Source organism: Thamnophis elegans, chromosome 4 (assembly GCF_009769535.1).
Source record: "Thamnophis elegans isolate rThaEle1 chromosome 4, rThaEle1.pri, whole genome shotgun sequence".
Classification (NCBI taxonomy): Eukaryota; Metazoa; Chordata; class Lepidosauria; order Squamata; family Colubridae; genus Thamnophis; species Thamnophis elegans.
The window spans coordinates 16,649,576-16,710,523 of NC_045544.1; the positions used below are offsets into that span (position 1 = coordinate 16,649,576).

Below are 60,948 nucleotides of genomic sequence, written 5' to 3' on the forward strand. Positions count from 1 at the left end.
TGATTAATTGTTCTAACTGTCAGGAAATTTCTCCTCAGTTCTAAGTTGCCTCTCTCCTTGATTAGTTTCCACCCATTGCTTCTTGTTCTACACTCAGGTGCCTTGGAGAATAGTTTGACTCCCTCTTCTTTGTGGCAACCCCTGAGATATTGGAACACTGCTATCATGTCTCCCCCAGTCCTTCTTTTCATTAAACTAGACATACCCAGTTCCTGCAACTGTTCTTCATATGTTTTAGTCTCCAGTCCCTTAATCATCTTTGTTGCTCTTCTCTGCACTCTCTCCAGAGTCTCCACATCTTTTCTACATCGTGGCAACCAAAACTGAATGCAATATTCCAAGTGTGACCTTACCAAGGGATTATAAGGTGGTATTAACAGTTTACGGGATCTTGATTCTATCCCTCTGTTTATGTAGCCTAGAACTGTGTTGGCTTTTTTGGCAGCTGCTGCACACTGCTGGCTCATATTTAAATGGCTGTCCACTAGGATTCCAAGATCCCTTTCACAGTTACTACTATTGAGCAAGGTACCACCTATACTGTACCTGTGCATTTCGTTTTTCTTGCCTAAATGTAGAACCTTACTCTTTTCACCATTGGCAGTTCTCCGGTGCTCCAGGATCTCTGAAAGATATAGTTCAGTGGTTCTGAGATCTCGTCTGCCAGTTCCTTCAGAACCCTGGGGTGTAATCCATCCGGTCCTGGTGATTTGAACTTGTCTAGGGTAGACAGGTGTTCACTTACCATTTTCTTCCCTATTTCAACTTGTGTTTCTAATCTGATTTTTGTGGTGCTGTTTTTTTATAGGTTGGACTGTTTTATCCCTTTGTATAAAGACAGATTTAAAGGAAACAAAATAATCAATTCACCGAGATATGAACACAGCCCTATTTGCTGTGATTCTATAGATAAAGTAAAGAAAAATGGATGGGATATGAAGTGGGGCTCAAATATAAGCTCTTTTTAAATCAAATGTAGAGTGGAAGGAACATTTATCAAATTTGCAGACACCACAAAACTGAATGAGACAGCTCATGTTCCTTTAAGAGAATAAAATTATTTTCATAGGTTAAAAAGGTGGGCTGAAAATAATAGTGAAACATAATAGAGAAAAATGTGATTTTTTAAAGTTAGGAAACAGACATCAAATGCATATGTATACTAGGTAGGGAGCTACATGGCCTAGTAATAGAACTTAGAATATAGCATATTTAAATATTAATTGGTTAGATATTGAATATGAGAGAGCATTGTGATGTAGCTGAAAAAACACAGTTTCAGGTTTCAATTAATAGATGTATAGTTTCCCAGTCTTGGGGAAATAATAGTTCCAAATTATTCTACACTAATGAGAGCCCAGCTTGAGCATTGGATCCAGTTATGGGTACCATACTTGGAGAAGAAATGAAATGGAACAATGTCATAGTTCGACAGAGGCCTTACACAACTGACACTGAAACTCTCAAACACTGAAATGCAATGTATCATCTGTCATCTCAGGTCGAATTGAAATCATATTATGAAATATGAATAACATTGAATTAGAAATTGGTAGCAGGATCAATGCCCATGTTATCCACCAATTATATTACAAAACTTTTAAGGCTCATATATGCAATGTTACAGCATGCAATAGTGAATGTTCCACATAATACTACTACAACACAATTTATTTCTAATTTATTTTTATCAAATATACTTTATGAATACTATCACGCTCATTCCTACTGTGTTAATAGGAGTGGCAGAAGAAAGAAGGAAGGAAGCCTTTTCAATTACTGCTCAGATACTTACAAGTGCGTCAGGAAATTCCAAATAGCTCTTTGTAGATGAATCTCAGTTTACCAAAACCACAGCTCCATGTTTTATACTCTTAACCTAGTTTATCATTCATTCCTTAATCTATTTCTTCCTGTTTTAAATCTCTACAAGAGTTTATACATTTTAGCAATGATATGTTCCACATCAATACACAACTGAACTTCAAATTTTGTCTTACTTTTTTCCATGCCATAAATCTTTTTAATCCATTTTGAATCTTTCTAATAATTGTAAATGGGAAGACCATTGATAATGATATTCTTCTGCCGCTAATTGTTTCCTTGATTTAATTTTATTTTACCCTTGATGGTTTCCCAATAATACTTCATACATTAACCATTTGTTTTTGCCGGCTGTTTCACTTCTATGGAATGTTTCTTGTGCTGAGTTTCATAAATGTATTTTTGATCACAACCTCGGTTTATTCCACATTTTCAATATGGCACATCTAATAAATTAATTTTAACTTTATTGTAACCTAAATACCTATGCCATCCAAACCAAAGTGACCTTCTAACTCCAAAAGTCTCTTGGTTGGTTTTTTTTTGACAAATCCATTCTTTTACCCAGACCAAACTACAATCAGATAAACCGAGTACACCTCTTACCTTTGCATCTTTTAACACTTTATATTTAACTCATTGTTCTTTGCCTTGTCATTAAAAACAGACACATATTTTGTCATTGTTTGAATAAGGCATCATAATAATAGTTTGAAACAAAAACATCATTCTAGGAAAAACATTCATTTTTATCACAGAAATATACCCTAACAGCGACAATGTTAATTTCTCCCATCTTAGCATGCATATTTTTGTTGATTTCATCCCATGTCTTAACATAGTTATTTTGAAATAACAAACAATTCATATTTGCCATAGTAATACCAAAGTATTTTAATTTTTTCTCAGTCTTAATACCAATTTGTTATATTAGTTCTAATTGGTTTTTATAAATTTCGTATTTTTAATACCTTCATTTTCTGATTGTTAATCTTAAAACCTGTGAACATACCAGTCTTTTAATTTTGTCATTGATGTTTTTACTCCCTCTAGTGCAGTGGGTCTCAACCCTCTTAATGCCGCGACCCTCATGTTGTGGTGACCCCCAACCATAAAATTATTTTGTTTTCCGTATTTTTTCAAAAATATGTTTTCCGAAGGTCTTAGGAGACCCCTGTGAAAGGGTCTTTCGACTCCCATAGGGGTCCCGACCCACAGGTTGAGAACCCCTGCTTTAGTGGATCTTCCAACAGCAAGTCATCCTCAAATACCCTTAACTTATAAGTTTCTTTTTAAATCTTCACTCCCATGATTCTCTGACTTTGTCTTATGTCTCTATTATGTACTTTAAGAACTAAAATGAACAAGAGTGGAGTTGGTAGACATCCTTGTCTTGTCCTTTTTTCAATCTCACGATGTTTTGGTAGTTCTTTGTTAACAATTTGTGTTTTCACTGACATATCAATGGATCTTACCCATTTAATAACATTATCTTGAAGGTTCATATATTCCCAAATTCTTAACAAGAAAATACCATTCAAATTGTCAAGGACCTTCTCTGTTTAAGAATTTCAAGGCAGCTTATTTTTCATTATGTTGCTCCAAATATTCCAAAATATCCAACATATTTCTAATATTTATTTATTTATTAGAATTTGTCAAACAAAAATGAGAACAAGAATAAAGAATAAAATACAGTGACAGGGATGATAGGCACGTTAGTGCATTTATGCACGCCCCTCTACTCTAAGGTGACCAGACGTCCCGCTTTTGGCGGGACACCCCCGCTTTTTAATGCATTTTCCCGCGTCCCGCCCGCTTTTTTAAAAAGCACGTTTTTTTTGGCGCTCGCAGCTCCCGCCCATCAGCTGCTAGCTTCCTGGGCTGGCTCATCGTTCTGTTCTCTATCCTACCTACCTACAAATTTAAGCCAGCCCAGCCTGCCGCTCACTGATTGGATTGGCCTGGACTCCAGCCAATCAGTGAGCTGGCTGGGATGGAAAACGCAGCGTGCTTAAAGTTTTCCATCCCAGCCAGCTCACTGATTGGCTGGAGTCCGCTTAGCATGCCGCATGAGTCCCCCGCCCATCCGTTGCCGCTCGCATGGGCGGGGTAGCGTAGCGAGTGAGCGGGGAGCGAGCTCGCCTTTCCAGCTCCACTTCCGGACAAGCTGTGGGAAAACCTCTGCGAAAAGTGCCACCTGGGGCCGCCGCTTCTTCTCCGAACTCAGAGTAAGTGACAGGTGGGGCGAGTGAGGGGGGGTGGCGGGATCGCCGCCCGCTGCACTGCAGCTGACTCACCCCGGGCAGGGCGGGCTGGGAGGCTCTGGGCGTCCGGGCAGGAAGAGCGCAGAGAAAGGCAGAGCGGCGCTCGACGCGACTCTGCTATTTCTGCTGGAGGAGTCCCTAGATAGGGAAGGCGGGTGGCGAGGCAGAGCAAGGGAGCGCAAATGGCGGATCCCGGGCTCATATGCAGAGGGAGCTCTCCAGGCACAGGAGCGCTGGAAAAGTGCTCCGCTCATGCACCCACCGGGACGGAGCACGCTCGCTCGCTCGCTCCAGCCCTGCCTGCCGGCACGACTTTGAAGTGTTGGCTTGCCGCTTGCCTTCCACGTCGGCCCACGCGGAAGGCAATCCAGCCCTTTCAAAGTCATGCTGGCAGTTTAGAACTCGCCCGCCATTCAGCGAAACATCTTTCGCTGAATGGCAGCCGAGGGGCACGCTAAAGTGCCGGCATGAGTTTGAAGGGCTGGCTTGCCTTCCATGTCGGCCCGCGTGGAAGGCAAGCCGCACTTCAAAGTCATGCCGGCAGTGGGAAGCCTTTGCCGGCCCGATACCAGCTCTGAAGTTGCTTTCCTTTCTACTAAAGCCCCTGCTCAGCAAAGCAAGTCCGGGGAAGACCTTTGAGCCGGCTAGAAAAGGTCTGCCGCGAACTGGGAAGCTGACGCACCCCCCTCCTCTCTGCCCCCCCTCTGCAACCCCGGATACTCTCTGCCGCCGTGCCTGAAGCATGGGAGTGCTCACCAGCCGGCAGAACGCCGGAGTGGAAGAGGTGGATGTCCCGTCCAATTCCCTCTACAGATACCCCCCAAAATCTGGTAAGACGGAGCAAGCGGGGGGGGGAATATGCGAGAGGTTTGCGGGGAGTCCCGCATGGCAGGGTTTTGCGCGCGCTCCGTACTCTGAGTTGAGGGAATGGCGAGCAGCGGCTGCAACCCCAGAGTTCGGCTAGGCGAGAACTTTAAGGCGAGCGGCGGGACGGACCCTTGCTGTCAATCTCCCCCCCCTTGTGCCTTTTCGCAGCCGTCCCATCGTTCTCCCGCCAGTGGGGCTGCTCCTGTGATGGGGTCCCCCCCCCGTGGCTGCGAAGGAGTTTCCTGAGAGTTTTAGAGGGTCAGGAGTACGACCCTCATTGCAACGTCGCCATTTGCAAGCTCCGGCTGCTTGGGAGGGTGGTTATTTATTTATTTTTTTCTTCTTGCTTCCGCTTTCTTGCCGGCTTGCAAGGATTGTGGTGGCGGCTTGGATGGAAATAGTGACATTCGTGGCATCGCGCTTGGGGTTAAAAACTGCTTTTCGTTCGCGGCAGCAACTGCTCTTTGAGAATTCTTGCTTGAAAAAACAGGACTCCCTCACGCGGTCCTGAATTCAGGTCCATCTCCCTCCACCCCTAATTAAAAAGCCCCTGGTAAATTCTTGCCTGTCCTGTGCCACTTGGCATGCCTGCCTGTTTAGTTGTTACTGCGCTGATTGAATTCTAAAATACCCCATCAATCTTCCGATGTAACATTTAACCATCCCCGCTGCTAATGAGAGTTCGCCCCTTCGCCCGCTGAGTTGGAGTCGGCGATGGGACGCGCGGGGTCGGTCGGTGGCTCTCTCGCTCGCTCCTCCCACCGCGGCGCCAGCAGCAATGGGATATGCTTGGGGAAGGGACAGCCAGAACCACCTGCCCGGATTTGTGCTCCAGCCGTCGCCACCGCTTCTGCTGCTGCTGCAGCAGCCACCAGAGACTCCTTCCCCTCCGCCGCCCGCATGGAGTGGGGAGTGAGCACGCGAAAGGAGAAAAAAGGAAAGGGCGACGGCTCCAGGACACAGCGACCCGTGGGAGCGCCGGAGGAACCGGCGGATGTTATAGCTGCTTTTCGCTTCTCCGCCTCTTCCTGGGGATCGTGGAGGAATCTTGGTCTGGCATCATTGAGGAGAACCTGCCGCGCGCCTGTTTCGAGGCTCATCACTAGCAAATACCCACCGCTAGAAGATGGGGAGGGTAGCCTGGGTCTTCTCGGGCCAGGATCGGACCTTCCTGGCTGCCTTTGCCACTGCTGCCGCCGCCACTGCTTGGCAGGTTCTCCTCAATGATGCCAGACCAAGATTCCTCCACAATCCCCAGGAAGAGGTGGAGAAGCAGGGCGGAGAGAGGAAAGGAAGCTGCAGCCGAAGGGAGAGACGCTCACCCCCGTGTTCAGCAAAGCAAGCCCGCTGGCGGCGCCTGTGCTGTGGTGGGAAGCGAACTGCGGGTCCCCCCCTGCCGCCGCCGCCTTCTTTACCTCTGCCTCTTCCAGAGCCCGGGGTGGCTGTCAGGGCGCTGACGGTGGAGCGGACGCGGCCAGTTTGTTACTGCTTCCAGGGATCGAGACGGACGAGGGAAGCGGCGGTGGCGGACATCGGACGTCGGCAGCGACTGTAACGACCGCTCGGGCGAGGTGCAGAGGAAGAACGGAAGGTCCCTCCTGCCCGCGACGACGGCTCCAGCCATGGACGAGCAGGCTGGCCCCAACAACAACAACGCGCTGCTCTTGCCACCACCTCCGGGTGGGAAGCAACCACGCCTGTGCGGCGCCTGTGTTGCGGAGGGAAGCGAGTCCGTGAGGCATGGTTGCTTCCCACCCGGAGGTGGCAGCAAGAGCAGCGCGTTGTTGTTGTTGTTGAAGAAGACGCCGGGGCCAGCCTGCTCGTCCATGGCTGGAGCCTTCGTCGTGGGCGGGAGGGACCTTCCGTTCTTCCTCCGCACCTCGCCCGTGTGGTTGTTACAGTCGCTGCCAACATCCGACGTCTGCCACCGCCGCTTCCCTCGTCCGTCTCGATCCCTGGAAGCAGTAACAAACTGGGCGCGTCCGCTCCGCCGTCAGTGCCCTGACAGCCACCCGCCGGCGGCTACCGGGCCTCGCTGGAGTCAATTGCAAAACTGCATTCAGCGCTTTGAGGACCTGAGGCATCTTGGGAAATGCAGTTCCCTATCGGAAAGAATGGAGTAGCTGCGAATTTGTAACAACAACAGAAGATAATAACTTGGTGCTTCGCAGGTTACGAAAATCTCAAGTTTGATTTGCACACTGTTTTTTAAAAGTTAAATAAAGAAATTATGCTGTGAAAGCGACTAGAAATCCGCCCCCCTCCCCTTCCTGTATGCGAGAAAGGGAAGGAGAGGAAGGAAGGAGGGAGGGGGGAAGGAAAAGAAGAAGGGAGGGGGTGAGAAGATGGAAGGAGAAAAGATGGATGGAAGGAGAAAGAATGGAAGGAGAAGGAGGAAGATGGAAGAAGAAAGGAAGAAAAAGAAGAAGGGAGGGAGAAAAGAGGGAAGGAGGTAGGAAGAAAAGGGGTAGAGAGGGAAGAGAGGGAAAGAGCAGAAAGACAAAGAGAATGAAGTTGATAGGCAAGAGGAAGGAGGAAGGAAGGAAGGAAGAAAAAGGGAGGGAGAGAGGAAAGAAGAAAAGATGGAACTAGAAAGGAAAGAAGGGAGGGAAGGAGGAAAGGGGAAGACAGGGAAAGAGCAGAAAGACAGAGAAGGTGAAGGTAGATAGGCAGAAGGAAGGAAGAAGGAAGAAATAGGAAAGGATGGAAAGAGGAAGGAACAGAAGCGAAGAGGAAGAGAGAAATGGAAAGCAGAAAGACAGAGAAGGTAGATAGGCAAAAGAAATGAAGCTGAAAGAATGGAAGGAGGAAGGAAGAGAAAAGGAGGAAGGGAGTGAGTGAGGAAAGAAGAGAGGATGGAAGGAGAAAGGAAGGAAGAGAGGGAAAGAGCAGAAGACGGATAAGGTGAAGGTAGATAAGCAAGAGGAATGAAGGAAGAAGTGTGGTGTCTCGAGGAGGGGGAAAACATTTAGTGACCAAAGTTACAATGGCATTGAAAAAAGTGACTGATGACCATTTTTCACACTTAGCGACCGTTGCAACCATTTTTCACGCTTAGCGACCGTTGCAGCATCCTCATGGTCACGTGATCAAAATTTTGTTTGGCAACAGATTCGTATTTATGCTGGTTTCAGTGTCCTGGGGTGACCTTTTGACAAAAAAAATTTTTTTTAATAAAGCCCCCTCCCCCCCCCGGTCAAGGGCGTCCCTCTTTTCCAATCTGAAAATCTGGTCACCTTACTCTACTCACCACTTAAGTATGACATAAAAGTCCACGGAAGTCAATTTGTGACTCAAACTGTGAAAGTTTGTAGCTGTAACAACTGACTCAGGTAGAGCATTCCAGACTTTGACAAGTCTCTTACAGAAATCATAATTTTTACAGTCAAGTTTAGAAATTTATTATTTTTATTATATCTAATAATTGTCTTTTACATAAAAGTCTATTTTGATCTTCATAAATAAAGATTGGTAAAATTATTTTCAATCATTAGGTGAAAATCATAGTTATTATTCCTTATTATAGGTATTGATCTTTCTTGTTAAAGTCAAATATTTAAGTGTAATGCTATATTAGGATCTTTCTAGCTATCAGGAATTTTTCCAATTTTTAGAATAATATTCATTGTTTGTTGTAAGGTTTGTAAAAGCTTTTAACCTCAAAACTTAAATAGTAAAAAACTGACAGCCCATTGGACCTGGTGCCTTTCCTGTTTCAGTCTTTTTGATATCTTCACACAATTAACTTATTGTCATAGGTGTGTTCTAAATTTGTATATGATTCTCTGTATATTCTCTTTGGTAAATATTGTTTATATTTATCCACTTTTTCTGTGGTAAGTTTTTTACTTTTGCATAAAATAATACCCATGGAGCACTTTTTGCATATTTGATTTATATTTTATTACAGTTTTACCTTCTTGTAATTTTAATATCACTTTTCTTTTAATATGCCATTTTTCTGGTTTATTTGCAAGTTCGGAATTTCTTCGTTTTACATGGACCATCTTCATTTCCGTCTGTCTCATTTTTACCACAGATAGTTCCCTCTGAAAAAGCTTAATTTGTTAAGTAATATTGTCATTTCTGGGTGTTTGTTTTTTTAAATTTCCTTCCTTTTTTAAAAATCTCATTCCCTCTCATTTTTGTAATCTGTCACTTTAAAAATCTACCTTCAGATTAGCCTCACACTTTTCTGGTATACCTTGTTTCTCTTCCAAGGGACTTTGTCCTTTTTTGAATATACAGTATATGGTAAGGGGAAGCAGGTAATACTCCTGCTTCCTCTTTTCTTCATGGCAACAGCCCTTTGAGGTGGGTTGGCACTAAATAACTCCCCAGTTTTCATGCCTAAGGCCAGAGGTGGGTTCCTACCGGTTCGAACCAGTTCGGTAGAACCGGTTCATCAAATCTACCGAACCAGTTAGAAGAGGTTCCACCAAAAAGCAGGTCACACCTACAGACACACACACAGACAGACTCACACACAGAGAGAAAGAGAAAAAGAAAGGAAGAAAGAAAAAAAGAAAAAAGAAAGAAAAAGTGAGAGAGAGATGAAAGAAAAAAAGGAAAAAGGGACAGAGAGACAAAAGGAAGGAGAGAGAGAGAGAGAGAGAGAGAGAGAGAGAGAGAGAACACATGGCCAGCAAGCCACTCCCACCAGGTCACATGGCCGGCAAGCCACTCTCACAAAGGAGGCCACACCCACAGAGTAGGTTTGAAATTTTTTTGAAACCCACCACTGCCTAAGGCAGACCTAGAACTCAGAGTGTCCTGGTTTCTAGGCTGGCACCTTCACCATCATGCCAAACTGGCTTTCTTTTATGGTGGCATAGCAAAGAAAACAGAAAATTAGGCAAGAAATCTGGGCTTCACAGAAAAGAACCATGTTGATGTAGAAAGAAAAGCTGACGTAGCATAAAGAAACTGCTCCCTTAGCATTGAAAATATGAAGGAGACAGTAATTCTTTTTAACCTTAATTATACCAATCTCTGTGGTGTTAGAATTATCATGGTGTAGAACTCATAGTTCTTAAGGCTGATGGTCCTCCGCTTCAGTGGTGGGATTCAGCCATTTCGCACCTAATTCGGGAGAACCGGTTGGTAACTTTCTAAGTAGTTCAGAGAACCGATTGTTGGAAGAAATCTCATTTTGTTTTTTCCCACTTTACAGGGCTAATCCTATAAGGAAGGCAGGAAAGAAACATTTTGGTGCTGTTTCTAGCTTAATCTTTATTGCCCTGCTTACAGAAACTGCCTCTCCCGTTAACCCTTATTACATTGTAACAGCTAAGGCGAAGCGCCCATCGACCTGAGTGACTTTGAGTTGGCCAAGCCCACCCAGTCACATGACCACCGAGCCCCACCTACCCAGATAGTCATTAGGGCAGAGAACAGGTTGTTAAATTATTTAAATCCCACCACTGCTCCACTTCCTTCATACCTGCTTAATTGTATTACCTAATGAGGAATTGTTTTCCGCCTACCAACTATGCTGGGTTCAACAATACTTTTGACCAGAGAAGGCAGACCATGTGACCCTAGAGCAAGCTAATGATCATATTTCACTACCATTCTGAACCAATGAGGGCTGCATAATGCTGACCGCAAGCTTGAACAATTCTCAGTTAATTACAACAATTGTTTCCCAATGGGAGGAGATCTTAACAGTGGAAGTTGAACAACTAGTATTTCAGTCACAACACAAACACTGTCTTGTTATCTGCTCCTTCAGGTCCTTGGGAAACTTATTACAAGGCTACAAAAAAAAGGTGCTGAATGATGGCACTATCATATTAAACTCTGCCACAGTTGATGGCAAGAAGCAGAGAAGTCACTGCCATTGCTTTCCTGCCTGTGATAGTCTTCTCCTCACTAAGGTGGATAATATTTAGTTTTTATGTCCCAACAACAGAATGAATTGGATTATCTTGTGTTACCTCTGCTTAGTATTACTGTAAATATTCTGTTAGGGCCAGGAAAGGAGAAGGAGAAAGAATCCTTGTTCAGTAATAAAGCACACATTTGTGCATCAGAGGTAGGTTCCTACCAGTTCGCACCAGTTTGGTAGAACCGGTCCATCAAATCTACTGAACTGGTTAGAAGAGGTTCCACCAGAAAGCAGGCCACACCTACAGAAGAGGTTCCAAAATTTTTTGAAACCCACCACTGACACACACACACACACACACACAGACAGACTCACACAGAGAGAGAAAGAGAAAGGAAGAAAGAAATAAAGAAAAAAGAAAGAAAAAGTGAGATAGAGATGAAAGAAAAAAAGGAAAAAGGGACAGAGAGACAAAAGGAAGGAGAGAGAGAGAGAGAGAGAGAGAGAGAGAGAGAGAGAGAGAGAGAACACATGGCTGGCAAGCCACTCCCACCAGGTCACATGGCCAGCAAGCCACTCCCACAAAGGAGGCCACACCCACAGAGTAGGTTCAAATTTTTTTTGAAACCCACCACTGTTGTGCATCTACCCAAACAACCAATCGGGTATCTTAGATTTGATTCTAGAACATTCTTCACACTGCAGGTGGTGTAAAATATACTTTTATTTTTTTTATCTTTACAAAGGTGATGTAAAAGATGGAGGGTCAACGATACCATGCTGATTGGCTTAATTTATTTATTCATTACATTTATATGCCACCCATCTCATCAGAGACGATTCTGGGCACATTACAAACATTAAAACTAGTATACATTAAAATAATAAAAGAAAGAATAACAGCAATACTAAATACTAATACTCCGGCTTCATGAATAGAAATGAGATTACCTGTGAGAAATCCTGCTATTACCTGCCAAAATGTTAAGGAAATATGCGAATAGATGAAGCAATATGTGCCACTGTAAGATTATATTCAGCTCATAGTCCAGTGATGTATCTACCAATGAGAGGAACAGGAGAAATCTGAGAACTAGATCACTGCATTGGTAATGGGTGGAATCATTTAAATTCTAGAACATCTACAAACAAGTTCAGCCTCTCAAGTTAAAGCCAGTTATACAGCTACAGCACAGACTGCTTTACTTTGAACAAAAATAAATAAATCAAACTGACAGAACAGAGAAAAACATAAACTGGAAAGGGAAATTGGAGTATCAGATCTTTCAAAAACTTGAGTTTTATTCAAACAGCAATCTTAGGTTATAATTTCATATTATTAATATTAATACTAGCAGTCTGTTGTAATAACTAAAGTGGTGGCCTAGAAACCAGGAGACTGTAAATTCCCGCCATAGACATGAAAGCCAGCTGGGTGACTTTTGACCAGTCACTTTCTCTCAACCCAATTCACCTCACAGGGCTGTTGTGGGGAAAATAGAAGGAAGGGTTATTATGTGTGTTTGTCACCTTGAGTTACTTATAAAATAATGAAGGTGAGATAAAACTTTACAAACAGTAAATAAATTAGTCATTCGTTTAGAATGCATATGGTTGAAATGTGGGAAATACAGGAGGGGAGAAAAATGGTCATTCTTCATTGAGCACGTACATAAAATTCCCTCCTAAAAAGATTGGGGATGGGAGCTTAGAACGTTACAAAAGAACATTTGTATTCTGGATTCCATAAAAACATTTATCATCTCCCACATCAATAGCAGTCAGCCTTTGAATTGTAAGAATTGGATGATATGCCCGAGCTGGATTTCTTCTGTTTATGGGAAGAGCTGGTTGGCCATTTCTTCCTGACTACTAGATCAGAAAGTCTTTTTTGACAAATCCAGCCAGGTTTTATGTTAAAATAAACAACCCCAGCAGAAAATGGAATGAGTGGTACACCTTGTATACTTAAGTTCCTTGAATGAAAAAAATAACCATACTGGAACGATTAGCAATACTGCCAGCCAAACCTTTCTTTTCTTCCAGAGCTGTGGGAGCTTTCCTTTGAGAAAAACAAATTATACAGTTGAAAATAATGAATGATCAAAAATCATCTCAGGTCTTTCTCGTGTTCTTCACAGTCATAGATGTAGATCAGGGCCCAGAAGCCAGAGTCGCCCATGGGATGCTTAGATCTGGCCCACGGGGCTGCCCTAGAAACAGTGAAAGACCAAACTACAGTGGCTGTGCCAGCAAAAATGGAGCCATGGAGGACCACAGAGACCCTCCTGAGTTCCGTTTTCCCTGGCAGAGAGTTGCAGGAGGCCATCACAGCCGAAAATGGAGAATGTATGGGCCACAGACAGCCCTCCTAAGCTCTGTTTCCGCTGACAGAGGGTTGCAAGAGGCCATCGCAGCCAAAAGCAGATCTCAGGAGCTCATTTTTGCTGGCAGAGTGCTTGGGCCACCACAGGCATCCCAACACAAGTGACATTGAGCTGGCCACGCTCACCCTGGCCATGTCCCCTGGCCCCCATGAGGTCAAACATAACCCTTATGTGGCCCTCAATGAAATCGAGTTTTGACCTCTGATGTAGATTGATAAAAGTATTACAGGTAGTTCTTGACTTACAATTGCAATTGCACCTGGAATTTTGATCATAAGCTGTGATGGTTATAAGTTGAGACACCCATGTGACCAGATCTGATTTTACAACTGTTTTTATGGCAATCATTATGCAAATCATGCAGTGGTAGATCCAAATCACACTGTTGTAAATCAGAATGCATTCTCTCAAATGGGCATTTTGTTGTTGGAAACTTGCAAAAAAAGTCACAAATTTCTGTCATGTACTACAGGACTCTGCAACCAGCCATAAACGTGAACTGGTGGCCTAGTGCCTGAAATTAGGTCATGCGATGAGGGGAAAATGTGATATTTTACAATGGCTGGAAGTAGCCATAAATCATGTCTTCTGAAACTGTTCTAACTCCAACCAGCTGTTAAATGTCAAGTTGTAAATTGAGGACTGTCTTAGTAACTATACACATGGACATACATTGCTTTAGAGTGCTATGGATTTGCATCTTACAAATGTCATTACATTAATCTGAAAATCTTTTAAGTAAATAAGGTAAAATTGTGTTATCATACTATCTAGGGTATGTTAGGTGTGGTGAATTTTTGCAATATGTATATTGTATCGACTTTAAGGCAAGGATATGCCAAACTGGGAGTTTTATGTTGAAATTATAGTCTCAAGTATGATCAGATTTAAAGTATGTCACTTAGCTGGTCCATACTCAGCAGGTGTATGCTATGGTTACAACATCCACCTTAGTGGGTGTATCACCTAGTTGAAGGTGTGTATCTGTTCACAAGAATAATTTTGCATCATGACTTCTGCATTAATATTCAAACTAATCTTCTTCAGTGGCTTGTGGCAACATAGTGGAGAGTAGGGAGACTGGATATTGATTGTGCAATATATATACATTTACTGGGTTTTGATTTTGAAATAAGAGTTGCAATATACTTTTATGTGATAGGCATAAATTTATGAGATCATATGAGTTATACTTGGCCTGAAGTTTTACTCTACAGGGATTATTTATGTTTCTTATTATTCATATATATGTGTGTATATGTACACGTGTGTGTATATACACACACACACATATATGTATGTATTTATGAAAGTTATTTAAGTCAAGCTACTATTGTACATTGAGACTTATTTCAGTGCACATCCTAGAAAAATAAAAAGATATACAAATATATCTAGTTAAAATGCTAGTTATATAAAGTTATCGCTATTAATGTGAAGATCCTGTCACTCTCATAGATATGAACTATATGTTATTTGGAAATAACCATGTTAAGACCTGGTATGAAATTAAGAAGGGTATGTTAAGATGAGAGAAATTACAAGTCTTTGCTGGACAGAATTTCTTTTTTAAAAATATTTTTTTATTTTTTATTTTCAAAACAAACACAACACATCCTTCTTTACATACTGTAGAAAGTGTATCAGTTGGTTACAAAAAGACTTTCGTGCATCTCTTCCATAGTCAACAAACATAATTCATATTAACTCAAGTATTTTAACTCAGATATTTATATATGTTACTATAATTATACCTCCATTTTCATTTGACTATAATTGTTTAAACATCCTTCATCATAAAATATACCAAGATTTAATACATAACCACATACTGGCATTTCATTTACTATTTCTAAAATCCTCCATTAACATTGAATCCTTATGTCCTATTCTAGCTAAATATCAATAATATTTAATAACAAAATTTTCTAATCCTCCTTTCCAAATCACTTTTTACAATTTACATCCAGTTTCCTTATGTTGTACCATATACGTTGTTATCATTATCCCTCCTTTATTTAACTATATCCTGTATCATAACATTTCCCCCCTGATAATTAAGTCTTTAACTGTATCTAACTTAGTTCTTTTTTATTAACATTTATATATAATCCAAAAGGATTTCTAATCTTCCTTTCATGGGTACCATTCAGTATTCATATCCAATTATTACTTATCATAACACTACACATTGTATACATTAGTAACATTATCAATTATTTATTTAACTATATCTATTGTCACTAAATTTCACTAAATTTAACTAGTTTTAAATTATATTCTTCCATCGATCAACTTGTATCTTTCCAGTAGCAAAACAGTCTCATATCTTCTACCATTTGTGGTGTCAGTCCTCTAATCATCTCCTTAATCAACTTTGTATGGATTCCTCTTAGCAACTCCTAGCTTATAAAATCTCTCATGTAATTTCGATGCCTTTCTTCTGTTTCCTTAATCATCTTATCTTTGATTGTCAGTAGTGTTATCAATGATAATGCCAATAAAACTTTTCTCTTTAAATCCATAAATTCTTTTGTTTTTTCTTCTTCTGTATCTTGCTATCTGGGGTAAATCTCCCCTCTATTTAGTTCCTCTTTCAGTATTCCACACTTTCCATTTTCAGAGACAAACCAATCACCATAAATATCAGCAAATTTAATTTCTTTATATTCATCTTCAATTTTTAGGGTTTTAATCATCACTTTTTCCACTTGATAAACATCCTCAACTTCTTTATCATATTTTGCTGTTATAGGCTCTAAGTCTTCCAGCTTCTTCTCTATCCTCTCATATGTATTTGATACTTTCTGAGAATAGCTTTTGCAGACTTAAAATTTCTTTTTGCTGTTGAAATTGTGCCATTATCTCCAGCTAACAAACACTGCTACTCTAGCTTAGAAGGTTAACAAAATTAAGCATAGATTCACAATACCATTTTATTTTCACTTTTCTCTGGGTAAAGATATACTTCAAAGGGACGTTTGTATGCTTTTCTTCTTATCACTCTCTATAAACAAGCAATGAGACCTTGAAGTGCCAAGCCAGGATAATCAGTGAGAAAGGTAAGAGTGTTTTGTTCCCAATACACAAACCTTCCAGCCTCTGAGTAGCAGTGTTATTGTTGCAATTTTCTTTGTTTCTTTTTGTATCTTTTTTGTATTTCAAGTTTTAAAAAAAGTCTGATTCTTGAATGAGTTAGAAAAACACCCACAGTAATGAAAGAGGAGAATTTTAGTCCATAGGTTACAAAGATTAATAAAAGAAAGAAAGGTAGAAGAAGAAAACTTAATCCATTCATTTTAAAAGGCTTGCATAAATTTCATCCATGAAGATAGCATTTAAAAAGTAAGATAACCCATTGTCCAAAGCCATTCAAAACTTAATTCCGCCGCTTGTTTCTTCTGTTCTCAAATTTAAATTAACTTTTAAGATTTTTATAGGCAGTCTCTTTTAAAATGGCAAAAATTCCTCATCAGCTGGAAACACTTTCTCTTTCTGTATCCTTCCGTTTTGGAGCCGCCCCGACTTCATCAGCCTAATGGCTGGATTTTTTGTCACTGGCTTGAAGAACTTCTCTTGGATCCATCAGGGACTTTGTGATGTTCCTGAGATCAGCAAGACATATTCTTCCTGTTCACCGTCTCTGCGGGACGGTTTAGGTCCGGTTGGACCATCCAGTGGCAAAAGTATCGGCTGCGGTCTCATCAAGACCGCACATCCGTATCGTGGCGACATGGATAATAGGGATATGGTAAAGTCAAGGTTAATATATCATTATTTTGGCATGTGACATTGAGAATATCGGAATAGATACAAATCCAGGTTATGCCTAAAACCAGCTTTACATATCTCCCCTTGAAGCATTTATGAACAAGAAATCATAGACAAACATAAACACAAAGCCTGTCATGCAATAATAGAATTTTGTCAAGCGGAAATATAAAATAAAATCAGGAGAAGAACTTATGGCAGAAGAATATAGTTATTAATGGTTCTCTTATTTACATTTTTTTTTTAAAAAAAATCCATTTATTAATATCTGGTTCTTGGAGATTGCCTGGACAAGTCTCTGTAGTTTTCTTGGTGAGGTTTTTTGGAAGTGGTTTGTCATTGCCTCCTTCCTAGTGCTGAGAGAAAGTGACTGGCCCAAGGTCACTCAAAGTGGCTGTGTGCCTAAAGCAGGGATAGAGTTCACTGTCTCCTGGTTTTTAGCCTGATGCCTTAAGCACTTCACAAAATACCCTTTCCTACAATTGTTATAAAGAATTATACTACACAAAAGAATTCATGTTTTTGAACACTGTTAGCAGTGGTGGGTTTCAAATCCCGTTCCAACCAGTACGGTTGGAACGGGGCCGGTGGTGTCCTCATGGATGCACACAGCGCATGCACATACGCATGCAGCACACGCATGCACCTTAGCGCCTCTGCAACCCTCCAGCTACTCCGCAGAGCATTGTGCAGGCGCTGTACGTGCCATGCAATTGCGCTGCACCGCAGAAGCTTTAAAACACAGGTAAGGAGCTAGGGTGGGCAAGTGGGCCCTCTGGAGCACCGTACTGGAACGGTATCCGGTGCTCCAAGCTGGCTCCAGTATGCCCGTACCAGGGCGTACCGCCTGCAACCCACCACTAATTGTTAGATAGGTTTGAAATAGAATTAGATACATTCATAGGCTGTGGGAGCTTCATCACTGTAACAGAGTTGGAAGGGATCTTGGAGGTCATCTAGTCCAACCCCCTGCTCAAACAAGAGACCTGGCCTGAACAAAACAAAACAAATTATTGATCATTGTTAATTTTAATCATTTTTTTTAAAAAAAATGTTATTGTTAATCCGAATTGGGTTTGTTTGGGGTATTCTATTTAATTCTTTTTAACTTTTGTAACGTTTTTTTTTTAAAAATAATATTTATTTATTTATTTATTTATTTCCAAGACAAACATATATTGTAAAAAGTATATCAGCTGGTTACAAAAAGCTTTTGTGCATCTCTTCCACCGTCATCAAATATAATTCATATTAATTCAAATATCTTAACTCAAATATTTACTATATTAACATCATCATACCTCCACTTTTATTTGACTACAGTTATTTAAACATCCTTCATCCTTAAATATACCAAGATTCAATCCATAACCACATGCTGGCATTTCATTTACTTATTTATAAAATCCTCCGTTAACATTAAATCCTCATATCCTGTTTCAGCTAAACATCCATAATATTTAATACCAAAGTTTTCTAATCCTCCATATATATAATTTATTATCATTATCCTATCTTTATTTAACTATATCCTATATCATAGCATTTTCCCCTATTAGTTAAAATTTAACTGTATATAGTTTTTTAATGATACTTATTATTGTTATTAATAATCTTTATAGATAGTCCAATAATATTTCTAACCTTCCCTTCTCATATCCAATTATTACTTATCATAACAACTCAACATTGTATACATTACTATCATTATCAAGTTTTTGTAATATGTGTTTTTTTTAATGTTGTACGCAGCCCTGAGTCCTTGGGAGAAGGGCGGCATATAAATTAAATAAACCTAACCTAACCTAACCTGTACTAGGGATTCGAACGGCCAAACTGCCGACCTTGCTGATCGACAAGCTTAGTGCCTTAGCCCAGTGGTCTCCAACCTTGGCAACTTTAAGACCTGTGGACTTCAACTCCCAGAGTTCCTCAGCCAGCAAAGTTTTGCTGGCTGAGGAACTCTGGGAGTTGAAGTCCACAGGTCTTAAAGTTGCCAAGGTTGGAGACCACTGCCTTAGCCACAAGATTTCAAGAAAAAACTGGACTGCCATCGGTCAGAAATAGTATAGGGTCTCCTGTTGGTTGGACTAGATGACCTACAAGGTCCCTTCCAACTCTGTTGTTTCTGAACGGCATGACCGGAGAACCTTGAGGCGACCGCAGCCTGCGCTCAACTGATCGCGGCCTCCAAGCGGTAAGGATTGGCTGAGCCGTGAGTTTATCCTCTTCGCGCGCCCGAATCGGTCGCCAGGGAAGCATCGGGCGCGCGAAGAGGATAAACTCACGGCTCAGCCAATCCTTACCGCTTGGAGGCCGCGATCAGTTGAGCGCAGGCTGCGGTCGCCTCAAGGTTCTCCGATCATCCTCCTTTTTTTTTTCTTCTCCGGTCAAGAAGTGGCCCGGGCCCCTTGTCAATCAAACGACGATCCAATCCGATGCGGCGCATGATTCCGTTGTGGAGTTAGCCAATCGCCTGACGAGCTTCTACTTGGTGACGAGATTCAAACGGTGGGAAGGCGGCACCTCCACCCACCCCCCACCCCCACCCCTCCACGAAGTGACGAAGGGTGTTAATAACACGAAACGCGGTGAGTTGCTCCGTCCTTGCGCTCTTCCCTTCGGTCCTCGGTGGAGTTTTGCTCCATTAGTCTCCCCTAACGGCCTTCCTCTGAAGTCGAGCGCGGTGCTCTTGATGCCCTTGCAGGCCTTTCCCGGTCGGAGGGGCTTTTCCGCGGCCCGTTTTGCTGCTCCCCTTCCTCGTCCCCCTCTTTGAGTCGCTGCCGCCTTCGGCATATTCGTCTCATGTCCTCTTCCTCCTCTCCCGGGTTTGCTTTTGACGGAAAGCCGAGCCTCCCTACTCGCCGTTTGGGTCCCGCTGATCGGAGCAAGAGCCTGATTTCGCTGTAAAAGAAAAAAAAAAGTATGTGTGTGTGTGGGGTGTTGGTCGACCCAGAGAAGGCCAAGAACGTATTTCAAAAGGGTCAGGGGAAGCGAGGCATATGAAGTGCTGCTCTCAGACGTTCAGGTTTTTTTAGTGGAAAGGGGCTTCTGAAATATCCCATGGCTTTCTGTAGGATGCGTGGCATTGAACGTGCAAGATGTTTCCCTCTTTCCCACAGCTGGCTCATAGTTCTCAACTTCGGGTTGCTGCAACTCTCATCCCCTTTACAAATCTGTATGACTGCTACTACCACTACCTGAACAAAACCCAAGGATTTCATTGGGGCTAGATTTTAAAAAAACAAAACAAAAAAGGAACACACACTTGGGAACCAAATTTAAATTATGTATTAGGCAAAACAATGGTAGAAGCCTCTTATTTTCAAAAAAAGAAAAAATAAGAAAAAGATGTTGACCTCACTCCATTCTTAAGAGGTTGTGCATAACATGGCTACCATGCCAGTCCTACGGTCCCCCCTTACTTCGTATCCATTTCTTGTATTCATAATCATGTTTATACATATTTGTTATACATGCTTGACAAAATAACTAAAATTAAAGCAGCCAAATTCATTACTTCTCAAAAGAAAAGGATTACTGCATAGCCCCTCAGGGTTCTACTTTTACTCAACCCTTGACCAACTTTCAATCGGGCTGATTTTTTTTCTTCCCACAGCAGCAGTTGGGAGCAAATACCCAACAATGATCCAGCAGGAGCTGACACTTCGCGTGCCCTCCGATATAGCTACGCATGCCATAGGTTCGCCATCACAGGCATAGAGTTTCTGTTGAACCATCACTACATGGAAATAACCAAAGATATAGAGGAGTACCTTTAAAATGTCCAAGGACTGCTAAGAATGTAGTATTCAACCTGGCTAAAGGGAACGTCTTATGAAACTTTAAAATTGGAATGGATGATAAATATGTGGTTGGAAGGGAAGTGTATATGATACCTTACTTAGCCTATTTGGAAATCTGTATCCCAGATTTGTTGCTTTCTAGCATTATCAAACCTGATGTGCACAGACTTTCCATAGAGAAGTCCAGCAACTGAGTTTTATCTAAGACTTTTTAAAGCCATGGTGATTTAGGCAGGAACAGTCTCTTCTGCAGTATTAACAGCAGACATAAGCCAGGGCCAGTCCTAGCTGTTTTTTAATCATTGTTTTGTTATCCTTTATATAGTGTTTTCTCTCTCCTGTCAAAATCATGCCATGTTCCCATCACAAAGTACTCCTTACTACTTGCTTAGCTCTTTCACATCAACCACTCATCCAGTTATCTTTTGCTGCATTTTAACAGTGCCCCACCCATTTTTTTTTTCTTGGAAGCTTTCCATAACTGGTGAAGCATATGACTTTTTTGCCTTTTGTTCAATAAACTCAATGCAGCATTCCCGCTTTTCTACATCATGTATCTTCTTTATAAAAAGTGACTTTTTCAACTTCATATATCAGGTTGGAGAGAGTGACTGAACAAAGCTTTCTGACTGGGTTTAGAAGTTGGGTTTCCATAGGCATATCCTATTTCTCTCTGTGTGTTATATTCTAACAATCCAAAATGTTCTGTGTTCCTTACAACTGCAGGGAAACTTTAATTTCAACCACTCTATATTCCCACATTTGTGCACTTTTGGGTACCCTACCCTTTGCCACATACGCCTGCTGCCCCCAACTGACCTCCACTGTCTTCTGGCCCTGGATCTAGTTCTAGGATTTCTGTAGTGAGTCTGAGATGACAGCTGAGCCTCATCTGCCAAAGACAGTTTGATGGACCAGGCCTGGGAGAAGACAACAGGGTTGCGAAGCATTCTTTGTCAGTTAAGGAAGGAGAGCTGGCAGTGGCTCTTTGGGCAAAGCTGGAGGCTGTTGGGAGGCATTGTTTAGAATGGTGGCATAACGGGAGGAAACTGAAGGTTGCAGGCTTCCCAGGGACACAGCATATACTCTGCAGCTCATGTTGGAAGCAATTCTAGAAACCCAGCGGGTTGGGTGAATTGAAATGAAGCTGATTGCGGCAGAAGAAATGTGAGGCCCCCGTCTAACAGAACTCTCTTGCTTGATCAACTGCAATTGGAAATAATTGATATTGTCTCTGTTGACAAGCAATCACTCTATCTTTGATAGCATCCTTGGTGTTTCTGGACTCGAAGATTTTGTAAAAATTGTAGGTGGAAACAATGGTTAGAAGGACCTTTGCCTAGTTCAGCTGGTATGCCTATTGTATATTTACCTACTATAGGAGGACTTCGTTGTAAACAAATTCTCATCATCACCTAATTGCACCATTACAGCACATTTTGAGAAAGTCCTCGAATTATGACCAAAATTGAGTCCAAAATTTCCATTGCCAACTGAGACAGTTGTTAAGTGAGTTTTACCCCATTTCATAATCTTTCTTTCCACTATTAAGTGAATCAGTGAGGTTGTTAAATTAGTAACATGGTTAGTAAGTGAATCTGTCTTCTTCATTGACTTTGCTTATCGGAAGGTTGTAAAAGGTGATCAGATGATCCCAAGACACTGCAGCCATCATAAATATGGACTGGTTGCCGAGCATCTAAATTTTGATCATGTGATCAAGGGGTTGCTGCTATAGTTGTTAAGTGCGAAAAATGGTCATAAGTCACTTTTTTTCGGTACCATTGTAACTTTGAACAGTTTCTAAACAAATGGTTTTAAGTTTAGGACTACCGTATAAGACGCACCAATGTTTTGAAGATGCAAATAAAAAAAAAGTTTTTGCATTCTGCAGACCTCCCCAAAATGGCCCATTTTTTGCAAAAACGGGCCCATTTTTTGTCAAAGGGCACGCATAGCCTTTAGGAGGCTTATAGAATGTTCCTGGGGCTGGAGGGGGCAAAATTGAGCAAAAAACGGCTCCCTTTTTGCTCATTTCTGCCCTCTCCAGCCCCTAGAAGTACTCTGGAAGCCTCCTAAAGGCTATGCATGGCCATTTTGGTGAAGGGGGCAGGGTTTCGGGAGGCCAAAAAGGCTGTATTCAGTGTATAAGACGCACCCAGATTTTCAGCCTCTTTTGAGGAAAAAGTGCGTCTTATATTCTGAAAAATACAGTACCTGTATATTGGATTGCTCTTAAAAATAATTTAAAAACTATAATTGGTTCATAATAGTGACTTGTGTACTTTGATCCTTAGCAATGGGAACAGCTGATATTTGAAGAAATTAACACAAGGGAAAATATATCATGAAGACGGCTGTGGTGAATAGTTAATTATCTAAATTCTATAGAATATTATTTGCATTGAAGAAAATAATTAATTTTTACAATTCTCCTTTCTAGTGAATTAGGTGTTTGTTAGAAACCATACATGGGTGACATGTTCTGAGAGCATTGAGGCACATATTTTGATATATGCTGTGACATCATAATATGCACCAGTTAGATAAACAGCAGGGAGAAAGTGATATTTTTGTTTGGTATGATTCTGTTTCAAGTTGTAGAGGTGAACATTTCTCAAAAGCTTTTTCCCCATACAGTCAGTTGATGAATACTGTGGTTGATTCATCTTAGGTAAAAGATAAGATACTTGAAGAAGATACAAAGTGTTGTTTGAGTTGAACCATTCATAGGTTGGTGAAATCTCAAGGATTATTAAAGTAATAAACATCTCTTATAATTACAGGTTTTGAAGAAAATTGAAATAATAATGGATGAGAAAATTGGCTTTTATTAGGTTCATAATATTGCTATCACTATTTCATAATGGTTTATAGTGTATCTTTGAGTGTGGTATCAATATATAGAAATTCATTCCTAGAGAAAATCATATTGGTGATGATAGTTAGTAGACTATATATTTAAGGCTTGTGCCAAAACAATGGCAATTTATTTTGTATGTTTTAAATAATACAGAGATCCAAAATCAAGACTCTTACAATATATTGAGAAACATTCACTTCTACACAGGTATAGCAAATTTCCTTTATAGGGTGATTTAATGAATTCCAATGTTTCTTAATGCAATTTATTAGGTTCATATCCTATTTTTTTCTTTAGTCAGTATAGTATTCCTCCAATTTATTCCCATAACAATGACCCCGTGAGGTGGTTTGTGCTAAAAGAACGACAAACTCAAAGTCATCAAGTGAGATCTGGTAATCCTGGGTCTTTCCATTGTCTACCTAACACTTTTAAGACGAATTCCTGGCTGGCTCAGGAATTCTGGGAGATGAAGTCCACAAGTGATAAATTTCCCACCCCTGCTTTAAATCCTGCATTATGTTGGCTCTTTGATAAGAATAACAGCTGTTTTATCTATAGAGCATAGCCATAATTATAAGGCTCTTATTTATTAAATGTCTGATTTGGATATAGTTAATTAGTGTATCCAGTTGAGTGATCTAAACATTCTTACTGGATGAAAATAAGGACATAGATTTAATCATGGTTTCTATGGTTATCCTCAGATTTTGCATAACTGGGACCATTATGAATCATTTTAGATGTCAGTATTGCACTTGAGTTAGTGATAGAAATAGTTAAAATCTAAATTTGATGCAGTGGCAGAAAGGTCCTGGTGGTTTATGGAAATAAGTCTTGTAATAAACATAGATGATAGATATAGATATTAGATATAGATATTCCCTAACACCTTTCATTTTGCAGCCCATTCTGCCATCTTTTTCCACCTTCTGTATTCCTACACGTGGGTGCCAACTGAGAAAAACATTTGATTTACCTATTATAATTGGCTTTTGTCCATGCTGGTTTTTGTCATAATACATTTATGTATTTTTCAGCATACAAGACGCACCTCCCTGCCTCCCAAAGAGGGTGACAATCTGGGTGCGTTGTATACACTGAATACAGCATTTTTGGCCTCCCAAAACCCCGCCCCGCATATCCCGTTTTTCACAAAAATGGATGCGCAGAGGTTTTTGGGAGGCCTGCAAAATGCTCCTGAAGGCTGTGGAGGGCAAAAATGAGTAACAATGGACCCGTTTTTCACAGAAATAAGGATATTCTTGTCCTCACAAGCACCAGGAGCAGTCTGCAGGTCTTCCAAACTCTCTGCATGCCCCATTTTTTGTGGAAAAACAGGCCCGTTTTTGTGAAAAATGGGCTGTTTTTTGCTTGTTTTGCCCTCCCCAGCCCCCAGGAGCACTCTACAGGCCTCCCAAACCCTCTGCATGCCCTGTTTTTGATCTCCCAAACCCCTCAAGTGTCACGTTTTTGCCCTCTCTGGCCCCCAGGAACACTTTACAGGACTCCCAAACTCTGTACACCCCATTTTTCACAAAAAATGGGGTGCCCAGAGGATTTGGGAGGCCTGTAGAGTGCTCCTGGGGGCCGGGGAGGGCAAAAAACTTATTTTTTTTAAATTTACCTCTTCAAAATCTTGGTGCGTATTATATTCTGCTACATCTTACAGTCTGAAAAATATAGTATTTGTTGCAGCATTCTAAATGTATCTACCTCTCTAGAGAGGGAACACTATAGTGTGTCATCAGGAAGTGTGCCAATTGAGATCCAAAAAGCATTTGTTTGTTTCCAAACTCTTGCAAGTCCATATTTGTTCAAGATGCTAGGATCAGTTAAGGCAAGGGAGTGATTTGTTTGTGAAAAAAAAATCATTCAATCAGAGAAACAAACTGAGCAAAATCTTTTATTGCCAGTGGGAGAAGTTGGCTAACACTGTGGTGGTGTAAATGCAAATTATGCTTCCTCTCGCCTCCACACGACTGAGATTTGGGACATTAGGTCTGGTATTAGTATAAAACTATGTTTCTTAATTCTTGTGTGCGAGTGTGGGAATGCTTTGTCGAGAGCAGTAGCAATCTTGCTTAATTTTCAAGGATTATTTAAGATAGACTGAAAGATTTTGTGCCTTCATGTGCATATGCAATTAAGTTAGAAAATGAATGTGAGATTACTGTTGACATTTGCTTTCCAAATTGTTTTCATTTCAACTCATAGTGATGGAGTTGTTTATAGGATTATGTTGTGCTTATTGACATTGCCCAGTATGAGTAAAAGAGTAGTGTTTTCTTAGCCAATATGCTAAGCTTCAAGTTGCTTTAAAATTACATTAAACAAAATAATGTATTGGCTAAATTGCAGAGTAATAGATAACGATCAAATATTGTTGATACTTGAAAGATATAATCTAAAAATATATCCCATCTTTTTCTTTAACTATGGATTTCCCTGACTATAATCCACCAAGCTAATGACAAAAGAGCTTGATATACTTTGAATCTACAAAACCAGAGGTGATTGTCAAGCATCTACCCCAATGTATCTTGTGGATCACATTTCACTTTTGTAGATTGAAAGGTGAATAGGCCTGATTTTTTGTAAGACTTTTATGGATGTCTTTGAAAGTATTATCACTGCAGTCTCAGTTCTTACAATCAGGTTACAATGAATCACATAAAATTAATATTCATCTGATTCAAGATTAAGGTCTAAGTACCTAAAATATCCTAATAATTTGCTTTCCACAATATGGAAAAATAACTGGACCATATCAAAATCCATATGACTGTAAGTCAGTCTTTCTTATAATAATCCAATGTTTTTCTCTATTAATAATGTTTTTGGCACCTGGTACCATTTTCCTCATTCACTTATAAGCCCCAGCTTCTTATGAACTATCTACATTATGGAAGAGCCTATTGAGGAATTTTATGGATCTAGAAAATGATCCACAAGATAAAAATCCATTTTATCCAACACTAGATAAATTTCATTGTTTATAACAATTTGTAACAAAACATTAGCATCAACGTTTCTTTTTAAATTCTTCATGCAATGATTTTTTCTCCTGTTTTGATCAAGTCTGGTATTTCAGTTACTATAGTTCTTAGTTCTTATGACTCTGCACTGTGTGGAAGCAAAGACATCAATCCTCTGTTATCAGAAAATTGAATATGTTTGCGTGTATTAAGATTGCAACAGTGTGGCTGGTTCTGCATATGAATTAATTTTATGCAAGGGGAATCATTGTGTCTTTAATAAATTAACACAAACGTCATTATTCAATACTTTCAAGAAGGAAAAACAGTCAAGATTTTTAGAAAAAACCTCAGGAAAAATATTGAGATGTACAAATGACTATTAAGGGTTGTGCTTTATTTTTTTCCCCAAGAAGAGGTAGGGAAACTGCTTGTATTGAAGAGAATTGTTTGAGTGAATAAAAAAAACCAGTCAGAAAAGAGGCTGAACAAGAAGAGCTGCACTAGCTAACTTTAGCAAATCAATGAATGAAAACAAATCTCAACAACAGATCAAACAGAAGAGTCAGTCATTCCCAATTTATAAATAATATCTACTATCTTCAGACTCTAAGAAGTTGGAGAAAATCAGGTTTGCCAAGTGAAAGTAAATCTCCAAACAGCCTAGAAAAGATGGTTAAGCAAGAATGACTCAAAAAGAAGTGACTGCCTTTGTCAGCTCTTCAAAGTAGACAAGGTCAAGAAAGAGATAGTATTAGGAGTCTTTAATACACTATAATGAGGTTTAGATTATTGCAATAGACTCTTGAAAGCTTGTCAAAGCCCCTTTCTATCTCTTTTTATACTTGACCCAATCAAGGTGGAGCTGTTTTCAGATTTTTTCCCCCAGGCTTTCTACTTCCTCAGGAACCAGATACCTTTTCTGTAATGGTTCAGCATTCTCCTCCTACTTACATACCTTCTCGTCCGGCAGGATCAATGAGAAACATATGCTCAGAGATAAATGGACTTCATTTAAGAGGATGAAAGTTTGAGGACTCTATTAAACAGAGTTCCTCTCCTCTCCCTTCAGAGCAAATGGATGCAGTCGTTAGTTACACCGCTATAAAAAGGAAAAGAAACAATTGATTTTTGAGAGCAGAATTATTTCCTTTTCCATTAAAGTGGTTCACACAACTATTACAAAGAAGTAGAAATAAAGGAAGATTTGAATGTTTTTTTTTTCCTAGCAAAACATCAGCGATACATTTAGTAGTAGATTTTAAAAATATATGACATTTTTATCTCCCACATCCTAGATTGTATACTTTTGATTTAGACTCTGAATGAGGATGGATTGGGGAGAGGCAAATGTGGCAATTCTGTGAAGTGGCTTTGTACTGCATCACTGTTTGCTTTTGCAACTTTTCCCATCTCAGTACAGCAGGACCAGATTGTTAATGTGCTCCCTTGCCAGAAAACCTGAATGTATATGCTACACGTGATTATGCCACATTCTCAGCAAAGTTGCTTGGCTGGCTTTGTGGGAACACAGAAAATATTGCATTAAAAACTAAGCTAGGCAAAGGCAAATATTTCCTACCAAGTTACTTATTTTTTTAATGTACAAATTAAAATGATTTAAATTTCATTTAACTGAATTCTTAGTATATGTGCTGAATAAAGCAGAATTTGATAGATCTAAATTATTCTATTCTACTGAAATGTATAGCATTGCAATGTTTTTGCAATTAATTATTTCTGTAAAATACTGGTTATAAAGTTACCCCGGTTTCTTTTTAAAGCAAAAAACCATTCAGATTTTTACAAAGCTCTGTATTTAATATGACTTTTCTTTTTCTAGAGATGCAGGAAGATGATTTGAGTGAAAAGGGTCTGTTTGTCGCATCTATTATGAGTAGAGTTAGAGACCTAAAAAACAAATGTAAACATGAAGATAATGTTACAGATGAACTTAACTTTACTAAAGTATCAACTGATACAACAGGTATGTCACATTTTAGCTAAAGATCAACTGAATAGAAGAATTCCTTCCCTCCCCCCAATGATTATTTTCTTTAATTTTTTTAAACAAATTATGTTCAGTAGACATATATTACTTTTCTTCTGACAGTTAAAAATATAGTTTCTCTTCTATAACTATTACTTTCTATTTTCCCTCCAGCATTTTTCTAAGGTAGCTATATGTTTTTGTATTGACACTTGTTTAACTTTGTTTGTTCCTCGAATCTTAAAGATTTAAGTAATACTTATTTTTTAATAGCCAAATATAAGAAACATTTGTTTATTTGTCAGTTAATGACCTCAGCTAGAATGGCCTATTTTGAAATATGTTGCCTATTCATTCACTCTGTATTATTGTACTTACATGAATACGCGCACACACACAAACAGAGGATTTCCAGTGGTCACTAGATATTTTGGGTTTCTTTCAATCAATTTGATTCCCAAACCTACATTTCTGGGTGTAATGCATCTTCATATTTAATAAGAAGTAATTACATTAAAAAGCATTTAAATATTAAACTTAAATATTAAGTTGCATTATCTGATGCTGTTATGTAATGACCACAAACCACCAGTCCCTCTTCACAATTGTTGCATTATAAGTTAAAATAATAACCTGGATATATAATGGGAATTGTTATATCTACACACACACACACACACACACACACACACACACACCTGTTTGTATATTTGATTACTATTTTGTGAGGAATCATTTCCTATATTAATTTTGAAGATGAATTTGGTTTTTTTGACAGTGCCTTAAAGACACTTTTTGTTTGTGTTTTAGATAATTCTGGAACTGTTAATCAGATTATGATGACTGCTAATAATCCTGAAGATTGGTTGAGTTTCTTACTCAAAATGGAGAAAAGGGGCACGTTTCAGACTGACACAAGCTTACTAAATAGATTGATTGGTCGTTACAGCCAAGCAGTTGTAGCACTGTCAGCAGAAAAATATAGCCAGAATGAAAATTATGCTCATATTCTGGTTAGATTTGCGGAACTGAAAGCGTAAGTATTTGCAATTGGGAAAAAAATTCAAATGGACTCAGGTTGATAGTGTATTACACAAAACCATGCTTATTTTAACTATGTTTTATTGAAGTCAGAAAAGAGTACATCTTTTAGGAAAGCAAAATGATCATGAGATTTCAATTTTAATTGCTTCCTTTTTGCTGCTTTTGCTTTTGCCCTTGCATTTCTGGATTAGAGGCTTTGACTTTACACAGACCCCCATCTAGAACAGTGATGGGTTGCTACTGGTTTGCACTGGTTCGGGCAAACTGGTAGTGGCAATTCGGAATGTGTCGCCAAACTGGTAGGAACAGCAGGCTGGCCATGCCATGAACCGGTTCCCCGGTCGCCCATGCTGTTGCCGGCATGTTTTTTTTCTGTCATTTTATAATGTTCTGTACATGTGCAGGCATTTGTGCATGCACAAGCATTTGGTTCACCATTTTCACATTGTTTGGGACCAACAACCTAGAATACTTACAAAAATTCAACCCATTACTTAAAGCTTAGGAATGGGTACTTCTACTTCCAAAGAGTAACAACATAAGCCTCTTGCTTCCCATCCAATGAAGTGACAGAACAATCTAAAGAACATGACAGATATTCTGCCACACCAGTACTGCCATCTGTGGACAATTTATAACATTGGAGGTATTTGTCATGCAACCTTTGCGTGTGTAAAGTTATGTAGTTATTCTGCCATAATTTCTATTATTTAATCTTTACATAACTTGATTGCAATTGCTTTTTGACTGATCATACACTCTGTTCAAAATGATCCTTCTGGAGGTCTTCAGAATCATATTACTTTTCGCCACCCCAAAGAGATGGTGTCATTTTCATACTTGGCCAATTCACTGTTTACTGTTAAATCATGATAATTAAAAGTCACTTAAAAACTAAAAGAGGTTCTTTAATCACTTTCATTAATATTTTCTGACAGTTTGTTTGTATTTTTGTGTTATGTACTGCATATACAAATTCTTACAAGTTCTGTACCTTCTATCCCTTAACCACTAATTCAAATGCTTTTGAATATTCAAGTAAGCAAAGCTGATAGGGTGATCCCCAGCATTACATTTATTGGAGCTCTCAGAAAGTCTCCAAAAATTTGGGGAGGCACGAGTTACAAAATTTCATATCCTTCCCTCCTTTTTCATTTAATTGCTCAAAAGTCTGATTTCATGAAGGAAGACTATTCGACAGAGTTCTTTTGAAAAGGAAAAACCTACTTCTTGGCCTTCCCTTCTTCCCTTCATGGAAGTAGAAAAGACTTATCATAATTTTCGGAGTATAAGAAGCACCTTTTTTCCTCAAGAAGAGGCTGAAAATGTAGGTGCGTCTTATATACTGAATACAGCATTTTTGGCCTCCCGAAACCCCTCCCCTCCCCCAAAATGGCCGTGCATAGCTTTTAGGAGGCTTTTAAAGAGCTCCTGGGGGCTGGGGAGGGCAGAAATGAGCAAAAATTGGGCCATTTTTTGTTTAATTTTGTCCCCCCCCAGCCCCCAGGAGCACTTTATAAGCCTCCTAAAAACTATTCATGCCTTTAAAAAAAAAACAGGCTGTTTTGGGGAGGTTTGTAGAGTGCAAAAACTTTTTTTTTTTAATTTGCCTCTTCAAAACCTTGGTGTGTCTTATACTTTGGTGCGTCTTATACTCCAAAAAATATGATAGGTTATCACAGAAAACAGGCATTCAATAGGTTGATTGTTATTGGAAGAGGTAGTCTTGACAATACCTAATGTCAGATTTTAAGGATTTTACATTAGCAATTCTTATTGCGCATTTTGTTCTTTTTGCCACCTCTTTCTAAATTCCTTCCACACTTTCAGCTCCTTTTGTTTTCCTCGTTAGGATAGAATATCCATTTTGTGGCAGCTTCCTGAACACTACGGTACTAGAAATCCATGGTAGCTCATGCTTGGATTTGGTTGATCATGTGGAATTATTGTGGAATATATTCTATTGAGCCTCAGATGCTACTTTAAATAACATTTGCTGGCTTTGAGTAAGCACAACTGGATATGATACTTCTGTTAGAGACCACTGTGCTAGGGATATAGGCAAGAATGGAAGGTGAAAAAATTCCAGAGAAAAAGTAATAGTGAAACAGTTCTGTACTGTTATCAAATAATCCAGATGGATGTGTCCAATGCCACCCAAAGTTAAGTTCGACCTGAAGGATATACCTTTACGGTATGAAGAAGATAGTTTCGTGTAAATGTTATAGCTTCTGCAATCCTGTAAGGATTTTATTTGTTTTTTAAAACCATATGTAACATTTTTTTCTTTCTGAATTAGTGTTGTATTGGTTTTTTTTTTTCCAGTATTGAAGAACCAGAAGACGCACGTGATCAATTCCATCTTGCTAGGCTGAACTGCAAGAAATTTGCTTTTGTCCATGTAGCTTTTGCACAATTTGAACTCTCACAAGGTTTGTAGGAACAGGTTTATAGTTAAATGGAGATTTGCTGCTATTTAGCCTGTAGAGATGTATATCTCATCTTTATTTTATATAATTCAAAATGGTATACATAATCCTCCCATCTCCTATTTTATCCACCAGAGCAACCCACTTAGGCGGGTGGGATTAAGAGGATAACTGGCCCAAAATCACTCCACATGCATAAAGGAGGACTAGAACTCAAGCTTCAAATTTTTATCTCAGCCCTTAACCACCTGCCAAACTGGCGCTCATATTTAAATAATTTAGTTTAATATTAAACTTTCAAAACAACTATGTTAAGATCTTAGAAAAAGTGGAGATCTAGGGTCCTGAGAAAAGCCTTCGTGCAGAGGAGATTGGTCCTCTTCCCTTGCTGCACCTCCCCACCCCAATCCTCCCCGATCTGTCATGCAACAAAGAGATATGATATATGAGCTCAATAGCAGCAATAGCAATAAGCACTGCACGGCAGGTCCGGAGGGATTGGGGTGGGCGGGTGGAGCAAGGGAAGAGGACCAATCTCTGCACGAAGGCTTTTCTCAGGACCCTAGATCTCCACTTTGTCTCTGGAAAAAGCTATTGGCATGGCTGGGATTTTGGCTAGTGAAAGAAGCACGGGATGGAAAGAAAACTTCAGAATGTGCGGAATGCTCCTGTATACGGTAATTATCGTAGATGGGACCAGCAACTTTGTTGCTAAGTGATGCGATCATTACGCAAAATGTCATGTGACCACTCTGTTTAGCGACAGAAGTTCTGGCAATTCCAGTTGCTGTCGTTGAGTGACTCTCATGTGGTTGTTAGGTGAGGACCCACCTGGATCCAATCCATTCTTGGAAGAAGATAAGGGGCTTCCTCCACTTCATCTTTCCCTCCCCTCCACCTATCCCTTTCTGCTGATTCCCACTGCTGCTAAACTCTTCCTACAGTGCCCACCATATTGAGTGCCACCACTGTACTGATCAACATTTTCTTTGCCTTATTCTTTTGTGCCAGTGCAGGGAAGACCTTCTCTTGGATGCTAACCTTATCCCCCATTCGCGAAAGAAATCCCTAGCCAAAGTGCAAGAGAAGCCCCAACCGTTGTGCAAGAGGAAGGCCTTAACTGCACTGGCACAAAAAGAATGCCCCCAGTCTGCACAATGGTGGAAATCAGTGAGGTGACATGATAGTGGCAGGCAAGGTCAGACAGTGGGGGCAGCCAAAGGCGGCAAGTAGAAGGGCAGCCAAAAGGGGATTATAAATGCGGGTAGTCCAGAATTTTGGTCTGTTGACACCCAGGGTTCTATAATGGCTGGAGCTTAAATGACCAGTCATAAGTCCATTAGCACCATTATATCTTATAAAGATAGCTGAACAAATGAACATTAAGCAAAAACTATGTTTACTTAACTCAGTCTATAATAAATATCAAATCAGATTTGATGTTTATATTTTACATTGTTTTCCCTTAGCTTGATAATGTCAAATTTTAAATAGAGGAAATGCATTGACCATTGATTTGTTTTAAATATCTGTGTGACATTGAAAACTTTCTCAAGAAAATTTAATTTATTTGACTAATTATGTCTCAAGTAAATTTAATTTATTTGCCTAATTATGGATTGTTTCTTTTGATAAAAGCTATTATACTAATTCTGTATAAAAGCTTAAAAAATGATACTCTACTTTTGAAATTAATGTTTCATGATAAATAAACAGAAAAGCTAGATGTGCTGTAAAGGAAACATTTGGCCGAATGCTTTGAGAAATAATATTTTTGAAAATAATTGCAACAAGAAGTAGTTCTTTGTTAAATTGCACTTGGGAGCCAGACGGGATTGGTTCTGATTAGATGAAGATTTCTAGGGAAGTCTGTTGCTTTAGGTTAGATTGGGAAATCAAAGGGCATCTTGGAAGATGATTTGGTGCGGTTGCGAAGAAAGTTGCATTGGGATATCCACATAATTGCATAATAGGAACTCAATGCAGGACATTTTTTTCTTATTATTTTCAAAAATATATGATTCTTTTTTCTTGGAAAAATAAAAAATTGTTATCTTTTACTAGGAAATATCAAGAAAGCAAAACAGCTGCTTGAAAAAGGTGTAGAATCAAGAGCAGTTCCAGCAGAAATGTTAGAAATTGCTCTACGAAACTTATACTTACAAAAAACGCAACTACTTTCTGTTGAAGAAAAAGAAAATTTGTCAGGTGAGCCATAAACTGTTGATCATTTGAATTTTAATTAAAAGAATTGTAACTTGGGTAAGTAACCTCATTCTGTTCTAAGCTAATCTTGTAGACTTTAGAATTTTCATATAAACTTAAAGTTTGACATTCACTTCACTGGAAAATTAAATACTTAATATATATATAGCTATTTAGAAAATAACTTTTATTTTTGAACAAAAAATGGCTCACATTTTTAATGTATTCATTCAAATGTATCAATCATAATTCCTGTCAGGGTAATGTAAACGCTAAATCTAACCCTTACCTTAAGTTAAAGCGCCCTTCTGTCTCCGCCCTGTTGTCTCCGTGCTGATGACATCGCGGTTTTAGCGACGCGGTTTAGTCGGGCGCGGTTTTGTCTTTCGCCCTTTTGTCGGGTCACGTTTTTTTCTATTACAAATCCTTATTGCTGGTTGTTACAAGGTGTAGCTTTTTTGATAAAGAAAACTATATTGGAACAAGAAAAAATAAAAATGAATTGAATTCTAAGAAGATCTTTGCACAGCTTAGTCTAGTAAGTCAGTTGTGCTTTTTGCTAGATCAAGGGTCCTTTTAGCAGTTATTCATGCCTTAGATATCTCACATCTCAACATAGACCACCCAGAATCTTCAACTTTAAATTGTTTTTAGCATTTTATAAATTGTCCAGAATTACTGGGAGTTGGACAATGCATGCATTTAATAAATGATTAGATACTTATGTTTAATGTTCCTCATTTTCTGTATTCTGCATTAATTTTTTTTTATTATTTTAGTAAGGGGAAGGAGCAAGAAATATGGAAGCATTGAAAGCCTGCTCCCAAGCACTGGATATTTTTATTTAGCTAGATGTTACCAAGTATTACATATGTGTTTTAGATTCTGTACAAATGGGCATGCACATGACACTTCATTCCTGCATTAAACCAAATGCGTATTTTTTTGGATATCATGCATCAGCCATGGAATATAAATGTGCCAAGATGAAATTGCTTTAAGGTGTTCCTGATAGGTGCTGTATGCCAGTCCACATGCATTTAATACGTTTTGCCCTTTGAATCTCATCACTACATAGCACTACTAGGTAATATGAATTTTAGAAGAATGAGGATAATGTTGATTGATTTAGAGTGATCTAAGTGTAATTATGAATCATGATGTGACATTATTTCAACATGCTTTACTTGCTAGAAAAAGATGAGTGAACTTCTTAAAGTTCTTCATAGTGCTATAAAATATATTAAAACATGTATTCTGAAATATTGTGAATTTTATTGTAATGTTTAAATGTAGAGTATTCAGCAGAGATTGGCTAAGATATTTTAATTTTGTATCGTGATAAATTACATATTTACAGGACCAGACTTGCACAATATAACTGGAACCTTGCAGAATAAGAAAAAAAACACTGATTTTAATGAGATCACTACCAGTATGCCCAGTTTTTTCCAGGGGTAAGTGGATTAAAATATTATACAACATTCTTTTTGTTCTAGCTTCAGTCGCCTTGATACAACTGCATGTCTCATGTTTTCATTTTAGAGAGAAAAATGATTCTTCGAGAGAGGCTGAATTGGTTTTTGGTGGACGCAAACCATTAACACAATTAAATAAGTCTAATCAGGTAGGACACTTTATGTTTCTATAAATATTCCACAAATACAACATATTCTTTATGCTTCTGTTATATTTACTTACTGATTTCCATCTGATCAGTTCCATTGTATTTTATTATTTAGAAATGTATGTTTGGGAGAGTTCCTCTTCAATTAACAAATGAAAGTGAGAGTAATACAAATGAATCACTGAAGGTGGAAATTCCTACTGTTGTAAAGAGGTATGAAACAATGAAACTGGCTATAGAGAAGGATTTGGGGATATTGACAGAAAAGAGTATCCTATGTGTACCTTGAAGTTGAAAGGACAGAGTCCTCAGTACATTGGCTTCAGTCTAGAGTTCCAATGTTGTACAGAATAGCATGAGCAAGCTAGGTTGCATTTGTGGCTTGCTAGCTGAAATATGAGAAAACTAAGGCTAATAGTTTAATCCACGCCCCATCTCTTACCAAATGTTACTTGAAAAGCCTTGACTGACCAAGTAAATGATGGGCAGCAGAAGCCAAATATTTGTGGTCAAATTTCTGGTGATGACCAGGCCACATGGAAGATTCGGTTTTGAACTGAAGGGTAAAGAGTATGAATTAATGAAGGAATGAAAGAAAAAAATGGCTGGGTGATTTTGGGCCAGTCACTTTCTCTTAGCCCATTCACCTCACAGGGTTATTGTGGGGAAAATGAGGAAGAAGGAGTATTGGTATGTTCACCACCTTGAGTTGGAGATGAAGGAAGGTGGAATAAAAAAATAATAATAGATTTTTAGATATCTGCAAAATTAGTTACATTTGTTTGTGGAAGGGGAAGGATGTAATAGATTTACTTTTTATTTCTTTTCCTCATGCTTTCTAATTTTTTGGCTTACTATTTCTTACTCCTTTTTTGTGGCTTGTATAACATACTTATCCTGAAAGGGAATAAATGTGTATGTAAGGAGCAATTAAGTTTTCTTTGGGATAATGTATCAGGTGTTAAATGCTTATGGTGAATAAGATAAAATACCAGAACAATTGGGTCTTTCTTCATGTGTCCCCCCCCCCCCCCCCACACACACACATGTAGTAGACAGGGAAAGAGCAGATAACTTTCCAGACCTCTGAATAGCTTTAAAAATTTTGCTTAGATTTAAATACAACTTGGGGGCACAAATTCCTCTATTACAGAGTAATGTTTCAAATTCATTTACTTCTAAAAAATTTTTTTGAATTAGGATTGTGAAAGGGCAGAAAGGATTACAAAGACAAACTCAAGGCCCCGGGTTTGGAAAATTTCTATTGAACTCTATTTGTTTTAAAGTGTTTGGATTAATTTAATAAGAAAAAGTGCTAAATTGAGACAGTTTGGCTATCTTGTGTGGTTTTTTTAATAGTTATATTACTAGTAGCTTTTTTTCATGCTAATTTTTAAGTACTGTTGCTTGTCTGGAACCTTGTAACTAAATTTTAATATTCTGGGAAACTAGGCAAACATCTGGAACTAATCTGATCCAGCTACTACAGCCTGAATCAAACCCTAACCAAAGTGGTCCTTATCTGCCCAGGGACTTGAAGGTAATAGAATACTCTGTTTCATGTCTATTCTTATCATTTATAAAGTTGTAAGAAGAAGAGTAAGAGGCATAGAATTTGATTGTGCAAATTGTGGGGAACTGCATCTAGAAATTACAGATACAAATAAGAGATGCCGGGGGAGGGAGGGGGCGCAGATATCAAAGTTCTAATTCTGGATGGAAAATCTGCTTCTTGATGTCCTTTCTCCACCCAGGAACACGGGGAAAGGGTTTCCTGCTGCTGACTCCTACACACTGAGAAAATTTTTGTGGGGAAATGCATCTAGAAGTTACTAAATGCCCCAACTGGGACATTTCATATCGCAGAGAAAATAGCAGACTTCTGCTTGCAATGCTCAAAAATCCCCTTTTTTTCTAGCAGATGTGGGCCTTGATACTTTCAAACACCTCTTTCCTTTATCAAGAAAATAAAATGGTAACTGAAGGAAAGTCTCTCTTGCAGATGTTCTAGCTAGAGTAATTGTTAAATGTGGCTTACACTGCAAATAAAGAGCCTTACTTCAGCCATCCTTGGCTGAGGGGCAGATCAGTCGGTCCACAGTTGGACATCTCCATTCTGCATACAGTATTGATCCATGATAGCAATAGCAATAGCAGTTAGACTTATATACCGCTTCATAGGGCTTTCAGCCCTCTCTAAGCGGTTTACAGAGTCAGCATATTGCCCCCAACAACAATCCGGGTCCTCATTTTACCCACCTCAGAAGGATGGAAGGCTGAGTCAACCTTGAGCCGGTGAGATTTGAACTGCCAAACTGCAGCTAGCAGTCAGATGAAGTGGCCTGCAATACTGCACTCTACCCACTGCACCACCTCTGATGGCAAACCTATGCACGCGTGCCAGAGGTGGCACACAGAGCCCTCTGGGCACACGTACTGTTGCCAGCTGGCTTTCACAAGTGCCTGAAAATGGGCAAAAACCTGCCGTTTTTCAGGCCTTTTCAGGCATGTGCATGCCGACCAGCTGGTCTTCGGGTTTCCGGTGCTCCGGTGCACATACATGCACGCATGTTCCAGTTTGGGCACTTGGTGCCGAAAAGGTTCGCCATCATAGCTATAGACCATTTATTTTTCTTTTCTGTTGTGTCTGATTCCTGGAAACGGTCCCTGCAGTTTTCTTGGCAAGGTTTTTTAGAAGTGGCTTGCCATTGCGTCTTACAAGGGGGGAGAGAAAGTGACTGGCCCAGGGCTGACTTTATGCCTAAAGCAGGATTAGAATTTACCCTTCTCCTGATTTCTAGCCTGATGCCTTAACAACTACACCAAACTGGCTCTCATAGAAAAAAATAGGAATTTATTAGTAGAGTCCTACTGATAGGGGTAGGAGGATCTTTCTTAAGCAGTTTTGGGGATGGGATTCAAATGAAGAAGATAATCCTGTTGTATCAACAAGTCCTGTTATAAGATGATTCAGCCTTCCATCCTTCTGAGGTCAATAAAATGGGGACCCAGCTTGTTGGGGGCAGTATGCTGACTCTGTAGCCTCTTAGAGAGGGCTGTAAAGCACTGTGAAGCAGTACATAAGTCTAAGTGCTATTGCTATTTAAGCACAAGAATGATTTAATGTTGGGAAATAGGGTTATTGCTTGCATTTATAAACTGAAACTTCCTAGTCTGATGAGTTGCAGGTAGTCCTCGATTTATGACCACATTGGATCCCAAAATTTCCATTGCTAAGCAAGACAGTGGTTTAGTGAGTTTTGCCCCATTTTACAACGTTTTTTGCCAGGGTTGTTAATCCAGTCACTGTCATTGTTAAGTGAATCATGTGGTCGTTAAGGGAATCCCCATTGACTTTGCTTGTCAGAAGCTAGCTGGGAAGGTTACAAATGGTAATTACATGACCCCACAGGACAGTGCAACTGTGGTAAATACATGCTAGTATTCAAGCACCCAAGTTTTGATCATGTGCCCATGGGGATTCTGCAACGTTTGTCAGGGTGAAAAACTCTCATAAATCACTTTTTTTTTAAAGCTGTTATAACTTTCAATGATCGGTAAATAAAGGGTTGTAAGTTGGGCACTACCTGTATTCTTAGCTTTGAATTTAAGTTGCTGTCCCCTATTTTTAAAACACAGTTACCGATACGATTCAGTAATACCTTGTGAAATAAAATAAAATATAACAGTTGGTGTGGGCAAATGTGGATGAACTGTACCTTCTTCCCTCCCTCTTTTCTCTTGAATGCAATCAAAAATTAAAGGTTAGATATTCAGCTTTAACAACACAGCAGTTAAAAAACAAAGAGAACATCTCAACCAAAAGGTCAAGTGATATATTGTGACACTAAATGGAATATTTATGACATGCTTTAAATTTCTACTCATTAGACCTTTGATTGAGACTGGATTCTGGTGCTGTAAGTTTTTCAGGAGAGGTTTTGCCAGCAATCTCTGTGTCTCATTCTGCATTGTTCAGTAGAGTTTTTAAACTCAGTAGGCCAGTGGTAGCTTGCCTAGAGGAGAGATTGGGAAACTGTTTTCTATGCCATAAGTTTTCTTTGAAGAGAACATCAGCTTAACCTGGCTCAGAAGGCCCTTGATGTGCTGCAGATTTTTATCTGTGGATTTTGGGCAAGTGGAAATGGGGAAATGCAGCCATTAACTGGAGCGTTATTTTTCTTCCTCTTTTATTTAGCCTTTGCCAGTTAGAAATCTTATACATTCAGATGAAGAGAATTCAGAAGTTGCTATGAATTCAACTCTAACATTAAAGGAGAAGAATGATCCTGTTTATGTTAAAAAAAGAGGTTTGTTTTAATGGATGTGGAATTATGATAACTTTATTGTTTTTATAATTTATTAGCACTGTTCAGGGCTCTGGGTTGAAAAGAAACAGGGTAGGATTTCAATGCATCTATGGAGCACACAGCCTGAGTAAAGATGCAGCTGCTTTAAGGCGTTTGAAAGGTGCGTCTTAACTGCCTCCAAATGCTCCAAAGTAACACTTTCCCTTTGAATTCAAGGAAGTGCAAAGGCTTATGATTTATACCTTGAATATTGTGTGTCAAATTTGATTTTGCATTTGTATTGAAAATTTAATTCTGAAAAGGAAGCAATATTCTGTGCTGATTTAAGATACACTTTCTGTGGGCAATTAAGCTGGTATGTATAGATTTCTATGTTCGAATAGAGTATAGAAATAGACATAGCACAATCTATATGAATTATAGAAAGAGGAAAAATAGGAAACTACTAGTTGAGTCAAATCAAAATATAATAATAAAGATCAGTGATGGCTAATCTTTTCCGGAGTGAGTGCCCAAAGCGTGCACATGAAACCCCAAAATGCAAATGCGTGTGTGGCCCCTGCACATGAGCTCTGCCTCCCGGAGCCGCCCCTCCCATACCCCTTCATGCTCCCCTGCACATGTGTACATGTGCTCCCCTGTATGCACCCCATCCCCCGCGCATGTGCACTGGAGACCTGATGACCAGCTGGCTGGCAGGAAGCATGTGTGCATGCGTGGTGGAGCTGAACTAGGGCGACAACTTGTGTGCTCACAGAGAGGGCACTACATGCCACTTGTGGCAAACGTGCCATAGGTTCACCATCACGGATATAGATTCTTAATGATTTCTCTAGGAACTACAGGTAGTCCTTGACTTACAGCCATAATTGGTAAGGAGGGTAAGCAGTTAGGGGTAGGGTGCACAGAAGGGAACCTCTGCAATAGACTGCAGAAATGATACAGATCTTGGAGATCGATTCAGCCCGATGAAGGATTTCTGCCCCTCCATGCACGGAGAGAAGGGGAAAGTGGGGGGAGGGGAATCCTTCGGCAAGGGGGCAGCAGCTTGCAACGTTCCCTGCCAACTTCCCCATTGGCTTTCTGGGGAAGCCAACAGAGAAGATTGCAAATGGTAATCCCATGATTGTGGAGCGCTTAGAAACTGTCCGTAAGTGTAAACAGGTTGCCAAGCATCCTGATCATGCTTAAGTGACCATCAGGGCTGGTGGTGCAATATTTTATGACAGCTAGTCTTTCTGAGCTACCGTAACTTCGAATGGTCATTAATTGGGTTGTATGTTAAGGATGACCTGTACTTGCAATCTTCTGTCTAAATATTCTGAACTGGCTATGTTCTTCTGAAGCAAAATTCAAGGAAATTCACGCATTCCCTTTTCCATTTCAAATTTTTTCATGTGTTTCCGCTATAGAAAACAATAGAAATTGGCAAATAAATTACTTTGAAAAACATTTGTATTTCCTATATGATTTGTCCTTTTCTTGACTGGCTGTTTTATTTAGATATTCTGTTTAGATATATGACTGAAATCTCTTGTCATATTCATGTTAATAACTAGATTATTTGTTTCAGAAACTGAAATACTGCAGGAGGAACCAAGAATAATAGAATCCGCCTGTCTGGAAGGGCAACAGCAGCCCCTTCTTTCTCTTGGAAGTTACCAAAAGGAGCAGGAGCAATTCAAATTAAATTGTCTTGCATCTAAAAATAACTGGCCCCACCTTGAAGCACAGTATAAAAGAAACTCAGAGGTAAATCTGTTAATGCAAATTATTAATTTAGTCAATGTAAACATTGATCTTGAGCTACCCAGCTTTTGAGATTGTATATTTGTGGAATTATAATATAGTGATGCTTCGTGTCTTTTTTCATTTGACCCCATGTTTTCCTGTCCAGGAAAAAACCACATTACTTCAAAGTGAGGGTATGCAGTCTACTGCCTGGAGTCATATTAGTATGATCCCAGATACTTCATTTAGTTCCCATTGGACTCCTTGTTTCACTTGATATTTATCTTTATTTTAATTTCTTTTCTGATTATTGTGAGCCACCCAGAGCCATTGAGAGTCGATCAGCATTCAGACCTGATAAATTATTATTACTATTAAAAAATATCAAGAAAAGTAAAGAGGAATCTGGAAAGTACTAGCTTTTAGTGTCACAAATAAGCATATTCAGATAGGCTCTAAAATGACAGAGAGCATCCAGGAAAAAATTAATGTACTAGAAAACAGAGGATTCTGAGTTCAAGTCTCACCTTAGACATGAAAACTGGCTGGGTAACTTTGATTCAGTCACTCTCTCTCAGCCCATAATGTTAGGTTTGAGAGACAAGCTGCTCCGTCAATTCCTGTTCTTATAATCAATAGATCGACACCTGATTGGCCCAAATAAGTGAACCTTTGACTTGCAGGGAAAAAAACACTGGGGCGAAAAAAAAAGATTTTTTCTACAAAGAAGATTGCTGTAGACTAAAAACTAAGTTTAGCCTCCACTTTAATAAACGTGTGTTAAAAGTAGATGTTAAACTGTAGTGTTTAGTCTAGAGCAGTATCCTTGGTAGGGGGGAAAAACATATTTTGTTTTGCGCTTTTATATACCTTTCTGTGCAACTTTGGCATTTAGTCATGCTGGCTATATCAACACGGAGACGTCCTCAGACAGCACTGGCTATTCGGCTTTGAAACGGAGATGAGCACCGCCCCCTAGAGTCAGGAACGACTAGCACATATGTGCGAGGGAAACCTTTACCTTTATATCTTTCCCACTAGGGAAGGGAATTGACCATGTTTCTTATGCTAACTAGAAACACAAATTGTTTTAAGTAAAGCTATACAATGAATAATTCTGGAGATGTTACTCTGATTATGATGATTGCTAATAAGCCTGAAGATTGGTTGAGTTTTTACTCAAAATGGAGAACAGAGGTACTTTTTAAACTGACATAAGCTTACTATATAGATTGTTTGGTTATTACAGCCAAGCATTTGCAGAATTGTCAGAAAACTATAGCTAGAATGAAAATTCTGATGTGTATATGCCCTTCTGATTAGATTTGCAAAACTGAAAACGTAACCTTTTTGCAATCTGGGTGGGGGGTGGTCAAATGGACTGGCTTTGATTATATATTATAGAATTCCATGTTTATTTTAATCTTGTTTGTTGAAGTCATAAAAATGCATTTAATCATCTAGAAAAGCAAAATAAATCTGTGATTTCAATTTACTTTTGCTTCCATCATTGAGGCTTTTCAGGAAAAGACTGGACAACCATTTGGGGTGGAATAATGACTCCTGCCTTGGGCAGGGGGTTGGACTAGAAGACCTCCAAGGCCCTTTCTAGCCCTATGATTCTATGATTTCTCCAATGATGTGTTTTTTCCCAATAGTGTTAAGATCGTAGTACTCATTGTAGAAAGTAATATTATCCATTTCTGCTTTCCAGTTCAATTTATATTGTCAACTGCGAATCAATGGAAGTGAACATATATGTTTTTCTTAAGAACCAGCCATATAAAAGTCTTTTCCATTTTGCAGGGGAAAAACTCAAGTTTTGAACATGCTGCCTTTCCAGTTCCTAAAAGATGTTCACCGTCAGAGCAAGTTTCATGTATCATTTCACCAGAGACTGCTTCAGACAGAAAGAGTCAAGCTTTTGTTGGTGGAACACCTCGCAACAGCATGGTTCATGATTATGTGGCCTGGTAATTTCATTTGAGGCTTTTTAAAAAAAAACAACATTCAGATTTATTTATAGATTATTTAAATTAGGTTTTGGACAGTTTAAGCCATCATAAGAAAATAGACACGTGAATGAAGAGTTGAAATATGTTCTAAGGGATTCATGTGAAGTTGAAAGTGAAAAAGTAATTCTGGAAATTTATTTCATGTTGGCCTAACGTACTTCTTAAAATATTGAAAGGGCATATACTCCACAATAGTCCAATAAAACAAAGTCTTAGAGAAAGAAAAAAAGAGAAAGAAAAAACCCAGGTTGTTTATTATTTGCAAATATGGTTAGGAAATACAGTATTTTGTCCAATAATTATATCTTTTCTTCCTGTTTCAGTACTCCAGTTGTAAGAAATAATTTTCTATCTATGGATAAGGCAACTACACCATACAACCAGCTTTCATATTTGCAACATTGTACTCCAACAGCTCCGTTTCATCTACAGAGTGGATTTCAGGTATAAGCTATTTCTAAATTTTATAAGATAATGCAAAAGAAGTGTTGATTTCTAAATAATGTTTCATTCATTTGAGCAAGGAGGAGTTAAGAATTTTGCTGGAATGTCATATTAACATTAACTCTTTTAAATTTAAATTTTATTGAAAATATTTTTACAGAGTAAAACAATACAAATTTGTAGATAAAAGAAAAAGATAAATGAATAATTAACAAACAAAAGAATAAGAAAGTTAGTGAATAAATAAGAAAGAAAAGATACAAAAAACAGCTTCCAATCGTCTTTATTGCAGTTATGAATGCAATAAAATGCAGTTATATTTTATCCTCTATATAATTACACTAGTTTCCTTCTATCTTTTCTAATTGTCAAACCCATAAATAACAAATCCATCCCCCCCCCCCCCCGTTTTGTCACTGATAAATGTAGTAGTTGTCTTTTCCCTAATCAAGCAAGTCAGTTTTGCCATCTGTGCAAAGTTTGTCATCTTCACCAACCATTCTTCCATTGTGGGTATTTCGAAGCCTATCCATCTTTGTACATATAATAACCTTGCTTCAGATACCATGTACAAAAATTATCTTTCATAGGTCTTTTCTAGTTCATTAGTCCCAACAAAAAGGTTCTGGTTTCAATTGAATATTATTCTTTGTATGACTGTATGTATTTGAAACCATTTTTCTAGCTTTTTAGAACTCTACAGGCATGAGAAAACAACCCTTCATGTTTTCCACATTTCCAAAAGTTGGTAGTATCTTTCTACATTCTAGAAAGTTTTTCTGGTGTCATACCAGTGGTACATCATTTTGTAAAAATTATTTTTTACAATCACATATTTTCACATTATCCATCTGTATATTATAACCAAAGCTCTTAGCCCATTTTATCATACACTGTTTAATTTGATCTTCTTCCAATTTTAGTAAAAGCTTGTACGTTTTAGCAATTACATGTTCACAATTTGCAGGTAATTCAGTGTCAAATGCTGACTTATGTTCCTTATGTTCCGTTCCAAGGGTCTTTTTTTTGTCTACTTTAAATTGTTCTCTTATTTATACATAAATTATTGGAAACTAAATCCCTTTAAGGTCAATTGCTCTTTTGACTTCATCAGGATGTAATGCTAGTGCTGTTTTGAGACTGATTTTAAATCTTGTACTCTCAGGAAGCTTGGTTTTTTACACGGTCAAAGGACTGATTTGTAAACATTTATCAATACATTTATGTACAAATAGTCCTCAAGTTACTACTGTAATTGAGCCTCGCAATTATGGTCATAAATGGTGATGGTTGTAGAGCAGAATGCCATGTGACTGAATTGGATTTTTACAACTATTGTTGCGGCAGTTATTAAAGCAATGCAGATGTCATTAAATGAATGCCATGGTTGTTAAATGACTCGTTGTTCACTATGGGGCAGTTTTTGTCGTAAACCGGAAGTAAACACTAGTTTCCAGCAAAACCGTCATAAATTGTGACCACAAGGAGCTGCAAACAGCCATAAATGGGCTGGTTGCCAAGTGTTCAAAATGCAGCCTTGTGACTGTGGGGGAGATGTTGGAACTTTGAATAAGACATCATAAGTTTGAATGGTTGCTAAGTGACCGATCATAAGTTGAAGATTTTCTACATGTATAGTCAGTCTTAAAGCGAACAAATTCCTTATTTGTAATTTTCTAAAAAGAAGCTGGAAAATAACACTTCTGATGTTTGTTTTGCTGCCAAATTTTAAATCACAAAGAGAGGCACAAAAAGGTCTAAGGGAGTCTTACTTGATTCTACCGTTTACAGCTTCATAAAATAATGTTGCTTATTATACATCTACCCTTTGTTTTAACAACAGCAACAATAAACAATTGTTGTCAAACTCAAGGCCCGGGGGTCAAATCTGGCCCGCAGGGTGCTTAGATCTGGGCCACGGGGATGCGCTGGAACAGCAAAGAACTGGCCCACAGTGCCTCTGCCGCTGAAAACGGAGTTTGCGAGGGTAGCGCATGGCCCTCCTGGGCTCCATATTCACTGGCAGAGGATTGCAGGAGGCTGTCTCAGCCGAAAATGGAGCTCAGGAGCCCTTTTTCAATGTCAGAGTGCTTAGGCCACCATAGGCACACACACACACACTGACACAATTGACATCATGCGGGCCATACTCACCCTGCCCACATCCACCCCCTCCCAAAGGTCAAAACCAATCCTGATACGGCCCTCAATGAAATCGAGGTTGACACCCCTGATATACACTGTATGTCATCCAACTCAGTGACTCTGGATATGAATAAAACCAATGAAATAAAATGGTAAAAATAAAATAAAATACAGTAAATGCAACAAGGCCAGAGATTTCACTTGATTCTTTCTATGTACATTTCTTTTCATATACAAACTTTTTTTATTCAGGTTTCAGCTTCTGTACTACCAAGTGAATGCATACTTGTTAAAAGAAAATTGTACTCTGTGTTAAAACAAATAGGCAGAGGAGGATCTAGTAAGGTAAGAATCCAATGTATTCGTAAAAAATGATAAAAAAATCTGCTAAAAATAAGAATCCAATGTATTCGTTAGTTCAGCATGTTAACACGTACAATACAACAGTGATATATACCTGTGTGTTTTTTAAATAAAGTTACTAAGATAGTATGTGAGAAATAAAATATCAATAGATTACATCAGAGGTTCCCAAAGCTCAGTTCACCACGCCCTTGGTGTTGCAAAAATATGGATCTCAAAAATTGAAAATATCACATAACACTTTGGAGAATTCACTGTAGCACCTCAAGGTTGCTACAGTTGACAGCTTGGAACTTATTTTATCTGTTATTGGAAAACAAATCATAGCTATTCTTGGTAGTAAAATATTTTGTGTTGAAAAAATATTGTTTTGTGTATAACCATAAAAATACATTTTATATATGATTATATACTTCTAACCACAGATTAGACCATTCTAGCTACTCATTATCTTTTCCTTGAAAAAATGCCAGATCTATTTTATAAAGTATGGTTTGGACTCCTCCACTCTAGTTCAGAGTATGTACAGGTAGTTGATATCAACGAAAGTCCCAAATATGATCATAACACTGGATGTAATCCTAAAATTGTAATCCTGTGTAAGCAAAGCTAATGCTCTACGTGATTTCAGTGGCTGAGATTTCTATATACACATTTCTACCATCAAACTCACGCATAATGCTATCTATCTCTCCCCCTACCCCCTTTAATAGCATACCCAGCTGGATTTTGTACCAGATGGAACTTCTGGACAGCCTTCAAAGCTAGCTTATTTGGAACACATATGGAACACATATGGAACACATTCAATTATGAGTTTATTAGGTGTGAGTCATTGAAAACTATTTTAATCAAAAAACGGTTATCATCAGCCAAAATTAATCTAGCATTTTACTCTTACCTTAGAGCTCAAAAAGTTCAGATCTCTAAATATATAAGTTGATAAAAAAGCTGGTTGAAAAGTATATTTATAAGGATTTTTAATTAAAAAATTGACAAGACTTTTTCAGCAAATGCGTTCAAACCAACAATAACAATGCTAAATGTTATACATATTAATTCTCCTTAACATTGCTCCAGTAGGTAGAAATATGCAAATATGTGGATACTCTTGAGTCAGTGATAAATACTTGACTCTCCTAGTGATAAGAATGCATATATTTCATGCCATAAATAACTTGAGACTTTGAAAGTAATGTGGGAATAATCATATATTGTTTAAAGGCTCTTAAAAAGAGAAATCAAAACAAGATTGTGGATAGTGGTGAAGCAGTGAAAAATAAAACATTGGTTCCTTGGCTTTAATATAGTGTATTAAATGGGAAATGGACCTCAGCCAAACCTGTTGTATTTATTATTTCATACATGATTGAGAATTTTGTTTGTTTGTTCTTTTAAATATAGGTATTTTTTATTACACAGTATGTTGAAATTCATAGCCTTGTGCTGGTTAATGAGTGCAGTGAAGTTATGTATCTATCCAAAATAAAACGATAGAGTAAATATAGTAATATATTTTTAAAAATCTAGTTATGTTTTTTTAATTGGTTTGTAAAGGTATTTCAAGTACTTGATGAAAAGAAACAGCTTTTTGCCATCAAACATGTTAATCTAGAAGAAGCAGATCAACAGACCATCGAAAGCTATAAAAATGAGATTGCTCACTTAAACAAACTTCAGCAACATAGTGATAAGATCATCCGACTTTATGACTAGTAAGTTAATGCTTTTGTAAAATCAGTTTAATCCCTCTTTCTGCCTCCCCAAACATGCATTCTCAGATTAACTTTTATTTTTGCAACTTTTAGTGAAATCAATGAGAAGAACATCTATATGGTGATGGAATGTGGCAATATTGATCTTAATAGCTGGCTTAAAAAGAAAAAGACAATTAATCCATGGGAACGGAAAAGTTATTGGAAAAACATGCTGGAAGCTGTACATACAATTCACCAACATGGTAACTACTGTTTGCATGTTTGAACTCTGTTGTTTAGAATAGCTTCTCCCAGGAACAACTTCAAGAAATACAGTTAGAATAATACAACTAAAGTCAGAGAAAATAAAACCGCAAGACAATAGATGCATGATATGGTACGAGTAAAATGCACATTCAAAGAGTTTCTAAAAAGAAAAATTTCTGTTAGACCCACTTTCACTCACATGTATGATATGATGCCTTAGTTACAGGGTATGTTAGGCTGGCTACTGCCATATCAAGAAAAAGATTGCCCATCATAAGGTATAGTTAGATATGAGAGAAAGTGCTATAATTCATTGTTCTGACCCCCCCCCCCCCCCCTTGTCCCACACCAAACACTCCAAGCCAAAGATACTTTACGGAATTTATTCACAGACAGACAGGTTCTTGGTAGCAAACCGGCACAGATAAACTGGGGCCGCAATCCAGCCTGCCAAGCTCACAATACTGTTCATCAAACATTAGTTAATGTGTTGACTTCTGCCAGAGCGGCGTGTGCACAAGCAGTCTTTTTATAGTCTGGAGAGGAGCCTAATGACCACCAGCTGAGTGCAATTACCTCCTGTACTTGCGCAACTGTTCCTGACGCCTATTAGCTCTTCGATGCTGAGCATCCAGGAACAACTCACTGCTGGCTTCTGGATCACTCTCTCTTGTCTCCTCCCCACTGGTCCAAGGCTCAGGCGCCTCCTGGTGGCCAACCAGTCTCTCTGCGCCCTGCTCGGAGTCGGAACCCTGTCCAGGGTCCTCCAGAGCCGACTCATAGGGTCCCTTGCTGTCGGAATCTGGTGGCAGCTCCAATGGGTCCTGCTGGGCCACAACAATTCATTATTAGAGTCATTAATATTCAGCCATGCAAACGAAGAAAAGTGATGGTTAAGAATAAAGATGATTCTTGGAGGATTTGAGGCACTTCAGTGAACTACAGTATCCTATCAGAAGATGAAGGGAGAAAAGAAGAACAATTTGTCAGCATATGACAATGAAATTTTGCCTGAAAAACAATTCATACATACAATTAAAAAATGGGAGCTAGCTGTGAAAAAATATATATAAATTGTAAAAATATATTATTATTAAATATTAAACAATGCTACATTTCAGTTAGATATATTTATATGCATACCACTGATAGGAATCACTTATATAGGTACACATATTTTTAATAAATAATTTTATTCTAGAATGTCTGAGAAGACCTTACAAAAGAATTCAGTGACTGCTGCTATATAAAACAAATCCTGTAGTCAAGTTTAATTTTATGTGCTTTTTTTCCAAATTGAGCTATAGAATAAGGCCTTATTTTGGGTGGGAAACTTGAAATCTTGCTTTGAGAATAACCAGATTTGCTATAAAGTTGTTTTCCTTTGGCCATGTATGAGCTGTCAGACTGTGTATTGCTGTTGACACAATAATTTACACAATACCAAATGCATATGTAGGTTTCATTGAAATTAATAAGATAATAGTATCAGGTGAGAAAATATTTTTTTTAATCAGCAAGCTCCTTAGCTCCTTTTAGCTTAGATAGCATTGCTGTATTCTACAATTAAACTACGTATTAAGATCAGGTAGCCTTTGACTTACGACCACAATTGAGTTCAGCATTTATGTTACTAAGTGAGAAATCTGTTGAGTTTTGCTCCATTTTATGACTTTGTGCCACAGTTATTAAGTGAATCATTGCAGTTGTTTAGTAACACGGCTGTTAAGTGAATATGGATTCCCCATTGACTTTGCCTGTGAGAAGGTTGCAAAAGGAGGATCGCCTGACACTGCAACCGTCATAAATATGAACCAGTTGTCAAGTAAGGTAAAGGTTCCCCTCACACATATGAGCTAGTTGTTCCCGACTCTAGTCTTCCAAGTAGCTAGATCCCAATTTACAGACTATTTAAAATTCTAAAAATAAAAGGCAGAAATTTGAACTGCAATTGGAATTACACATTGTAATAGAAATATTCTTTACTACTTGAGGATTCCAGATGCTTTCAGAGGCAATCAGTAGAGAAGTTGGTGTTCTGATGTGTAGGAATGTGATCATTTATGAAGTGGGCAAACTAGGAGAAAACAATGTAATTCAAAATTGCATATGTGTCTCCAGAGTGTTTTTTAAGCCAGCTTTTCTACAATGTCATATAACAGAAAAGATCCAGTGATATCAGGGACACAAAAACCCTCCACTCCTGATTGCCTGAATACTTTACATAGGATTTTCATTTTTTCCCCTACCTTGTGTTTTAATATGTGGATAAGTAATAATTCTTGACACACTTTGAATTAATTGAACAAATTTTAACTTGCAGGTATTGTTCATAGTGATCTGAAACCAGCAAACTTTCTATTAGTAGATGGAATGCTGAAACTAATAGATTTTGGCATTGCAAATCAGATGCAGCCAGATGTGACTAGCATTGTTAAAGATTCCCAGGTGAGACAAGTGTGAACTATTAAACATAAAAGAAGCAATTATCTTAAATAATTGCTTATTGTTGTTGTTTGATAATGGAGTATGATAAGAACATGGTGCAATCAGAAAACATTCAGCAACACACACATTGCATTTGTGTGTTTCATTTTTTTTTCTTGGTACACTTGGACCAGAGTCAAATCTTATTTTTCCAAAGATTTAGGTTGAAGGGTTCATAATGATTTCTAATGAGAGAGAAAAGTGAATTGCCCTAGCTATTACAGTTCCAGTTGTTTCACTTTGTTGCTGAAAACTTTAAGAAGAGTCTTGAATATGTAAATGTATGGGACTATGAAGTATATTAAACATCTATCTAAGGTTTTAAAAACATTAAGAAGACAATAGGCTGGTCTCCAGATATGGCTTTAGCTCTCATTATTTCATGGATGGCTATTCTGATTAAAGCTGATGAGAATCTAGAATCCAACAAGCTTAATATTTAAATGGCCACCTTTAGGTTTAAAAGTGGAGTATCTGCTGCCCCATCACAATATTATTAAAAAGGTAACACATTTTGCTGTTATTTGTAGAATTGTTCTAATGTTAAATTTAGGTTAAGTAATCATGAATGGGTTGTATGATTGCACTCTTAGTAAAACGAGTTTCTCCTGTAATGACAGTAGCTAAATTAGTGTAGTTATTACTGATTCTAGAATGAATTAGGATTTCTATTTTACTAGAATTCTTAACCAGAGAACCTAATTATCCTTTAGCATGGTTAATATTAGTATCCATTAACATCGTATCAGGCATTCCTGATTTGATGTAAAAAATATTAGAGCAGGGTATAGTTACATAGCATCCCCAGACATATATTAGAATTAAAATGGCTGAATTCTTATGAGGTGTCGGACGTCTATTGAATTGTCTGTAAGATCTTTGGGATTAAATTGCTGAAATGTCATGCTATTTGAGGGGGAAAAGTTTGATTTGTAGCCACCATGAGTATTCTCAAAATCCAAAAAGGAACTAAATCTCTAATATTATATTTTACATTATTAATCTGTTATAGAAATGTTAAATGTAACTATTATTTAAATGTACATAGTTCTATTTTTTTATGTTAACAGGTTGGCACCATTAATTACATGCCACCAGAGTCGATCAAAGATATGTCTGCCAGTGCAGAAAATGGCAAGTCAAGATCAAAGGTAATATTTTCTTCATATAGTCCAAAAGATAAAATATTGATATTCCAAATTGGAGCAAATTTTATTTGAACAAGGAGCTAGAAATAAATTATAAGGAAACTTGAGAAGAAAGCTGAGGCAAACTCCTTATTCCTATCATCTCTCTTTTCTTCTGAAACAAAATGGAAGAAAAAGTTCATCTTAAATGTGGCCAGCTGCTGATTGACTGATTTTACCCATGGGATTTATTTATGCAACATGAAATTGTGAGGGCTGTGCATGCTTTAATAGCAATAGCATTTAGACTTGTATACCATTTCACAATGCTTTACAGCCTTCTCTAAGCTGTTTACAGAGTCAGTGCATTGGTTCTCATTTTTCTGACTTCGGAAAGCTGAATCAACCTTGAGCCTGGTGAGATTCGAACTGCCAAACTGCAGCACTTTTCTTCTGTCCTATAAAAGTATCAAAAGCAGCCCAACTTTTTCAGGCTTCGACAGGCGCTAAGAAAAAAGGGTTGCTGTGGCTTTAAGAGTTGTATTAACTTTTGAGTGGATTCCTTAAAAAGAAGCATGACGCCTCCATGCTTAACTGACATTAAGCAAGTGGAAGACATCTTACTTCTTAAAATAAGAAGCATCTTGTAGGCAAGCAGAGATTTAATATTAATAGAAGATGATTTGCTTAGAGAGTAAGGGGCATTATTCCATAGGCATCTGCAACTAGTTGATGACCTCAAAATTATGACATCTGTGTTGAAATATGCAAATGAGGAAGTTATGTAATCTGCATCTGAGAGTACAATTTGTTATCCACTGACCTGTTAATGCACTGGATGGCATTGGCCATTGCTTTCTTTTGTCCTCATATTTATGTTCCTCCATGCCTGGCCTTCCATAGTGAACTGGCTTTGCTTCTTGATGTCAGGAAGATTGACAGGGACACCTCCCCCTCCAATGTTTGGTCTGAACTATTTGATCCTTGATGCCAAAATTTAGCCCATAGCAACTTCAAGTAATGTTGCTTTCAAGTACAAAAATAAAATTGGGGCGATAGTAAAGCTTGATTTCTTGACTCTGGCTTAGCTTTAATCTACTGTACATTTCTACTGATACATAGGCAAGTTGTATGATGTAGAACTACTGCCACCTCCATGTGATTTCACATCATGCTGTGCTGTTGCTGCTGCAGTTATTCAAAATCACTTCCTAAAGGGTGGATGTTTTGGGTGGATGTTTGCTTTCCTGGTCCAGTTTTCTCTGCCTACTCTCACCTATGCCACAGATCTGCGACAAAAAAGCTGTTCGATTATTTTCATCTAATTTCCATGTATTTTGGTGTGCTGAAAACAAATAAAATATTGAAAAAGCTCCTAGACATCATGATTTGCTACAACATGCAAAATTGTCTTCAAATTTATCAATTTTTTAAATTTTTGGTATTTTTTTATATTATGGGTTTTTAACCAAATTTAAAGTCCAAATTACTATTAATTAATTCACATAAGTGCATTTAAGATATAAAATGCCAAAAAAATCTTAAAGGTTTGTCCGAGTTATGTAAAAAAAATATAGTCCTGTAAATCTGATGGTCAGCAATATATACATAAGCGAAGCAAGTTTTAAGTCTGTGCTTCTAATGGTAGAAGGGGTTAATCTTTCCTGAAAAATCCAGTGGGAGGGAGACACAAGGCAGATAGGAGCATCTCCGGTCAGTGCAGGGGGCGTGGCCAGCACTGTGACGTCTCGTGTACAGACACAGAGCTGCTCTCTCCTGCATGCCACACTTGTGCACGAATCATCATCAGGTTCTTGGTTCTAGGCTGTTCACACTTTTTCATCGTAATTCATGTTAGCTCGTCATTCTTCAACCGTTATGTTATGGCTCCGCGTAAGAGTATTAATTTGCCAGACAGTTTCTGTTTCATCTGTGGTGAATATACAGTGTTGAAGCATCAGCAGAATATTACAGACTTTGTGAAAAAAGTATACTTTGCATACTTTGAACTAAAAATTGGAGATCAAGATAAAGTTTGGGCGCCTCATAAAGTGTGCAAACGGTGTGTTGAGGACCTCCGAAACTTGTTCAAGGGTAAGAAAAAATCTTTCTGTTATGGGATTCCTATGGTATGGCGAGAGCAAAAGAACCATAGTGATGACTGTTACTTTTGTTCATGCGATGTGAAAGGATTTAATTCCAAATGGAAGCATTCCATTTCATATCCCTATCTTCATTCAGCAATTTGTCCCATCCCCCATGGCACAGATATACCAGTACCCAAGCCCTCTGCTACCTTGGAAGAGATACCTAGCTCTGATGAAGGTGAAGTCATACCTGAACCAGATGACAAATCAAGTTCTGACTTTGAAGATGATACAAGACCAAAATTGTTTTCTCAGGAGGAGATGAATGATTTGGTAAGAGACTTGAATCTTCCCAAAGATGCTGCTGAGTTACTTGGATCAAGGCTGAAAAGCAGGAATTTATTGTTGCCGGGAGTGTCATCTTCATGGTTCAGACATTGTAAAAAGGAGTTTGTTCCTTACTTCGCCCAGGAAGACAAGTTGGTTTATTGCATCGATATCGAAGGTCTGATGGGTCAATTTAAAATACAATATGATTCAGAGCAATGGCGTCTTTTTATAGATTCTTCAAAAAGAAGTCTCAAAGCAGTTTTACTCCACAACGGTTTTTACACTTCCATACCTGTAGGTCATTCCGTACACTTGAAGGAAACCTATGAGAACTTGGAATTGGTTCTTCGTAAACTTAAATATGAAGACCATGGTTGGCAAGTGTGTGGGGACTTGAAGGTCTTGTGTATGCTGCTCGGGCAACAAGCTGGGTATACCAAATACCCTTGTTTTCTGTGTCTATAGGACATTCGAGACCGACAAAATCACTGGACCAAGAAGAGTTGGCAGCCAAGGGTGCTAACAGTCATTGAAAAAAATGTCCTCGGAGAAACTTTGGTACCTTCCCATAAAATTCTTCTACCACCTCTCCACATAAAATTCTGATTAATGAAGGAATTTGTAAAATCACTTCCAAGAGATGGAGAATGCTTCAAATACTTGGTCACCAAGTTTCCATGCCTGTCGGAGGCAAAATTGAAGGAAGGTGTGTTCGTCGGATCAGACATTAGAAGGCTTAAAGTTGATCAAGAGTTTGTCAATACTATGACAGATCCTCAAAAAGAAGGGTGGATTGCATTTAAAGAAGTACAGAAATTTTTAGGCAATAACAAAGATCCTCACTACAAAAAGATTGTCGGAAGAATGCTGAAAGTATTTCAAGCTTTAGGTTGCCTGATGAGTTTGAAAGTGCATTTCCTCCAGTCCCACCTTGACTACTTTCCTGAAAATTTGGGGGCTGTGAGTGAGGAACAAGTTGAACGATTCCACCAAGACATTAAAGAGATGGAAAGGAGATACCAGGGAAAATGGAGCATTACAATGATGGCAGACTACTGTTGGATGCTTCAGAGAGACATTCCAGATGCTACTCACAAGCGTAAATGCACCAAGAGGAGCCTCACAAGGAAGAAGAATCGAGTTTAGTGTGTGTAGGTGAGCTCATTTCAGTTCAAAAAAGGATTTTCATAAAAAATATTGTAATAAAACTTTAATTTTATAAGTCTATTTCCATTTATTTTGAGGTATTGCCTTATTTAACATAGTTACCTAAATTGTCAGGAAACGTGATGTCCTATGACAAAATGGAGGTCATTTTCGGATTCAGCGCACCAAAACAGCTTTCAATTTTTTTTTTTTGCAGACCTGTGTTCTTTATCATCCCTGAGATTCAGCTGAATCTGTTGTTAAGGAGATTAGATCATAAATTACACAGACTTAAATGCAGACACTTTGGTATTTAATTTGTAATTTAATGGATGCAAATTTGTAGCATTCCTTTACCATATTCCTAAAAGCTTGATTTGTTAATGCCACTTAGAGAGTTTACCTTGAAAGCAGTATTGACTTTTGGTTCATTATCTTTCACTTTAATTGATTGGACTGTGAATAAACAACATGTACAGGTGTTATATATACCACTTTGGCGGTATGCAGAATCATAATGTATGATTGTATAAAATAAATGGTTCACCTTACTGCATAATCAGTTGTAGCAGATATGATTATGTTAAGAATGATAAGAATGTCAAAATAATGGTGTGGTTGAATGAGCATGTTTTTCTTTCTGTTTTTTAGATTAGCCCAAAAAGTGATGTATGGTCATTGGGTTGTATTTTATATTCCATGACTTATGGAAAAACTCCATTTCAGAACATAACGAATTATATAACAAAACTTCATGCCATAATTGACCCTAATTATGAAATAATGTTTCCTGATATTGCAGAAAAGGATCTTCTAGATGTCTTAAAGGTAATGTTTTGTATCTCTTTTTATAATAATTTCACGCTCTTAGAGATAATTTTCCAAGTCATGATTTATTTTAATTACGTTTAAATATCCTAGAATATGAAGGCATAATAGGTTTCTTGATTTCATATTTCTTGATTTTATGTATATATTCTTTAGCATGATTGGTTTTATTTTCAATTATTTCCTAACTTTATGTCACCCTCCCCCCCAGAATTGTTTAATTAGGAATCCCAAGCAAAGAATATCTATCTCTGAACTTTTGATCCATCCTTATGTACATCTACAGTCCAATTCACAAACAGGTAATTCAACTTTTCTAATAGATATTACTATTTTGTTTTATTCTACCAAAATTATTTTGTTTAAAAGTGATTTTTTTTTTTAAAAAAAAACTATTTGCAGGTTAAATTATATATGCTATCTTAAGTTAGTTCGCCAAGTGCTATGTACCAAAATTTTCAAACAGCTTTAAATCAAATCATAGGGCATGCATCTCAAACAATTTAACTTTAAATTCTTCTAGGACATCAAAATGCAAAAGGAACATCAGAAGAAATGAAGCGTATTCTTGGTCAACTTATCGGCTTGAATTCTCCTAACTCTATTTCCAAAGCTGCTAGAGTAAGTAGATAAGTAATATCACTGCTAGTATAATTAAAATGATAAATAATAATAAAATCATGTTAGAACTATATATTTCTTGTTCAGAGTTTCTTCAGGGGAGAGCGAAAAGGACTGATAGAATGGTGAATGTGTAGTGAGAAATGGTTTCAACTGTTAGTAAGTAAATGATAAGGAATTATGTTAATGAAATAGAAGCTCTTGTAAAGTAGACAATAGTCAATAGTTTGAGTTAGATGAAGTGGGACACTCTTCTACACAAGTAGTCCTTTCTTAACATCTGTTCATTCAGCAAATGTTCAAAATTATGACAGTGCTAAACAAAGGGACTTATCATAGTCCCCACATTTCTGGCTGTTTCCTTGCTCTCATGGTCACACGGACAAAATTCAAGCTTACTTGCATCTGTCTATATTTATGATTGCCTCTTGGCCAGTTGCTCCCACCTCCCAGCCCTATCCATTGCCACACTGTGTGCCACTATTGTATTGGGGGAGCCTTTGTGCCACCTTTCATGCTGGTGCTGCCAGGGCTTCTCTCATGCCACAACCAGGGACACTTTGTGCCCTGGCCAAGGCCTGTATTTGCACAGAAGACCTTAAAAGAGTCCTTCTTTCCCACCAGTGCAGCAAAGCAAGAAAAGATAAAATGAGCTGTGGATAATTAGGGGAATTTTTTAATTTTATTCCAGGAAATTGACGGGGGCGAGGGAGTATTTACAATTTACACTATGTGTTCTAATCTTGAGGGGATCAGTATCGAGTATAGTTATATTCCTGGATGTCTTTAATTCCAACTCATTCATTAAGTGTGCTTTGAAATATCAAGTAAGCTCTTTTAAATGAACAAGTTTATAAATGCGGAAGTAACCAGTTGATTTCTCATGGATTTCCCTGATTTTTTTCAAAGAAAAATTTCATCATGCCTATTTGAGTTTAGATACATAAATAAAATATTTTATTAGACAATGTGCTTCTACTTAGTTTGATCAAAATAAGCAATATGTAATGGGGGTGGATATGTGGGAAGGTTTCTAATGACTTATATTTATGGACATGATCTCCAATTCCTTTTGAAAATAATTGCAGATAAATACACTAATCCTGTAAAAACTTTAAATAACATTTTAATTAAAATTGTTTTTACTAAAATGGTAGAGAAGTCTTATAAGAAAGTATGAAGATACTCTAAATTTAATTAATTATTAAACCTAGCTCTCCTGAACTTGGCCAAAATAAATTCCAGAAGATTATTTGCAATATGTGTTGGGAAGAGTAAGGAAAATGTGTGAACAGAAGCTGTGCAATTTATTTTATTCAAGTAACTTGTGTCTTTCCAAGGCTATGTAAATCAATGAGCTTCAACTGTAAATTGGCAGGTATTGCAAACCCCTTATTTTTTTTTTATAAATGCACAAACACTTTAAGCCTCAGAAATATAACTTTCTCACTAGTTGCTTTTGATCCTGAAAATTATTTTGCTATGTTTTGCTGCATTTGTAACAACAAGCAGGTTTCTTCGATGGTTATTTCTTTTTTTCCTCCAGAAGAATAAAGTATGTTACATAGAAAGCAAGAGGAGAAAAATAAGGGCTGCATCAAATTGTGTTACAAATTCTGTTATTTGCAGGATGTGTGTAACATTGGAACTCCCTTTGTATGCTTTTGCTGTGCTTGTGTAGGTACTGAACTGGCATTTACACACCACTATTGCATAAGTTTTAGAAAAGAATAGCAAAAAATTTATCTCTAAGTGGCTGAGAGAATGGAAGAAAAATAGAAGCAAAAATAAAAACTTGGGGTGGGAAGTAAATATTTATTAAGAATCTGTTTGAGATGACAAAAAGGATTAAGCTCAATGTTCCATGGGGGGGGGGGGGGAGAAAATAAGGGGATTTGAAAGTAAAGAGGAGAGATTTAATCATTTGTCTTGTCTTTTTAAATTTCAGACTTTATATGAGCAGTGCAACAAAGGTGAAGGTTTAGATGTATCTGCTTTTTCAAAATCTGACAGTCGGACAACCTGGAAAACAAAGTAATAAGGCCTGATTTACAAAAGATATTAATGAAAATAAGATATTCTAAGCAAAGGCTGGTCACATCTGGGTATATTTGTCTTGCCACTTACAAATGTTTATCATCATTTTTTTCATCTAGTATTTGCATATGAATATTATGGACCATTCCTGCTATATAACATGCTGGTCTGCTGTTATATTTGGATAGCAAATACTTGTGGATTAGTTGATTAAAGCTTAGCTGCGATTCTGAATCTTGAGAGAAATATTTTGACTTGTTTTAACATGAACTAATGAACTCTAGTTCTGGACAACTGTCTAACAATCAAGTCAATTATTTTCTTTTCTATCAGATTCAGCTGTCATTTTTTTCATATTTTGCTGGTGGTAGATACTATAAAAGCAGTACTTCAAATTATGCTTCTTTTATTCATTATTTTACCCTGTACATATTCCTGTGGAAATCTTTTTGATGTACAGATGATACAATCTACTGATACTGATGTTCAACTTTGTAAATAAAAAGATACTCATCCTGTGTTAATCTTGCAGTTTCTAAGTAAACAGAGCATCCTATAAAAATCAAATATTTTGATTTGAAAAGCTTAACAAATTAATGATATTGAAATTGTAATCTATTAATTCTGGTCCTACAAATTTGTTCCTCTTTACTATTAAGCTTGGAGATTTTCTTTTAATTTTTGATTTACTGTAACAATGTTATCACTTAGACTAACTTTTTGTGATGTGAAATTTGCATTCCCATTTCCATATCCTAAAAAAGATAAAACAAAACAACAATAACTAAGAACAATTTCCTGTGCATATACATTATTCCCTGGACTCACTCAATTAATTCTTCCCTAACAATCACAATGGGCATGTGCCTAAAACACTGATAAATGTCCTAATCCTCACAAGTTTCTGGATTAACTCCTTACATTCCCAGAAATAACATGGATTGCCTTTTCACTCTGAAATATAACACTACTTAATCACAGATGATTCCTCTAAAATATTTTATACTCTCAGAAATCCTTGGGATGCCACTCCCTTCCCAAGGAATGGGTGTAGAAGATGACAGGCAGAATCCTCCAGGTCTGAGGCATCACAGGAGGAGTCACAAAGGGATGGGTTGGGAACTGGATAAGCACGCAAATAAGTATAAGTATAATCTTTATTGTCATTGTACTTAAATACAATGAAATTGGTTTTAACCTCACTGGTGCAAAATTATAACAGAAACGAAAAAAGAAAGAAAAAGAAAAAAACTGCCTGTGCATGGAGTGATTGTGGTTGTATTTAAAAGTCTCACTGCCCAAGGATATAAACTCTCTTTAAACCTGTTTGTTCGGCTGGCTATACTTTGATGTCTTCTGCCTGATGGTAGAAGTGCACAGAGACACTGACCAGGGTGTGAATCATCTCTGAGTATCTTTCTTACT

General features: G+C 38.2%; 1 protein-coding gene across 2 annotated transcripts; it reads left to right on the plus strand.

Moving 5' to 3' along the window:
- Nucleotides 1–19,257: 19,257 nt before the first annotated feature.
- TTK (TTK protein kinase) lies at nucleotides 19,258–60,047 on the plus strand. 2 transcript variants are annotated; one of them, XM_032217085.1, is made up of 22 exons: nucleotides 19,258–19,537; nucleotides 28,437–28,580; nucleotides 29,394–29,619; nucleotides 31,953–32,059; nucleotides 34,121–34,264; nucleotides 35,622–35,718; nucleotides 35,807–35,888; nucleotides 36,004–36,101; nucleotides 37,341–37,428; nucleotides 40,087–40,198; nucleotides 41,772–41,950; nucleotides 43,736–43,902; nucleotides 44,268–44,388; nucleotides 46,786–46,878; nucleotides 48,454–48,611; nucleotides 48,705–48,856; nucleotides 51,184–51,308; nucleotides 52,418–52,498; nucleotides 56,689–56,865; nucleotides 57,077–57,167; nucleotides 57,389–57,486; nucleotides 59,435–60,047. In XM_032217085.1, exons 2-22 carry the CDS (start codon nucleotides 28,439–28,441, stop codon nucleotides 59,522–59,524), a joined length of 2,628 nt encoding a protein of 875 aa, XP_032072976.1. In that variant the 5' UTR covers nucleotides 19,258–19,537; nucleotides 28,437–28,438; the 3' UTR covers nucleotides 59,525–60,047. The 2 variants fall into 2 exon arrangements, with proteins under 2 accessions (XP_032072976.1, XP_032072977.1); XM_032217086.1 differs by lacking the exon at nucleotides 19,258–19,537 and adding an exon at nucleotides 19,544–19,869.
- The last annotated feature ends 901 nt before the right edge of the window (nucleotides 60,048–60,948 follow it).

Excerpts from the sequence above, each read along its gene's own strand:
- TTK (XM_032217085.1), top strand. The coding sequence starts at position 28,439 with ATGCAGGAAGATGATTTGAGTGAAAAGGGTCTGTTTGTCGCATCTATT. Across the intron at positions 32,060-34,120 it reads ACAATTTGAACTCTCACAAG|GAAATATCAAGAAAGCAAAA; the intron begins GTTTGTAGGAAC and ends ATCTTTTACTAG. Across the intron at positions 46,879-48,453 it reads GCAGAGGAGGATCTAGTAAG|GTATTTCAAGTACTTGATGA; the intron begins GTAAGAATCCAA and ends TGGTTTGTAAAG.